The following is a 72089-nucleotide window of genomic DNA, read 5'->3' as shown; positions in this document are numbered from 1 at the left end:
CACACAGTCAATGAGCCATGCAGACTCCATATTTACACAATGTATAGAGAAGAGTAAATATCCCCTTTCTCCACAGGGGACTCTAGGTCATTCTGTCCAAAAGGAGAGGCTCCAAAATTTTCCACATATACATCAGAGATGCTAGAATTTCTCAAAACTAAGCAGGATACTCTGAGGAGTACTCTATCTCATAAAGAGATTGTGGGACAAGAAACATCTACTAAAGGCATTCTTCCTACAGCCACGTCTTAAGAAACGGCTTGTGGATGTGACACGTATACAAAAGATTTTCTTGGATATATTCCATCTGTAGAGAACATTATGGATCCAACCATATGTGAAAGAGTAGTGGTGGAACATAATATGCGAACACCCGTGTCTGTAGCATCCTCGACATCTGAGGAAACCAAATCCTTGGATTCCATTTGTGCAAAAGAATGCATACGACCTCTGCAAATTTCACAGGAGGATATGGGAACTTCCTTGTCTCCTCAAGATCAGCCATCTTCCCCAACTGCAGAAGATGCTACACACTCTTCCAAATGTGCACAAAGGGTTTCCTGTCCTTCTTTATACCCACAAGGGGACCCAGAACATCTGCCAAATACCTCAAAGTCTCTGGATTTTACCTAATCTCCTGAAGGGGCCTTGGAACCTGTTTTGCCTATCAATCAGGCTAGATAAACTGACTCTTTTATACTAAAGTCTGTTTCCTCTTTTCCAGCAGAAGTAATTTTTCTTGGAACTTCCTCAATTTCAGAACAATATATAGAAACATCCTTATTTGCTCATGAGACTCTCAGACTTCTCACATATGTCCATGATGCTTTAGGAGAGGTCAGCTCTTCAGAGGTAGCTCTAATACCTAACCCCCATTCTGACTTCAGTCAGGATTTCTCCACATATACACAGTACATTAAGACCTTCCTCACCTGAGGAGGATGTCTTAGGATCTACTGAGTCTGAACACCATTCTTTACAACTATCCCCATTTACCCAAGTAGACTTATTTCACATGTTCACTCTGGGGAGAAATAGTCGACATCCTCCCTCAACCAAAGTGGACCACAGGCATCCAGTTTCTAGAAACAAAGGGTTAAGATTTTATTCCTCTCATGGAGTCTTGAAAAATTTCTCCTCTAAGGAAGACAGTTTCAACCTTCCCCCTTCTGCCAAAAGGAATCTTGTGCCATCTTTTTCTGCAAAAGAGACACCAAAAGCTACAACTACTCTTCAGGTGAGTCCCACACCTTCTCCATCTGTCCAAAGGGCCTTTGGATTTTCAAAAAATGACGAAGGAAATGTGAAAAGTTACCAATCCATTCAAGGGAATGCTGGACATCCCATGTCGTTCAATGATGCTCAAAGTGATTTTTTCATTGTGCAAATTACACTTCAAAAATACAAAACTTTTTTATATTTCCAAAGGTCTGAAGGAATGTCCACATCGAAAAGAAAATCATTTGGAATTTATGCCATTAGCCTAAGTATACTAGAAAAATCACATGTCTTCTAAAACATCTAAAAATCAATCGGGCTCTAGCACTCTTCCTGGGAAACATTTACCATTAGCCATACAATCCCCAGGACAATTGAAATCTAAAAAGGGGTATCTACAAACTTTACCAAAAGTCTTCTTCTGCCCAAAAGTCTTAAGGATATTCAGCAACTTCTCCAAGAGCTCGGTGCACCTAGATTTTTATGAACTAAAGTCATCTTCCCAGGGTATTTTCCAAAGAACCACATATTTCTTCTTTTATGTTATACCAAGAAGAGGCCCAGCTTCCTTCTCTGTATCTCTGATGTCTTCATTCTATTTGTTCTCCCTCCCAAATGGCTATTTTCTCTGAATTAGAGGCCAATTAGTAAACCATAGATATAAGGAAGGAATATATGAGAGGCAGTGGCTGTCAAGATGACACTTGTGATGTCACAGAAGAAGCTAGGGCTCTCCAGGATACAAGGGTTTTTTTAGGCACTGCCTAATGATGAGGTCACTGAGAACTGCCATGGCCTACCTGCTGAACAGATCTCCTTACAATGACCAGATTCAAGGGTTCCCTGTCCGGGAATGTCTCCTGAGACACAGTGATAACCTTTATAAGCTACATCTCTCTAAAGCTAGAGACTTCCTCTCTGCTTCATTAGTGGTTACATGCTCTGAAAGAAGAAAGTTAGTCAGGTGCTTGGCATGGGTAAAAAATATCTAGGAATGTGGAGAGAAGGAGATTCTTCTGGAGATTAATTTTATTCCCAGGTCCAATCCTGTGACATAATGTTCAATTCTCTAGGTGTTCTCGTTTTCCAAGTGTCCGTATTTTCCCTAGAGACCTTTAATTGAGTGACTTTTGTGCTACATTTTCTGAATGTACATTCATTGATAAGGGACTATATATATATATATATATATATATATATATATATATATATATATATAATTTATTCCTGCATGTGTACTCAAAATTTCATTTTTCCAATTCCATTTTATGCAATAAAATTGGATACAAACGGGGACCAGATATAGAGTGAATATAACAGTGTAAATATTGTTTAGGTCCTTCAAATGATGAACTCCCAAATCCTTATTTTATCCATAAATTACCAGACATCAGTTAAGCAAAGGACAACATGGATTATAGAATGTGGTTTTGTAGTTCAATTAGACATCAGTTCTCTAATATCGACCTTCCTGTGTTCCCAGGGAAAGACTTGAGGTTTTTGAATGTTTTACCATGATTCTTTCTTCAGGACAAACATCAGTTTCAGGGTGGTGGGCAGCAAGAAGAATGGCTTGAGGTCCAGTGAAACCTCAAATTCAATAGGTTATAAGAACAGGAGGTAGTCTATTTGAAATTGTCATTTTTGGATCCTATATACTTGACCTGGTTTCAATTCTTGACAGATTCCAATAAATATTCCATCAAAGTTAATAGTAGTAGGAGCCACCAAAAGTATATATATATATATATATATATATATATATATATATATATATATATTGATATACCTGGCACCAAAACTAGATATTATTGTTGAAGCTAAGAAATGCATGCTGCCAGGAACTGAATATAGATTTTTCTTGAGAGACACAGCTAGAGCATGTCAAATACAGAAGTGAATGCTAGTGGTAAACCAGAGAACTGAAAATGGACCTCATGTTTGTAGATGTTGAGAAATGACTACAAGAGCTGAAAGGACTTTCAACCCCATAAGAACAACAATTCAACTAAGCAGAGCTTTCTGGTACTAAACCAATATTCAAAGACAGTGTATGGACAGACCTATGGCTCCAACTGCACAGGTAACAGATGATGGCCTCGTTGGGCCCCAATGGATGGAGAAGCCCTTGCTCCTCCCTAGGTTTGCCCCCCAGTTCATGGGAATGTCAAGGTGCAGTAAGGGGGCTTATAGAAGTAGGTTAGTGGGACTGTTTAGGGATCTCATGGTCAGGAACCTGGGAAAGGAAATAACATTTGAATTGTAAATTTAAATATATTCAATTAGAAAAAGCAATAAAAGTTGCTTAAGAATTAAAAAAATGAGAGAAAAGAAAAAGAAAAGTTAACTGTCAGCCAATCAAACCTATTGACTCAGAAATCTAAAGGGTAACTGTCAGGGAAAGATAGTCTGAATAATACTAGTGGAAAGACTGAGATGATGAAGTCTCAAATAGAAGCACTTCTCTCTCCCTGATATCAGTGTCAGACACAAACTCCACTATAGGAATCCAAATCATGGAGGAGTTTACACAGCTGAGGACACAATACATGTCTTTCCATTCTTCCTTGGAACTTTTCTCTTCTAGGAAAAATTATAAAAGCCATGAGCTCTCAGACAACAACTGGGTCCTTTCCAACACCTGGCTTTTGGTATAAAGAAATTAATGATATAAACTTTCTGACATCAAGGAACCATAACAAGCAGGGATGTCCAGCTGTTTCTGGGAGGCTCTCAGTTCCTGATTCCAATATGTTGAAGACTCAAATAAAGAATAACTCTTCAGCTAACCCACTCAACCCCTAAACAGGCTCACTCAGTTTTCCAATGGACCAAGTATTTCTTCCTCTTTTATACAAATAAAGAAGGCCAGCTTCCTTCTCCCCATCACTATTCTCTTTACCCTCTTTCTTCTCCCTCCAATACGGCTGTTTATTCTGAATTAGAGGCCAAGTAGTAAACCCTAGAGGTACTGAAGGAATATTTGAAAGGCAGTTGCTGTCAGGACAACACTTGTAACATTACAAAAGAAGCTAGGGCTCTCAAGGATACAAAAATTTTCAGGCAGGGCCTAATGATGATGTCACTGAGAACTGCCATTGCCTACCTGCTGAACAGCTTTCTTTACATTGATCAATTTCAAGGGTTCCCTTACAAGGAGTTTCTCCTGTGTCACAGTGGAAACCTTTACATACTCCATCTCTCTCAAGGTAAGTACTTCTCTTTGTTTCATTAGTGGTTACATGTTCTGAATAGAGAAATTTAGTCAGGGTCCTGGCATGGGTACAAAAGATCAAGGAACATGGATTGGAGGAGAATCTTCTGGATAATAATTTTATTCCTAGATACATTCCTGTGTCATACTCTTAAATTTCCTAAGTTTTCTCTGCTTCTCAAAGGCAAATTTTTTTCCTGCAGCCCTTCAGTTGAATGAATATTGATTTAAATTTTTTCTACATACCTTGATAGGGGACATTACATATATTCCTGAATGTGTACTCAAAAATTCTGTTTTCCAATTGACTTTTTGCAATGATTATGGCAACAAAGGAGGAACAGCTATAGAGTGAATATTAAATGACCCGCGCTATTGTCTTGCCAGCAAGAACGCACGCGGCCACAAGGATCCTTGTGCAGGAAAGCATTTATTGCATCTTGAAGAGGAGCGGCACTGCGGCCCCAGAGAGTGTTAGTTTTTATCCCCCAAAGCAACGTGTTCCTTCCTGATTGGCTGCATAGCCGTATTCTCATTGGAACGCCCCAGAGTGGGCAAAGACTTGGCGTGAACAAACCTTTGCGCATGCGCACTTCGTCTTTCGGGGGGGGACAATAGTTGTGCCCTGTAGTAACAGACAACAGCTGGTATGGGTGGCTACCAAGAATTAAAGTGTAAATCTTTTGTACCTTCTTCAAATGATAAACTTCAAAATTCTTATTTTATCCAAAAATTACAAAACATCATTAAAGTAAAGGACTGCATGAACTATAGAATGTGTTTCTGTAGTCCCATTAGATATCAGTTCTCTAATATCTACCTTCCTGTATTCCCAGGAAGAGAGTTGAGGTTTTTGGATGTTTTACCATGATACTTTCTATAGCCCAAACATAAGATACATGAGGATGTGCAGTATGAGGAATGGCTTGAAGTCCAGTGAAACCTCAGCTTCATTAGGTTCATAAGAACAGGAGAGAGTCTATTTGGCACTGTCATTTGTGATTTCTACTTTCTTGACTTTATTTCCCAGAATCCATGCTAAAATTCCACTTAACCTCATATCTATAGGATATATATATATATATATATATATAGATATAGATATAGATATATAGATATATAGATATATGTAAATACACACACACACACACACACACACACATATATATATATATATATATATATATATATATATATATATATATATATATCAGCCACCAAAACTAGATAAAATTGATGAAGTATAGACTTCCATGATTAGAAAAAACGGATATAGCTCTTTCTTGAGAGACACAGCTAGAGCATGTCAAATACAGAAGTGAATGGTAGTGGCAAACCAGTGAACTGAAAAAAGATCTCTTGTCCGTAGATTTTGAGAAAGGATTATAACAGCTGAAAGAGCTTTCAATCCAATAAGAAAAACAATGCCAACCAAGCAGAGGTTTCAGGTACTGTACGAATATTCAACGATTGTACATGGATAGACCTATGGCTCCAACTGCATATGTAGCAGAGAATGGCCTTGTACGGCACCAGTGGAAGGAGATGCCCTTGGTCTAAAAAATTGCTAAATAATAAAAAAATAAGTTAAAGATAAGAAAACTGCCATCTAATCACACACATTGACTGAGATATATAAAGGGTCACTATCAGGCAACGGGAGTCAGAGTAATACTAGAGGAAAGACTGATATGATGAATTAGAAACATGTCTCTCTCCCAAAACCAGTATCAGACACAAACTGCACTATAGGTATCCAAATAATCAAGGAGTTTATTCTTAGCTGAGGACACATTACTTGTCTTTCACTTCTTCCTTAGGATCTTTTTCTTCTGGGCAAAAAAAATAAAAGCCATGAGCTCTAAAGGAAGAACAGTGCCCTTCCAAACACTTGACTTTTGGGATAAAGATATTAATGATATAAACTCTCTGACTTACAGGAACCACTAGAAGCTTGGAAGTCCAGATGCTTGTGACAGGCCCCGAGCTCCTTATATCATGTGTTGAAGGCGCATATCAATTCTATCTCTTCAACGTAACTACTCAGCTCCTACCAAGGACTCTGTGAGATTTCCCAGGGACGACATATTTCTTCCTTATTTTTATACCAAGACAGAAGGCCATTTTCCTTCTCCCCAACTCTGAGCCTTTCATCCTCTTTGATCTCACTTCCAAATTGATGCCTCCTGTGAACTAGAGGCCAATTAGTTAACCCTATAGGTACTGAAGTAATATCTGAGAGCGATTTGCAGACATGACAACACTTGTAACATCACAGGAAGCTAGGACTCTGCAGGATACAAGAGATTTTTCATGGAGGGCCTAATGATGATTTAACTGAGAACTGCCAAGGCCTACCTCTAAACAGCTTTCCTTACATTGACCAGTTTTGTGAGTGCCTTTTCCAGGAGTTTCTCCTGTGACACATGGGAAACCTTTATGTACTCCTTCTCTCTAAAGCTAGAGACTTCTCTTTGGTTCAATAGTGGTTGCATGCTCTGAATGGAGAAAGTTAGTCAGGTTCCTGGCATGGGTAGAAATGGTTTAGGAACTTGGAGTGAAGGAGATTCTTCTGGATAATATTTTTATTCCCAGGACCATTCCTGTGATATACAGTTCATTTTCTAGGTTTTCTGTTTTGTAAAGGCCTGTATATTCCCTATAGACCTTTAGGTGAATGAATATTGTATTTCACTTTCTTATTGTACATTCCTTGATAGGGGACTTTATAAATATTCCTGAATGTGTACTCAAAAATTCTGTTTTCCTATTCCATTTTCCACAATGATTTTGGCAATGAAATAGTCTGTTGTACAGAGTGAGTATAACAGTGTAAATTCTGTGTACCTACTCAAATAATAAACTCCTAATCCTTATTTTATCCAAAGATTACCAGTCATCAATAAAGCAAATGACCACATGGACTATACATTTCGGATCTCTAGACACATTTGATATCTGTACTACACTATCTACCTTCCTGTGTTCCCGTGGCCACACTTGAAGGTTTTAGATGTGTTATCATGATTCTTTCTTAAGGCCAAATATAATAAACAGGAGCATGAGCAGGGAGAAGAAAGGCTTGAGGAACAGTGAAACCTCAACTTCAATACCTTCATAAGTACAGGAGGGATTTCTATTTGATATTTTCATTTGTAAATTCTAAATTCTTGATCTCGTTGCACAGAATCCATGTAAACATTCCACCTAACCACCTAACCAAATAGCTGTAGGAGGCAACAAAAGTATATACATACATACATACATACATACATACATATATATATCAGCCACCAAAACTAGATAAGACTGATGAAGCTAAGAAGTGTATTCTGCCAGGAAATAGATATAGATATGTCCTGAGAGACACAGCTAGAGCATGTCAAATAAAGAAGTGAATGCTAGTGGCAAAGCAGTGACTTGAAATGTACCTCTTGTTGGTAGATTCTGAGAAAGGATAACAAGAGCTGAAGGAGCTTTGATCCCCATAAGAACAACAATGCCAAAAACCAGTGATTTCTGGCACTAAACCAATATTCAAAGACTGTTATTGGACAGACCTCTGCATCCAACTGAATATGTAGACTTGTTGGGCACCAATGGAAGTAGAAGGCCTTGGTCTTCCCTTGGTTTGTCACGCAGTTAAAAGAAATGTGAAGGGAGAGTGAGGTGGTTTATAGAAGAAGTGGAGAGGAACCCGTTAGGGCCCCTATGGGTGGAAACTCTTACAGGAAATAATATTTTAAATGTAAATATAGAAATTTATATGTTTAAGAAAACAAATAAAATTTGTAAAAAATAGAAAATGTGAGAAATAAATGATATAATAGTGGAAAGAGTGAGATGGTGAGGTCTCTACTAGAAGTCCTTCTACCTCCCAGATATCAGTGTCAGACACAAACTGCCCAAAGGATATATAAAGCTTGGAGGAGATTACTCTAAGCAAGGGACACAATACTTTTCCTTCCTTTCTTGCTTAGGTCCTTTTTCTTCTTGTCAAAAAGAATGAAGGCCATGTGCTCTCAGGAAAACAACAGTGCCCTTCCCATCACATGGCTTTGGAATAAAAAAAAATTAATGATATTAACTCACTGATTTCCAGGAACCATAAGAACAGAGAAGTCCAGATGCTTCTGAGAGGACCCCAGTTCCTGATTGCATATGTGGGAGGCTCATATCAGTGGTATCTGTCCATCAATACCAGTCAACACCTACCAAGGACTCACTGGGCTTTCCCACACACACATATTTCTTCCATTTTTTAGACCGAGACAGAAGGGCAGCTTCCTTCTACCAATTTCTGATCTCTTCAACTTCTTTGTTCTAACTCCCAAATGGCGGTTTACTCAGACTTAGATGCCAATTACTAAACCCTAGAGGTACTGAAGGAATATCTGAGAGGCAGATGCAGACTTGACAATACTTGAGACATTAAAGAAGAAGATAAAGCTCTCCAGGTTACAAGAGATTTTCAGGCAGGGCCTAATGATGATGTAACTGAGAACTGCCATGGCCTACTTGCTAAACAACTTTCCTTACATTGACCAGATTTGAGGGTGCCCTTTCCTGGTATGTCTCCTGAGATTCAGTGGAAACCTTTATGTACTCCATCTCTCTAAAGCTAGAGACTTTTCTTTGCTTTATTAATGGTTACATGCTCTGAATGGAAAAAGTTAGTCAAGGCTTGGAATGGGTAGAAAAGATCTTGTAACATGGAGAGGAGGAAATTCTACTGGATATTAATTTTATTCCCAGGTACAATCTGAAAAATACAGTACAATTTTGTAAGTTTGTCTATTTCCCAAAGGCCAGTATTTTCCCTACCGACCGTCAATTGAATGAATATTGTATTTCACTTCCTTATTGTACATTAATCGATATGGGACTTTATAAATATTGCTGAATGTGTACTCAAAAATTCTGTTATCCAATTCCATTTTCTGTAATGATTTGGCAACAAATGTGGCCCAGCTATAGAATGAGTATAACAGTGTAAATATTGTGTACCTATTTGAAATGATAAACTTCCAAATCCTTATTTTTATCCCAAAATTACCAGACATCACTACAGCAAAGGACAACATGGACTATGGAATTCAATAGTTCTCTAGTCCCATTTGATATCAGTTCTGCATTATCAACCTCACTGTGTTCCCGTGGCCAGACATGAGGTTTGTGGATGTTTTACCATGATTCCTTCTTGAGGAATAATAAGATACAAGACGAAGAACAGTGAGAGGAATGACTTGACGTCCAGTGAAACCTCAACTTCAATATGTTCATAAGAACAGGAGGGATTTGACATTGTTCTTTGTGGAATCTATATTCTTGAATTAGTTACACAGAATCCATGTGAAAATTCCCCCTACCCAAGTAGCAGAAGAATATATATATATATATATATATATATATATATATATATATATATATATATATCCAAAACTAGATAAGATTGATGAAGCTAAGAAGTGCTTTCTGCCAGGAACCAGATATAGATATTTCCTGAGACCCAGCTAGAGCATATTATACAGAGAACTGAATGTGTTCTTTTAAAAATATAAAAATAAAATAAAAAAGTAAAATTTTGTTTTACCCTGCTAACTCTGGCACTGAAGAGTCTGAAATTCTCTGCTAGATATCTTGGGAGAAACACCACCCTGCTCCTCGGCTACCGAGTGTTTCATGCCGTCACACACTCTTCTATACTCAAACCCTCACATAAAAAACACACAGCACAATAATCTTTGATTTAGTTGATTAGATATAGTTGCCCACTGAAACATACAACATCGGGTACTATCCATCACTTAGGAATATTAATAAAGACCTGTAAATACACAGAGCAGAATCTTAAATTCACCTGCCATGGCTTCTCACTCTGTCACATTCCTTTCTCTCTTTTTTTCCTCTTGTCTCTTCCTCTTCCTTCAAATATCTCTCCTGCCCATTCTTCCTTTTCCTCCATGATAACCGTCCTTCTACACTATTCGTGCCACTCACATATACTTTACAAATTCAATGGGGAGGTGGTTCTGGTGAATTCACCTGAGTTCTGAGTAGAGAACTATGTAGCTGACCTTGGGGTAGTGGAATTAGCATCAAACACAGATAACTTCAGGGCAAATCACAACATGAACCCTAGTGGCAAACCAGTGAACTGAAATCGAACTTGTTGTTGGTCGATTTTGAGAAATGATTAGAAGAGGTGAAGGTGATTTCAACACCATAAGAGCAACAATGCCAATGAAACAGAGCTTTCTGGTAATAGACCAATATTCAAAGAATGTACATGAAGAGACCTATGGCACCGATTGCATGTGTTGCAGAAGATGGCCTTGTTGGGCAACAGTGGAAGGAGAACCCTTGGTCCTGCCTAGGTTTGACTCCCAGTTCAAGGGAATGTCAAGGGTCAGTAAGGGGGTTTATAAGAGAAGAATAAGGGGACTGGTAATGGATCTTATAATCAGGAAACTGGAAAAGTAAATAATATTTTAAATGTAAATTTAGAAATATACAATTAAAAAGCAATAAAATTTATTAAAAATTAAAAAATGAAAGTAATAAAAGAAAAGAAATCTACCAGCCAACCACACCTATTGACTCAGAATTTTAAGGGGTCACTGTCAGGGAATGGTAGTCAGAGTATTACTTGTGGAAAGACTGAGATGATGAAGTCTCATCTATAAGCGCTTCTCCGTCTCCGATATCAGTACCACACACGAACTGCATTATTAGAATCCAATGCATGGAGGAGTTTACTCTGTGCTGAGGACACATTACTTGTCTAACCTTTCTTCCTTAGGATCTTTTCCTTCTTGGCAAAAGGGTAAAAGCTATGAGCTCTCAGAGAAAATTATAGTGCCCTTCTCAAAACCTGGCTTTGGGATAAAGATATGAATTATATAAACTATCTGACTTCCAAGATAAATAATAAGCAGGGAAGTCCAGAAGTTTCTGAGAGGATCCCAAACCTGATTCCCATACATGGAAGACTCAGATCAAGGCTAATTCTTCAGTGAACCTACTAAACCCCTACCCAAGACTCAAGGAGCTTTCCCATTGACCACAAATTTTTTTCATTTTTATACCAAGACAAAGGGCCAGCTTCCTACACCTCATGTCTAATCACTTCATCCTCTGTGTTCTCCCTCCCAAATGACTGTTTACTCGGCATTAGAGGCCAATTAGTAAATCCTAGAAGTACTGAAGGAATATCTTAAAGGCAGTTGCAGTCAGGACAACACTTGTGACATCACAGAAGAAGCTAGGGCTCTCCAAGATACAAGAAATTTTTCAGAGAGGCCTAATGATGATGTCACTGAGAACTTCCATGGCCTAACTGCTAACCAGCTTTCCTTACATTGACCAGATTTGAGGGTGCCCTTTCCAGGAGTGTCTCCTGTGAAACAGTGGAATCATTTACATATTATGTTTCTCTAAAGCTAGAGTTTTCTCTTTGCTTCATTAGTGGTTACATGCTCTGAATGGACAAAGTTAGTCAGGTGCTTAGCATGGCTGGAAAAGATTTAGGAACATAGAGTGGAGGAGATTCTTCTAGATAACATTTTATTCCCAGGTTCATTCCTGTGACATACAGTTCAATATCCCAGTTTTTCTCTGTTTCCCATAGGACAGTATTTTGCCTACAGACCTTAACTGAATGAATATTGTATTTCACTTTCTCATTGTATATTCCATGATATGAGACTTTGTTAATATTCCTGTATGTGTACTCAAAAATTCTGTTTCCAATTCCATTTTCACCAAAGCAAAGGACAAAATGACTATAGAATTCAGTTCTCTAGTCCTATTTGGTAACAGTAATACACTATCTACCTTCCTGGTTCCCATTGCTAGACTTGAAGGTCAGATGTTTTAACATGATTCTCTCTGAAGGACAAACATAAGATACTGGAGGACGAGCAGAAAAAAGAATGGCTTGCGGAGCAGTGAAACCTCAACTTCAATAGGTTCATAAGAACTTGAGGGAGTCTATTTGGCATTGTCATTTCTGAACTCCACATTCTTGACCTAGTTGCTCAGTATCCATGTTACCATTCCACCTAATCACATAGGTGGAGGAGCCACCAGAAGTATATATGTACATCAGCCACCAAAACTAGATAAGATTTTTGTAGCTAAAATGTGCATTCTGCCAGCAACCAGATATAGGTATTTCCTGAGAGACACAGGTAGATCATGTCAACTACAGAAATTAATGCTAGTGGCAAACCAGTGAACTGAAACAGACCTCTTGTTGGCAGATTTTGAGAAAGAATTTCAAGAGGTAAAGGAGCTTTAAATCCCATAAGAACAATAATGTCAATGCTTTCTGGTACTAGACCAATATTCAATGAATGTACTCTGACAGAGCTATGGCTCAAACTGCATGTAGCACAGGATGACCTTGTTCATCACAAATGGAAGAAGAAGCTATTGTTCCTCTCTAGGTTTGTCTCCCAGTTCAAGGGAATGTGAAGGCACAGTCAGGGGGGTTAGAGAAGAAGGAGAAGGATACGGTTAGGAATCCTATGGTAATAAAATGGGAAATGAAATAACATTAAAGGTAAATATAGAAACGTCAAGTTAAAAAAGCAATAAAAATTGCTAAAACATAAAAAATGAAACAAATGAAAGAAGAGAAACTGACAGCTAATCATACCTATTGACTCAGAAAAGTAAAGTGTTAGTCAGTGGAAATATTAGTTGAAAGACTGAAATGATGAAGTCACAACTAATAATACTGCTGCTTCCCAGACTGTACTATAGATACCCAAAATATGGCAGAGTTTACTCTGAGCTATGGACACAATACTGGTCTCTCCCTTTTTCCTTAGGACCGTTCTATTCTTCTCAAAAAGTGTAACGGCCATGAGCTCTCAGGAAAATATCTGTGTCCTTCCCAACACTTGGCTTTAGGAATAAAGAAATTAATGATATAAACTCTCTGATTTCCAGAAACCGTAAGAACAGGGAAGTCCAGATGCTTCTGAGAGACTCCAAGTTCCTGATTCCCATAGGTGGGAGGCTCAGTTCAAGGCTATCCCTTTAGCAATCCCACTAAATCCCTACCAAGTACTCACTGAGCTGTACCAAGGACCAGGTATTTCTTCCTTTTTTTATACCAAGACAGAAGGCCAGCTTACTTCATTCTCCCCATTTCTGATCTCTTCATCCTCTTTGTTCACCCTCCCAAATTGATGTTTATCTGAAGTAGAGACCAATTAATAAACCCTAGCGGTTCTGAAGGAATATCTGAGAGGCAGTTGCTGTCAGGACAACACTTGTGACATCACAGAAGATAGGGATCTTAGGTTAAAAGAGATTTTTCAGGAAGGCCTAATGATGATGTCTCTGAGAACTGCCTTGGCCTACTTGCTTAAAAGCTTTCCTTACATTGGCCAGTTTTGAGAGTGCCTTTTCCAGGAGTGTCTCCTGTGACACAGGGGAAAACTTTACATACTCCATCACTATAAAGCTAGAGACTTCTTCTTGCTTCATTAGTGGTTTCATGCTCTGAATGGAGAAAGTTATTCAGGCACTTGCCATGGGTAGAAAAGATCTAGGAACATGGGGAGGAGGAGTTTATTCTGGATAATAATTCTATTCCCTGGTCCATTCCTGTGACATACACTTCAGTTTCCTAGGTTTTCTCTCTTTCCAAAAGTCCAGTGTTTTCCCTACAGACCTTTAATTGATTGAATAGTATTTCATTTTTGCATTGTCCTTTCCTTTATAGGAGACTATATGTATGTATGTATATATATATATATATATTTTTTTTCCTGAATATGTACTCAAAAATTCTGTTTTGCAATTCCATTTTTTGAAATGAATTAGCAATAGAGTGAATATAAAAGTGTAAATATTGTATACCTAATTCAAATGATAAACTCTTAAATCCTTATTTTACCCAAAATTTATGAGACATCAGTAAAGCAAAGGACATCATGGACTATAGAATGCAGGTTTCTAGTCTCATTAGATATCAGTTCTATAATATCTACCTTCCTACGTTCAAAGGGCCAGACTTAAAGATTTTGGAGGTTTTACCATGATTCTTTCTTCAGGCCAAACACAAGTCTCAGGGGGATTAGCAGGAAGAGAAATGGCTTGATGTCCAGAGAATCCTCACCTTTAATAGGTTCATATTAACAGGAGGGAATCTCATTGGCACTGGCCTTTGCTGATTCTACATTTTTACCTATTTGCACAGAATCCATCCTAAAATTCCACATAACCACATAGCTGTAGGACCCACCAAATATATACATATATAGATATAGATAAAGATATAGATATAGATATAGATATAGATATAGATATAGATAAAGATATATATAAAGATATAGATAAAGATATAGAAATTTGAAATTGATATAGAGATAGATAGATAGATAGATAGATAGATAGATAGATAGATAGATAGATAGATAGATAGATCTGCCACAAAACTACATGAAATTGATGACGCTAAGAAGTGGATGCTGCCAGGAAAAGGATATAGATCTTTCCTGAGAGACCCAGGTAGAGCATGCCAATTACAGAAGTGAAGGTTATTGGCAAACCATTGGAATGCAAACGGACCTCTTGTTAGTAAATTTGGAGAAAGAATGACCAGGGCTGAATGGGCTTTCAAGCCCATAGGAACACAATGACAATGACCTATAGCTTTCTGATACTAAACTAATATTCAAACACTGTACATGGACAGTTCTATGGCTCCAACTGCATATGTAGCTGAGAATGGCCTGTTCGGACATCAATGGGCAGAGAAGCAATTAGGCCTACCAAAGCTGGACCTCCAGTGTAGGGGAATGTCAGGAGATGCTGGGAAAGGGAGTAGTTGGTGAGGGGGAACACCTTTATAGAGGAACTGGTGGGGGAAAGGATAGGAGTCTTATGACTGGAAAACTGGGAAAATGAATAATATTTGAAATTAAACAAAAATATCCAATTTTTATAACAGGAAAAATAATAGTTTAACAAGCTGAAGAGCCAAAGTGACGAATCTCAATCCCACATGAGAGGGAGAAGAAATAAACCCCAGGAGAGAAGAGTGAGGGACCTGGGTGAGAAAGGAGACAGTAAGGGAAAGAGGAGAACATGGTCAGGTATGGATGGGGAGTAGGACTGAAGCCTTGAGTGCCAGCAGAATGAATGGAAAAAGGCAACTTCAGGAACTAAAAAATTGGGGGTGGGTGGTATCTCTAGAATATTCCAGAGACCTGAGAGGTAACAGACTATCAGGACTCAGTGAAATGTCCAGGAGTGGTGAGAGGGAACTTGTAGAGACTAACTCCATGAGGAAGAGAGAGCATCAAGTGAGGGATAAGATTGCCATCCACAAATCAAAACTCTGACCCATATTTCTTCCTCTCTGAAAGAACTTCAGGGACAAAACCAGAGAAGAGCATGAATAAAAGAAATTCCAGTGACCAGCCATATCTGAGAAGCAGATTAAGTAGAGGACCCTAAGACCTGACACTATTACTCATGCTTTGCAATATTCCTACAACATACCTGTCATGACTGCCTTCTGAAAGACCCAACAAGCAGCTGAAAGAGTCACATGCAGACAATTACACTCAGCCATTGAACAGAAGCTGCTAAGCCCTGTGGTCAAACTAGGGAAAAACTGGACGAAGCTGAGTAGGGGAGCAGCCCTGTAGAACGACCAGCAGTGTTAACTAACCTGGACCTCAGTGATTTTTCAGACACTGAGACACCAATGCGGCATCATGCACCAGCTAATATGAAGCCCCTAAAACTGGGGTGCTGGTTCTGGACACAACAAGAGAAGATGCACTTAAATGTCAAGAGACTTGAGACCCCAGGGAGTGGAGAGGTCTGGTAGAATGGGGGTGGAGTGGAAGATAGCTTCATGTGACAGGAAGAATAGGAAGAACACTTCTGGAAGGGAAAGCAGAGCTTGTAGAAGACCTCATGCAGGGAAGTGTGTCATGCAATTGTAAACAAAAAATGTAAAAGACCTGAACTTTTATATAGAGTGAAAGTTGTTGAAAAATATTTACAAGTGATTCTGAGTGGACTACATAAATATGTTTATTTACAAATCCATGGTAAATACTAGAAAAATGGCAACAAATAGTAATAGGGCAGAAAAGGAAATAAAGTTAAAGTTGGTACAGGTTTCAATATTGATGTTAATTTCAACATGCTGAAGGTTAGTGGATGAATAATTTGATGAATGACTCATATATACTAACAAAATTTCTTTTTTTTTATGGATTTTTTTTTTCAGAGCTGGGGACCGAACCCAGGACCTTGCACTTCCTAGGCAAGCGCTCTACCACTTAGCTAAATCCCCAACCCCCAAAATTTCTTGACTCTATAGTGAAATTCACGGAGGGAGAAAATTATATTATTTAATATTTCTTTTTAAGTACATTTATTTAATTAAATAAAATTCAATAAGGAACCGAAGATAACCCTTTTCATCTCTGACATATCCAATCTCTAAACGGGGGTATAGTGGATGAAACTTTATATAGCATTTGCCTCCTCCAGGTATTATTAATTTAAAATAATAACATAGCAGTGTATCATATTTGTGGGCCTTTCTTATTAATGCCCATTATCTCCTCAGAAGGATATCCATTAAAAGCAATCTAACACAACATTGTTTCCTTTAAATATTAAAAATCTTGAATATTGTGCTTGCTTATCATTTTAACAGCATAAAAACCATATGTAATTACTTCGTTTTTACATATCAATATCAATCACTTTACTTTTCTGATTTTGATACATACCAAGCATAACAAAGAGCAGACTGTATGCTCTTCAGCAATCCTTACATTTCTCCCATAGTCCATTACATGTGGGCCATATTACAATCAATTAATTTAATATTCTTTGTAAATGACAATGGCAAGCAAATTTAGATTTTGATATTTCATACAATAAAAAAATCAAAGATCCAATGAATAGTTACAGAATTTACTTTTATAGGAAGACAGTAGGTAAATAATACCTTATAATATCGACCCTAATTAACATTGAGTCAGTGCTGGAATATGTGTAATAATGTTTGTAATAAGAATAAGTACTTTTCTGTATCTTTTAAATAGCAATTGGATACACTCAATAAAGAAGTGTCAGATAAATGTAGAAATAATTAAAAAACTTTTTAAAATTATTCTGAAATTTATTTCTAGAATATCTGAGTTCAACTCTCAGGCTCCATATAACTAGCTAATATAGTGCTGAACACTTGTATTCCATGTGCATACACAATACTAATCTCCATAGGAAATAAATGTGTTAAAATCGCAAAAGCTATATTTATTTAAGAGTAAGATTTTTGACGTTTAAGATTACACCTTTTTTTCCATTTTTATTAAATTGGGTATTTACTATATACATTTCAAATTTTATTCCTTTTCTGTGGTTCCAGGCCATCAGCCTTATCCTCTCCCCCTCCCCTTCTATAATATGGTTGTACTCTCCACATCCATTCCCTTCCTTAAAGCACCCATCTGTACTTTCCCCTACATGAAGGGTCCAACCTTAATAGGACCAAGGGCTTCACAATGGTGCCCCAAATGGACTACATATGCAGTTGGAGCCCCGAATCAGATCATGTATAGTCTTTGAGTTGTGGTTTAGTACCTGGAATATCTGGTTAGCTGGCAGTTTTTTTTTTTTCTTTGAGGTTGCAAGTCCCTTAGCTCCTTCAGTCCTTCCTTTAATTCCTCCAAAGGGGGTCTTATGCTTAGTTCAGTGATTTGCTGCTGACATTCATTTCTGTGTTTCAAATGCTCTGGTTGTGTCTCTAAGGAGAGATCTACAAACATTACCTGCCAGCATGCACTTCTTAGCTTCATCAACCTTATCAAGTTTTGACATATATATATATATATATATATATATATATATATATATATATATATATATATATATATCCAGCACATGTCCAGCAGACTCTGAGTGGCCATTCCTTCAGTCTCCTAAAACAATGCCGCCCTACACCTATTATGGATATTTTAGTTACCCTTTTAAGGAAGGTGTGAATCATCTCCATTTTGGACCTCTTTGAGTTTCATTTGGTCTGTGCATTGTATGCCAGGTAATTTGAGGATTTGGAGTAATATCGACCTATCAATGAGTTCATGCCTTGTGTGTTTTTCTGTGATTGGGAAACCTCACTCAGGATGATATTTTCTAGGTCCATCCATTTGAATATGAATTACATGCACTCATTGTTTTTAATAGCTGAGTAGTAGTGCTTTCTGAAAATATATGTCATTTTCTGTATCCATTCCTCTGGTGAAGGTCATCTGGGTTCTTTCCACCTTCTGAATATTATGAATAAGACTGATATGAACATAGTGTAACATGATTGTTTGTTGTATGTTGGAGCATTTTTGGGTATATGCCCAGGGGAGTTATAGCTTGGTCCTCAGTCAGTGCAATGTCCAATTGTTGAGGAAACTCAGGACAGATTTACAGAGAGGTTGTACCAATTTGCAATCCCAACAACAATGGAGGAATGTTCTTCTTTCTCCACATCCTCTCCTGCATCTGCTATCACCTGAGTTTTTATCTTAGCCATTCTAACTAATGTAAGGTGGAATCTCAGCGTTTTTTTGATTTGCATTTACCTGATGACTAAGTATGTTGAACATAACAGAAAGCATTTTAAGAAATGATGCTACCCTAGCTGTTGTTCTGTATATAGCTGAGTTCCAATTGATCCATTTCTATCTCTTTCTTAAAAGTTTAAGTCAAAGTGCATCAAAGAAATCTATATAAAACCATATATGCAGAAACCAACAGAAGGCAAAGTGTCAGAAAGTGCCTAAAACACATTTGCACAGGAGAAAAAATTCAGAAAAAATACCAATGGTTCAAGCTCTAAGATCAGCAGTCAATATATGAAATCTCATCAATCTGAACATTTTCTTTAAAGCAAAGTACACTGCCAATAGGACAAAACAGAAATCTACATATTTGGAAAAGACTTTAAACAACCCTATATCTGGTAGTGTGGCATAATAAAAAATGTAGAAATAATTCAGAAAGGTAAACTCCCACACAACCAAGTAACCCAACTCTTAAAATGGGTTAGAGAGATAACCTAGTATTCTCAACTGAGGTATCTCAATAGCTGAAAACACATCATAAAATGTTCAATATCCTTAGTTATCAGAAAAATGCAAAGAGAAATGAACTTGAGAGTCTACATTACACCAGTGTGACTAAGACAAAAACTAATTCAGTAGCAGAGTAGGCTAGGATGTAGAGAAAGTGGAACACTCCTCAACTTCTGGTGGAATTGGTATCTATACAGCCACTTTGGATATCGGTGTGAAGGTTCTGAGAATATTGCAAATAGCATTGCCTGAAAACCCGGCCTTACCACTCACTTCAATGCAAATACTCAAACATGATCCACATATAACAGTGACATGGGGTTGAACATGTTCAGGACAGCCTTACTTTTTTTAGTCAAATACTGGAAAAAATCGTGATATATGTCAAATTAATTGAGGAATAAATACAGAAGGTGTGCTATATTTAAAGAATGAAATACTACTTGGGTATTAAAAGTGAGGAAACCAAGAAATTTTTAAGCAAAGGGATGGACCTGGAAATTAGTGAAGTAACAGAGATCGAAAAGGACATAACATGGGATGTACTTAGTAAGAAGTAGACGTTAGCCCCAAAGATCAGTATACCCAATACACAAATCATTTATCACATGGAGGGCAAAATGTTAGAAGGCCAAACTGTGGATTCTTGCAACCCACTAAGAAGTTTGAACAAAATGGTAATGGAAGACAGAGGGATGGAGGGACCTTGCTAGAAGTAGAGAAGGATGGACAAAATAGGGGGAGTAGAAACAATATAAAGAGAAAAGAGAGAAATCTGGAGGAAAATTGGAATAAATAACAATAAGCATCAGTGGTGGGTGGTGAACTTGGGTATTGCCAGGAAAGTCACAGATGCCAGGGATGCAAGAGGGTCCCATAAATGTATTGGGATGATGGTAGTTGAAATAATAAGCAGCAAAGAGATAGAACCACAAGAGTCTGCCTCCGGTCGCTAGACATGCCCACCTGTGAAGACCAGGTGATGCCCACACAGTTCAAAATCTTTAACCTATAAATGATCAAAGTCCAAAAAAAATTGCAAAGACAAAAAAAGAGGCAGAGACTGAAGGAAAGGCAATCCAGAGACCAACCAACCAGAAAAACAATTTCATCCACAGACTCCAAATCCTCAGACTATTCCTGATATCAAGATGTGCTTGCAGATAAGACTCTAATATGTCTGTCTTCTGAGGGGCTCTGCCATCAACTGACAGTGACAGATTCACATACAGATAACCATTTGACAGAAACTGAGAGCCAGAAAAGAATGGTTAGGGATTGTCTGAAGGATCTGAAGGGGATTGGAGCCCAATATGAAGAACAACACTATCAATTAAGTTTACCCTTCAGAGGTTCAGGAAATTTACCACAGACAAGTGCATACTTGGGTCAGTCCATGGCTTCTACTACATAGATCATAGAGTGTATGGAGAAGACAACTGTCTCATCTCCCATATCTGAGAAGGGAGTCAATTGGTCCTGTGGCGACATCATATCCCAGAGAAGGGGGATGGTAGAAGACTAAATTGGAAGTGGGCAATTAGATGGGGGAGTAGCATCTTAAAAACAGAGAGGATCAGAATGGCTTGGGTGATTCAATAAAGAAAGACAAATTGGGGAAATGACATTTGAAATGTAAACAAATGAATAGTTTATTGTACACATATAGTGTTTATAATATAATACATATATGTTTCCAACAGAGACATTCACATCTCACTCCTTAAGGACTGTACAGTCATTATCTGTACTACAGGTTTACTGAAAGCTGAAATCCATAATTTTTGAGATGTTCTTATTATTGAAAATTTACATAAATAAAACCAATCAATATTTTATTCTCTGTCCCTGTACCTATAATAAATTGTTACTAACCTTGATAAAAATGTTAAAAAAAAGTATTTCTACTCAATTTTGTTTCCATTCTCTGACTCAAATTTCTCGCACTTTTAGTTGTACATCTCTATATTCCCTCCATTGTCGTCCTCTTCTCTCTCTTCACATTTGATATTCGTGTTCCTTACAGTGTCCCTCAGCAATACATAAGTACACAGGTACTTCCCAAAATGAGGACAGCAGACACTAAACTGATCACACAGATACATAGTCTTCTGAATTAACATTATGGTTCAAGTGAATAAGTATCCCATTTTCCCTTTTTGATCTGGGTTAAGTCATCAATGATGACTTTCACAAGATCCAGTCACTGTCCGGAAAATTACATGCTTTCCTCTTCCAGTCTGTCAATGCACTATATTTTCCTTATGCATTCATAAGTTAAAGAACAACTTGAATATTTCCAAATTATCAAGTGTCTCTATACTAGAATAAATCAACATTTAGATATATGTCCTCGAGGTATATCTTTAGGTGTATCCATTTCTACATTCATGAAGAAACATCATACTGATTTCTAAAGTTGCTTTAGAAGTTTGCATTCCTCCGGATAATTTTTAAATTTTTCTTTGTCTATTAACAGTCCACATACCATAGCATCAGATTATTTTAAGTTTCTCCATGAAGTGTTTTCTCTCCATCCTGGCTTAGAATTGGATGGGGATACTTAGATCAATCTGTGTAGCCCTACAGAATTCTTCTTGATATATTATCTTCTATTGATGGTGTCATATCTACAACCCTTGATACACAGCCTTCGATACACCTTCCTTCACCTGTGTAAAAGAAAATATTTACAGCAGACGGATTCCGTAATGTTTTGGATACTACATGAATCCCGTAACTGAAATAAGTCTATGCATGCTTATTCAGGCCCAAATATATCTATGGGGAGACGTGCCGACTAAAAATGTCAGCTACTACTCAGATGTCCTCTATGTATACCGTCTAAGGTTATGACAGTCACTACAGTTCAGTTGTGGAACTGAAGAATACTCAGTCGTTTTCCAAATTAAAAAAATATATATATAAAACAAACCAAACCAAACCAAAACAAAACAAAACAAATTACTAAGACAAGTATTGAGATAATGCTTTTATCTATGTAGAACATTAATTTCAGCCTCACATACAAATGTGTGAAGTGAATTAATTTTAACTCAGTACTGCAGAACAAATAATATACTTTTGGGTATGGTCTCTCTGGATTAGAGTATGATATCAATACAATCTTCCATGACAGATTTCCAAGCACATATGAACATTTGAGGATTCCAGGAGAGTAACTCTTGATCAACAAAATAAACTTCATGTTATTTGTGACACTGTCTGGGACCACTTCTTGCTATGTATCAGAGATCTGACTCATTTTTAAGTTGTTTTTCTATCTCATGCTAATTTTTATGCAGCATGACCAGAGGGTGGTTGTAATTTTCCTCCCTGGTGAATTCACAGCTACAAGAAATTATGAGAAGGCCTAGACATTCTAGAATGTAGAATGTTGTTGTCTGTGTCTTTCCTTGACTCCCTTCATTCTCACAAGGTTCATATCCGTGAAGAAACTGCACACAGAATGTGAAAAACACTTGCTGGGCCACAGGATAGACAAAATCAACAATACTTTCCTTTCTTGGGATTAGACATAGTGGACAGGAGATACATTGAGTTTAGTCAATGAAATGCTCCCCCAGTATACCTATTGGACAAACGTTTACCCACCTGGATTGACTTGTTAACCATGCGTACTTACCCTGCTTACCCAGTTCTCAGGAGACTTTATTCTCAGGAAGGGATAAGGTGGTGGACCAACATCTTATGCTTACTCATTATTTCGCAGTTACTCCAAGATAAACAGATTCCTCCAAAAGAGCTCCCATTTCCATAGTTTACCTGACTTCAGGTCTGAAGTTATGAGCCCAGTCAACAAGAAAACCTCCATAACCAAGTCAAAGAAAATCTTTTCTTTCTTTAGTGCTGGGGGGGATGGGCAGCTCTGATGGTGTCTTCCTTATTGTAGGTTCTTCTTGAGACAGGATAGGGGGAAGAGCATGGGAGGAGGGTAAGTTTTGATCTATTTAGAGTTGCAGTATAATAATAATATTAATCATCATCATCATCATCATCATCACCATCACCATCACCATCATCATCATCAATAACATCAGCATCCTCAATAAAATCACCATCACCATCAAAAGTAATTTAGGCTGGTAAGATGATTCAGCATTTAAGAGAACTGACTGCTTTTCCATAGGTCAGAGTTTAATTTCCAGCAAAAACATCGTGGCATACAACAATGTATAATGGCATCTGATGCCCACTTCTGTTGTATCTGAAAGTTACAGAATAATCAAAAATCAAATAATAAAAATCTTTAAAAAGAAATAAATAAAAGTTTACTTATCTAAGTTTAAGTACTGTGCATCTTTAGCTGACCAGCTTTTTGTATTCCTCTGAGGACAGAAAATGTGTTCCATGTCTATTAAAATCCATGATGAGAGCTCACACATTACTTGCCATATTCCTAGGCTGTTATTCAAAACACAGCTTCTGCTTTTATGAGAAATTAAATAGCTTCTTATCACACTCCTATCCTTTCTTCATGTCCTGGCTCTGAGAGCCACATAATAAAATTAGTTTGTACATGAGGACATTACAGTTGAATTTTCCTGTTGTGTGAGAAAACTGAGGTTAACACAGAGGGGTCAGGACTGTATACAAAGAAGTGGGCATAATGACTAACTTAAATCCTAATGCTGTTCGTGCAATTGTTCAGTATACATGGGAGTTTTCCAACTCACAGTTCATCTTTTGGAGCTCAATAGTCAGTTTCTCCATCTTCTTAATCTGTTGTACTTGCTCATTGATGGTGGAAGTTTGGAATGATGGCTTTCCTGCAGATCGTGTAGATAAATACAGGGAATATGCACAGCAAAGGCCCACACAAAGGAGAGAATATGCTGAATCCCCCAATGAAGCCTGATGAAAGAGGAAATCTACAGACACTTGAAGCGCTGAAGGAGGAGGAAAGCTCTCTTCAAGCTGGCCTACTAGCTATTTTCTTTCTCCCAACCATGATCGATAGACATATGACTCACTCCTTTCTGTAGTCCCCCTGGCACCTAACAACAAAATCAGTCCAAGACATGAAGAAATTGAGGACTATTTAAGTTCTTATCTGATGGGATGCAGGTAAGTCCTGGAGTCCATAGTGTTTAGAACCACCAAGTCTTAATCATTCATGTTAAAGAAAAAGAGTCAGAGACCTTGATGCATGTCCAGAGAAGTAGCCCTTGTCATAATATTCCAAAGGCATGTCCAGAAATCCTCTGAAGATAAAATTCAATACTGTACCCTGAGAGTCAAAGCTTTTATCCCTGTAGATCTTATTGGTATTCTTCCTCATTTAGAATGAAATTAAGGAACTCATAGTAGACCAGCTGCATGATTGACAATTCCTGGCTCTCTGCCAAAAATTCATCAGGTATTCCTGACTCTGGGTCTCTTCTTTAGGAATCCAGAGACTTCAGGTCATAAGTCCTACTCCTAGAAGGCCTGAGGCAAGAACAGGAAGCTCCTAAGAACCAGTCCACTGCTCTCCCTCTCCCTTTCCCACCAGATAATTTATGTGTTCACTTCTATAACAAGAAAGTATCTTAATTTATTCTTCCTCTCTCTTTTGCCTCTCCATGCTCTCTGTTTTCTCTGTAAATAGCTTGATCATCCTGAAAAACCTTTTTGTGGGTAAACCAATGAGTACTTACTAAATGCCAGAAGGGCAGTTTCTGTTTCCATTACACTAGAGACATCACAGAGAATATCGTGGAATTTCCAGCATACATTAGAGTATCCAGATGAGAGTCCCCTTCAACAGCACAAAACTACCCATTAACTAGATCTTATCCAAATAAACAAGCCAAGTTGCCCTTTCAAGGATTTTTGCCTGAGACACAAGGGAAGACTTTTTATCACTGTCCCTTCTTACCCAGAGATATCACTGATCTATTGTATTTTTTACCACATTCATGCATGAAGAGAGAAGACTCAATTTTCAAACATAGCCCACAAATTTTTGCCCTCACCTTCGGTAGCACACTCAAAATGACAAAGAAGAAAGTAAACTGAAAACATAGTTCAGACTGTTTGTCAGTGATTCGATGATTCAACACAGTTAATCCATCTCAGGGGACATCTTCTGTAGCTCAATGAGTAATGTATCCAAATTCTTCATCTACTCCTCCTGCTAAGTAATATTGGTAGTTTGTGTTGATGGCTTCCCAGTAGGCCATGTACATAGATAAATACAATTAAGCAAAGACTTGGGGAAGATCCACAGACTACAACAGATTGGATAGGGGGTAAAAAATACAGAAAACATACATTCTGTTAAAACAACCTTCAGAGCCTCGAAAACTACTTATTTTAGCCATGAGGCTGGTTGTGATGAGATCAGTGGTACACAGTTCTGGCTACAGGTGCATTGATTAAGACAGGTGTAATTTGAGTTATCAAAAGCAAACAGTCAGAGAAAGCATGATGGGTCAATCTTGGAATGAGCAATTAAGTTGTCAAACTGAAGTACAGAGAGGTATCATGGGGAAGAAACAGACAGAGATAAAGGCAGAAAGACAGAAAGAAAGACAGAAAGACACACGCAAAAAAAAAACACACACACTCACACACACAAAACAAAGCAGAATCATTGGGAAAAAGATGTTGTATGTAGATCATTGGTATAGAGTTTCAGCCAGGGAAGAAAAGTCAAATTCTTCATTTGGGTGCCACATGTGACAACTTCTGTACTCCTGAAAGGCAGTCACTACTACATTTATGTACAACATCCATTAGGAAAACACAGACAGGGAAGGGTAAAGTAAGGGAGGAGACTAGGTATTATTACAGGATGCATGTTTATTAAAACCCCATGTTACCTTTCTCCTGATGCTGGCCGTCCCTGTAAAGAGAAGACAGTCCATGGTCAGCCTGGCATGCATTTCTTGGATCTCTGACAATATTCCTTCCATACATGATCCTTGGCCCCTAGGCTTGTTGTGAGTTGTTGAATATTCTACTTCTTCTCAGATGTTAAAGTTGTAGTCTAGTATATTTGGACATAAATTCTATTTTCAATTGTGGTTCTCCAGTGGACAGCAAGTTCAGAACACAGTGGGGTTTATGAGAGAAGCAAGTGCATAAAATGACATGAAATATGTTATCATTAGAAAAGACTGTTGTAGGAAAGCTGAAAAATAGGACAGAGAGGCAGACAGAGAAAGAGAGATGAGACAAAGTGACAAAGACACATACATACAGAGAGAGAGAGAGAGAGAGAGAGAGAGAGAGAGAGAGAATACTATGCCTTTTGTATAAGAAGCCTGAAAATAATTTGTCAATCTAGAAAACAAAGTATAAATGACTGCCTGTAAATCCCAGTAACTAAGAAAGAAACCTGGAGCCAGTTCTGCTATTGAGATCATACAAAATTGGTCTATACCAATGTGAGACACTAGACTTCCTTGAGCAAATCCTTAGCTTGGAAAATGTAGTTATGGTGGTCCAAAAAAAAAACACAGATTTGTCCCCTCCGTCCCCTCTCATTACTCTGATCTCCCATATCACAAGAGGATGAATGGTCTTACACTTGTCCTGAAAAGTAGCTCAAAATGAATAGCAGCTATTTTCAACGGTCCATCATCTGAGCCTACCCTTGGCTTGTGGATGGTACTCAGGAAGTGAACTGACAGATTACACTTTGCCAAGCTGCGTGTCAAAGTTCAAACATGAGACCTCATTCTGTGATTGTCAACCCTTCGATGTTTCCATTGGTAGAGCAGTGTCACAATGGCCTGATACTCTCTTGTCACTCCTTTCATATGATTCATGTGACCAATTGATAGTCTGCTACAGGTTATTCACAGATCAACAGGATGCACCTTTGCTTCAGAGCCTTCATGTCTGGCCAAAGAAGCCAAGAGAAATATGTAACAGTTAACAGTGATAATGTAGCCATGCCAGGGCATTTCCTCCAAGTTTTACTTTCAAGTGTATTATTTTATTGTAGATTATGCTACTATTTCTAGAAGGTCATGTTTGGGAGAATATTTGGATGCTTCCTCATCCACAGTTTCTAAATTTCTTACATAGACTCCTTTCAGTGACAAGATTTCTGTAAACTTGCATAAAAATTAACAATATAAGTAGACAAACACACACACACACACACACACACACACACACACGGTGTACGGATATTAGAGAAGAGTTTATTGAAGAAAAGGTTGGTCAGTTGGTTTACAATATAAAATGTGAAGGGTTTCACTAAAATCTATTACCCTAAAATGAAGAGTTAGAAAATGGGAAATAATTGTGTGTCATGCTTCCCCCACAACTTGGCCACATGAACAATGAAGTATGATACAATAGATCTCCATGATCAAAGCAAAAGATCAGGAATGTCCACAGTCAATTGAATGTGAATACAGCTCATCTCTCTGATCCTGAATGGAAGACTTCAGGTGTTTCCCACACCTCTCTTGCATAGTATTTCATTGCAGTCCAATGCTAGCACACTGAAGGATATTCAAGAACATTCCTGAGAGGTGATATTTTTAATTAGCTTCATATAGAGATGAAGCAAGAGTGTCAGCATTCCCAGAGCGCTGTTGTGCAGGGGGTGCTGATTTCCTCTGGATCCCTTAGCAATGCTTCCGAAATCCAAGAGGTTAGCCTTCTCAGGCCTATTCACAACTGCACATGGTATATCTTGGCTTCACAACACCATAGCCTGTAGTTAAAGAAGTCAGGATGAAAACTGCAATCTCCCCCAGCCTACATTTCTTTGACTGATGCCCACAATCACAGATAAGTCTCTCTAGACCCACTACTATAGATAGGGATGCTTGTAGAGAGTATAACATGGTTGTTTAGTTTTCCCAATTACTGTCAGGAAGTCAGGAAGGAGCCACTCCGTGTTCTAGTTTACTAACTGACAGTTCTTCACTGTAGTAGGAAACTGCCTGCCAAAGGACACTGTTAGGACAAAACAGCAAGGAACAGATTTGGAAAAGGTCTATACCAATCCTCCATCTGATGGAGGGCTATTACAAATATATACAAAGAACTCATAAGTTAGACTTCTGGGAGACAAATAACCCTATTAAAATTATGTTCCAGAATTAAACAAAGATTTCTCAACTGAGGAAAATCAAATATCTGAGAAGCATCTAAAGAAATGTTCAAAGTACTTAGTCATCAAGGAAATGTAAATGAAAACAACCCTGAGATTCCATCTCACACATGTAAGAATGTCTGAAGTAAAAAACTCAGGAGACAGCAGATATTGATAAAGTTGTCAAGAGGAGGAATGATCCTTCTTCATTGGTGGGATTACAAATTGATTCAACCATTCTGGAAATGAGTCTGGAGATTCCTCAAAAAATTGGAAATTTCACTACCTGAGGACCCAGATATACCTATGCTGGGCATATAACCAAAGGATGCTCCAACAAACAAAAAAGACACGTTCAACTATGTTCATAGCAGCCTTATTCATGATACCAGGAGCTAGAAGGAACCCTAACTGCACTAATCATAGGAATGGATACAGAAAATATAGTATTTCTACACAATGGTGTACTATTCAGCTATTAAAAGCAAAGATTTCAAGAAATTCATAGACAAATGGATTGAAATAGAAAATGTAATACTAACTGAGGTAACAACAACAGAAACACACACATGGTATGAAATCACCAAAAATAGATATTGCCGCAAAAGCTCAAATTACCGAAGATGCAGACTACAGACCACTGGAAGCCCAAGAAGGACTCCCAAAATGTGCTTGCTTCACTCTTTTTTAAAAGGGGGAACAAAAATATCTATGAAATTAGAGGAGAAACTGAAGGATCCCATTCTGAGCATTACATCCTCATGGAAAATATACATTTATATATATATATATATATATATATATATATATATATATATGCATATATATATGCATATATATATATGTGTGTGTATATATATGTATATATATATGTGTGTGTATATATATGTATATATATGTATACATTATAATAAATATTATATATATATACATATCACGAAAACCAGATAAGATTGAAGAAGCTAAGAAGTGCATGCTGCAAGTAACCAGATATAGATCTTTCTTGAGAGACACAGTTGGAATCTGTCAAATACAGAAGTGAATGCTTGTGGCACAGAAGTGAACTGAAAACGGACATATTCTTGGTATATTTTGAGAAAGGATTACAAGAGCTGAAGGAGATTTCAACCCTATAAGAACAACAATGCAATTGAACAAGAGCTTTCTGACAATAGACCAATATTCAAAGACTGTACATGGACAGACCTATGGCTCCAACTGCATATATAGCAGAGGATGGCCTTGTTGGGAACCAATGGAAGGAGAATTTCCTGGTCCAACCTAGGTTTAACTCTCAGTTCAAGGGAATATCAAGGTGCACTAAGCGATGTAATAGAAGAAGGATAGGGGCACTAGTTAGGTCTCTTATGGACAGGGACCTGGGAAAAAAATAAAAGTTGAAATGCAAATATAGAAATATCCAATTAAAAAAATAATAAAATTTGCTAAAAATTAAAAAAAAAAGAAAGAAAATTAAGAAAAGAAATCTGTCAGCTAATTACACATATTGACTCAGAAATCTAAAGGCTCACTGTCAGGGAATGGTAATCAGAGTAATACTAGTGGAAAGACTAAGATGATGAATTCTCAACTAGAAGCACTTCTCTCTCCCAGATGTCAGTGTCAGACACAAATTGCACAATAGATATCCAAAGCATGGAGGTGTTTACACTGAGATGAGGACACAATACATGCCTTTGGCTTCTTCCTTAGCACCTTTTTCTTCAGGGCAAAAATAATAAAAGCCAAGAGCTCTCAGGTAAACAACTGTGCCCATTCCAAACCGTGCTTTTTGGAATGAAGAAATTAATGATTTAAAGTCTCTGAATTTCAGGAACCATTAAAATGAGGATAGTGCAGATGCTTTGAAAAGTATGACACCTCCCAATTCCCGTATGTGGAAGGCTCAGATAAAGGCTGTCACCTCAGTGGAACCACTCAACCTCTACCCAGGAATAACTGAGTATTACCAAGGACCATGTATTTCTTCCTTTTTTATATGAAGATAGAAGGCCAGCTTCCTGTTCCCCATCTCTGATATCTTCATCCTCTTTGTTCTCCCTCCCAAATAGCTGTTTACCTTGAATAGAAGCGTAATTGTAAACCCTAGAGGTACTGAAGGAATATACGGGGTGCAGTTGAAGACATGACAACACTTGTGACATCACAGAAGAAGCTAGGGCTCTCTAGGACGCAAGAGATTTTTCAGGGAGGGCCTAATGATGTCATTGAGAACTGCCATGGCCTACCTGCTGAAAAGCTTTCCTTACATTGACCAGATTCAAGGGTGCCTTTTACAGGAGTGTCTCCTGTGACACAGAGGAAACCTTTATGTACTACATCTTTCTACAGCTAGAGACCTCATTGCTTCATTAGTGGTTACATGTTCTGAATGGAGAAAGTTAGTCAGGGGCTTGGCATGGGTAGAAATGTTCTAGGAATGTGGTGTGGAGGAGATTCTTCTGGATAATAATTTTATTCAGTGAACCATTCCTGTAACATATGATTCAATTTCTTAGGTTTTCTCTTTTTCCCAAAGTCTAGTGTTTTCACTACAGACCTTTAATTGAGTGAATATTTTTTTTACAGTTTCTTATTGTACATTCCTTTATATGGGACTTTATATTCCTGAATGTGTATTCAAAAATTTCTGTTTTCCAATTCAAGTTTTTGCAATGATTTTGGCAACAAAGAGGGCTCAGCTATAGAGTGAATATGACAATGTAAATATTGTGGATCTTCTCCAAATTAAAAACTCCCTAATCCTTATTTTATCCAACAATTACCAGACATCAGTAAAGCAAAGAACAACATGGATTACATAGTGTTGTTGTGTAGTTCCATTAGATATCATTCTCTAATATCTACCTTCATGTGGTCACATGGCCAGACTTGAGGGTTTTAGATGTTTTACCATAACTCTTTCTTCAGGGAAAACATAAAATATAAGAGGAGGGTCAGGGAGAGGAATGGCTTGAGGTCCAGGGAAACCTCAACATCAATAGTTTCATCATAAAAGGAGGAAGTCTATTTGGCACTGTCATTTGTGGATTCTACATTCTTGACCTAGTTGCTCAGAATGCATGTTAAAATTCCTCATTACCTCCAAGCTTTAGGAGACACCAAATGTGTATATATTCCACCAATATGTGTGTGTATGCTACCAAAACTAGGTATGATTGATGAAGGTAAGAAGTGCATCCTGCCCAGAACTTTATACAGATCTTCCCTGAGAGACACAGCTAGAGCATGTCAAATATAGCAGTGATTGATAGTGGCAAACCAGTGACCTTTAAATGCACCTTTTGTTAGTAAATTTTGAGAAAGGATTACAGGAGCTGTGTAAGTTAGGGGTCTGAGGGTACCTGTTAGAGAAATGTGGACAAGCAACGTGAAGAAGGACACCAAGACAAGAGTCTGAACCACACGTCAATTTTATTTTTCACCATAGCTGAATTTATACTGTAACAGGGGTAACAGAGGGAGGGGGAAGTAAGAAACACTTATGTAGGACAAGGACAAAATATTCATGTGGTCAGAAAATCGGGCAATGTTGACAGGATGTCAGAAAGTTCACAGATTTGTCATATTATTAGTCATCAGGACAACTTTATCATATTATTATTTTTCTTAACCACCAGATTTGTAATAGGCTCCTGCACCTGGCTGGGGATTTTGCATGAACCCAGTCATACTTAATTCTAACCATAATAATAACATCAACAACATAGGTCTTCAATGACATCACTCCCAACATCTCCCCCTTCCTATAGTCAAGAGAATATGTGTCAAATGGCCATGCTTATCCTGGAATGAACCCCTCCAGAACTTTGTCGGTCTTAGGTTGGAGTGATATTTGTCACAAGGCCAAGAGACTCTTTTAGCCAGGGTCCGTCATGGGATAAGGCAGCAAGTAATGGCGCCCACCAGTCACATGTTTTTGGCCCTTTATTCATGAATATATCACTCTCTTACCAGTCATTGACTGTCCAGCTTAGCACACAGGAGTGACAATTTCTTGATTTTTCAGCAAAGGCATCAGGACAGTAGGCAGAAAAGAATGTTGGCCTCATTTGACTGAAGGACAAAAATTACCTTACCTGGGGTGGGAGGAGATGTGTAGGTGAGCTTGTCCCTCATCAAAGCCTCTTCCATAGCTAGCCTATGATAATATACCTGAATAGAGAACTGCCACTTAATCATATCTATTGACTCAGAAATCTAAAGGGTCATTGTCAGGTGAATAATAGGCAGAGCAGCACAAGAGTATATATGTGCAGCACAAAACAAGGTAAGTTTGAAGAAGTTAAGAAGTAGTGCATGCTGCCAGGAACCAGATATAGATATTTCCTGGCAGGCAAAACTAGAGCATGTCAAATAGCGAAGTGAATGCTAGTGCCAAACCAGTGAACTGAAAATGGACCTTTTGTTGGTAGATTTTGAGAAAGGATTACAAGAGCTAATTGTGCTTTCAATCACATAAGAACAACAAAGTCAATGAACCAGAGCGTTCTGGAACTAAAACAATAATCAAAAACTGTTTGTGGACAGACCTCTGGCTCCAAATGCATATGTAGCATAGGATGGTCTTGCACAAATGGAAGGAGAAGCCCTTAGTCCTCCCTAGGTTTGAGTGATAGTTCAAGGAAATGTCAAGGGACAGTAAGGGGTATTAGAGGAGAAGGGGAGTGGGACTAGTTAGAGATCTTTTGGACAGAAAAGTGGGTAAGGAAATAACATTTGAAATGTAAATATAGAAATAAGCAATTAAAAATACAATTAAGTTTTTAAAATAATAAAAAATGAAAGAAATAAAAGAAAAGAGAACTTCTAGCAAATCACATCTATGGTCTAAGAAATGTAAAGATTCACTGTCAGGGAATAGTAGTCAGAGTAATACTAGTCAAAAGATTGAGATGATGAGGTCTCAACTAGAAGCAGTTCTCTCTCCCAGATATCAGTGTCAGACACAAACTTCACTATATGTATCCAAATAATGGAGGAGTTTACTCTGAACTGAGGACACAATACTTGTCTTTCTTTTCTTCCTTAGGAGGGTTTTTTTCTGGACAAAAAGAGTAAAAGCTATGAGCTGTCAGGAAAACAAATGTGCCAAGATGAAAATCTGTCCTTTGGAATAAAGAAAGTAATGATATAAACTCTCTGACTTTCAGGAACCATAACAAGCAGGGAAGTCCAGATTCTACTGAGAGGCTCCAATCTCCTTATTCCCATATGTGGAAGGCTCAGATCAAGGCTATCACTTCAATGATGCCACTCAATGACTACCCATGTTTCACTGAGCTTTCACATATACCACATCTTCCTTCATTTCTTCATACAAGACAGTAGGCCAGCTTCCTTCGCCCATCTCTGATCTCTTCATGCTCTTTTTTTCTCCCTCTCAACTGGCTGTTTACTCTGAATTACAGGCGAATTAGTAAACCCTAGAGGTACTGAAGGGATATCTGAGAGGCATTTGCAGTCACAAGAACACTTGTGACATCACAGAAGATGCAAGGGCTCTCCAGGATACAAGAGATTTTTCAGGGAGGGCATAATGATGACGTCACTGAGAACTGCCATAGCCTACCTGCTGAACAGATTTCCTTACATTGACCAGATTTGCAGGTGCACTTTCCTGGAGAATCTCCTGTGACACGGTGGAAACCTTTACATTTTACATCTCTCTATTCTAGGGAATTCTCTCTGCTTCATTAGTGATTACGGCTCTGAATGGAGAAAGTTCCTCAGGGGCATGGCAAGGGTAGAAAAGATATAGGAGCAAGGAGTGTAGGAGATTCTTCTGGAGATTAATTTTATTCCCAGGTCCAATCCTGTGACATTCAATTCTATTCCCTAGATTTCCTCAATTTTCCATGTGCCAGTATTTTACATACAGACCTTTAAATGAGTGAATATTTTTTACATTTTTTGATTGTACATTCATTGACAGTGGACATTATATACATTCCTGCATGCGTACTCAAAATTTCATATTTCCAATTTCTTTTTTTTTTTTGCAATGAATTCGGAAAAAAACTTGGCTCTATTGAGTCAATACAACAGTGGAAATATTGTGTACATAAGTCAAGTGATCAAATCCCAAATCCTTATTTTATCGAAAAATTACCAGACATCAATAAAACAAAGGACCTCATGGACTATAAATTCAGTTCTCTATTCATATTTGATATCTGTACTACACTATCTACCTTCCTGTGTACCCATGGCCAGCCTTGAAGGTTTTAAATATTTTACCATGATTCTTTCTTAAAGCTAAATATAAGGAACAGGAGGATGGGCAGGGTTAGGAAAGCTTGAGGAACAGTGAAACCTCAACTTCAAGTACAGGAGGGAGTCTATTTAACATTGTCCTTTGTAAATTCTACATTCTTGAACTAGTTGCACAGAATCCACGTTAACATTCCACCTAAACAAACACCTGTAGGCACCAAAAGTGTATATATATATATATATATATATATATATATATATATATATATATATATATACATACAGCTGCCAATAATAGGTAAGATTGATGAAGCTAAGAAGTGCATTTTGCCAGAAAATGGATATAGATATGATTTGAGAGACACAGCTAGAGCATGTCAAATACAAAAGTGTATGCTAGTGGCAAACCAGTGAACTGAAAATGGACCTCATGTTGGTAGATTTTGAGAAAGGCTAACAAGAGCTGAAGGTACTTTCAACCCCATAAGAACAGCAATGTTAATGAACCAAAATTTTCTGGTATGAGACTAATATTGAAAGACTGAACGTGAACAGACCTATGTCTCCAACTGCATATGTAGCAGAGAATGGCCTTGTTGGGCACCAATGGAAGAAGAAACCCTTGGTCCTCCCTTGGTTTGATTCAGAGTTATTGAAAATTTGAAGGGACAATAAGAGGGTTATAGAAGAAGTGGATAGGGACCGGTTAGGGATCTTATGGGAGGAAACTCTTAAAGGAAATAATATTATAATTTTAAATAGAGAAATACATATTTAGAAAAACAAATAAAATCTGTAGAAAATTTAAAAAAAGAAATATAAGAAATGAAAACAGCCAGCTAATCACAGCTATTGACACAGAAATCTAATGGGTCACTGTCAGGGATTGGTAGTCACAGATATAATATTGGAAAGACTGAGATGGTGAAGTCTCAATTAGAAGCACTTCTCTCTCCCAGATATCAGTGTCAGACTCAAACTTCACTATAGATATAGAAATCATGGAGGAGTTTACTCTGAGCTAGGGATACAATACTTGTCCTTCCCTTCTTCCTTAGGTCCTTTTACTTTTGGTCAAAAAGAATATAACCCATGAGCTCTCAGGAAGAAAATTGTGCCCTTCCCATCACTTGGATTTGGGGATAAAGATATTGATGATAGAAACTCTCTGACTTCCAGTAACCATAACAAGGAGGGAAGTCCAGATGCTTCTGAGAGGTTCCCAGCTCCTGATTCCCATATGTGGAAGGCTCAGTTCAAGGCTATCTCTTCAGCGAACCAACTCAACCCTTACAAAGGTCTCACAGAGGTTTCCCATGGACAACGTATTTCTTCCTTTTTTTATACCAAGACAGAAGTCCAGGTTACTTGTCCCCATTTCTTATCTCTTCATCTTCATTTTTCTCCCTCCCAAATGACTGTTTACTCTGAATTACACATCAATTAGTATACTCTAGAGGGACTGAAGTAATATCTAAGAGACAGATGATGTCACAGCAACAATTGTGACATCACAGAAGAAGCAAGGGCTCTGCAAGATAAAGAGATTTTTTTTTAGGATTTTATTTATGATGTCACTGAGTACTGCAATGGCTTACCTCCTAAACAGCTTTCCTTACATTGAAGAGTATTGAGGGTGCCCTTTCCAGGATGTCTCCTGTGACACAGTGGAAACCTTTACGTGCTACATCTCTCTAAAGCTAGGGACTTCTCTTTGCTTCATTATTGGTTACATGCTCTGAAATGAGAAAATTATTCAGGGGCTTGACATGTGTCGAAATGATCTCAGAACGTGAAGTGGAGGAGATTCTTCTGGATCATTATCCTATTACCAGGTCTGTTCCTGTGACTTACAGTTCAATTTCCTAGCTTTCCTATGTTTCCCAAAGGCCAGGATTTTCCTTCAGACCTTTACTTGAATGACTATTGTATTACATTTTCTAATTGTACATTACTTGATAGGGGAATATATATATATATATATATATATATATATATATATATATATATATATATTCCTGAATGTGCATTCAAAAATTCTGTTTTCCATTTCAATTTTTGCAATGATTTTGGTAACAAAGGGGGCACAGCTATGTAGTGAACAGAATAGTGAAAATATTGTGTGCCTACTTCAAATGATGAACTCTGAAATGCATATTTCATCCAAAAATTACGAGACATCTGTAAAGCAAAAGACAACATGGACTATAGATTGCAGTTCTATAGTCCCATTTGATATTAGTTCTATAATATCTACCTTCCTATGTTCCTAGGGCGAGAGTTGAAGGTTTTGGATGTTTTACCATGATTCTTTCTTCTGGCCAAACGTAAGAGTCAGGAAGATGGGCAGGGAGAGGAATGTCTTGAAGTCAAGGGAAACCTCAACTTCAATAGTTTCATAAGTACAGGATGGAGTCTATTTGGCATTGTCATTTCTGGATTTTAAATTCTTGGCCTAGTTGCACAGAATCCATGTTACAATTCCACCTAGCCTCATACCTGTAGGAGCCACCAAAAGTATATATATATATATATATATATATACATATATACTTCAACGTTTCAAAAGAGTTTCAAAAGTATATATATATATATATATATATATATATATATATATATATATATATATATTCAGCCACCAAAACTAGATAAGATTGATGAAGCTAAGAAGTCCCTGATGCCAGGAACTGGATATAGATCTTTCCTGAGAGAAACAGCTAGAGCATATCAAATACAGAAAGGAAAGCTACTGTCAAACCAGTAAACTTGAAAAGGGTCTCTTGTTAGTAGATTTTGAGATAGGATTACAAGTGCTGGAGGGACTTTCAACCCCATAAGAAAAACAAAGCCAATGAACCAGAGATTTCTGGTACTAAACTCATATTCAAAGTATGTGCAAGGAGAGAACTGTGGCTCAAACAGGATATGTAGCAGAGGATGGCTTTGGTGGGCACGAATGGAAAGAGAATTCCTTGGTTTTTCCTTTGTTGACACCCTGTTCAAGGGAATGTCAAAGGTATGCAAGGGGTTTATAGAAGAAGGGGAGGGGGACCTGTTAGGGAACTTTTGTACAGGAAATTGAGAAAGGAAAAATATTTGAAATGTTATTAAAGAAATATCCAATCACAAAAGTAATAATATTTGGTAAAAAGTAAAAAAAAAAAAATGAAAAAAAGAAACTGCCAGCTAATCACACCTATTGACTCTGAAGTCTAGAGAGTCACTGTCAGGGAATGGTAGTCAGAGTAATACTAGTGAAAGACAGAGATGATGAAGACTGAACTAGAAGCACTTCTCTCTCCCAGATATCAGTGTCAGACACAAACTGCACTACAGGGATCATAATCCTGGAGGAGTTTACTCTGAGCTAAGGACAAAATACTTGTCCATCCCTTCTTCCTTAAGATGTTTTTCTTCTTGACAAAAAGAATAATGGCCATGGGCTCTCAAGAAACAACTGTGCCATTCCCAAAACATGGCTTTTGGAATAAAGAAATGAATGATATAAATTCTCTGACTTTCAGGAACCATAAGATCAGGGAAGTCCAGATGCTTCTAAGATGCTTCCATCTCCGGATTCCCATATGTGGAAGGCTCAGATCAAGGCTGTCTCTTCAGGGAACCCACTAAACCCCTACCCAGTGCTAACTGAGCTCTGCAATGGACCACATATTTCTTCCTTTTTTATACCAATAGAGAGGGGCAGCTTCTTTCTCCCCATCTCTGATCTCCTCATCCTCTTTGTTCTCCCTCCCAAAGGGCTGTTTACTCTGAATTAAAGGCCAATTAGTAAGCCCTAGAGGTACTGAAAGAATATCTGAGAGGCATTTGCTGTCACAGCAACACTTGTGACATTACAGAAGGAGCTAGGGCTCTCCAGGATAAAAGAGATTTTTCAGGGAGGGCCTAATGATAATGTCACTGAGAACTGCCCTGGCCTACCTGCTGAACAGCTTTCCTTACACTGACCAGTTTTGAGAGTGCCTTTTCCAGGAGACTCTCTTGTGACACAGGGTAAACCTTTATGTACTCCATCTCTCTAAGTCTAGAGACTTCTTTTGTCCTCATCAACATGTTCTGAATGGAGAAAGATAGTCTGGGGCTTGGCATGGGTAGAAATGATTTAGAAACAAAAGTTTAGGAGATTCTTCTAGATAATATTTTTATTCCCAGGTTCATTCATGTGACTTACAGTTCAATATTCTATGTTTTCTCTTTTTCCCAACAGGCAGTATTTTCCATATACACCACTAATTTATTGAATATTGTATTACACAATTGTGATTATGTTCTAGTTTTCTTCTCTTGCTTAGTGATGAAAAAAGTGATACCCAATACTGTATTAGAACAAATATTACAAAGTACACATAAAGAAAACAAATTACTCCCAAGGCCAACGCAACTTCATAAGCAAGCAATTTGAATTTACAGAGAAATAAATGGTTAAGTATTGTATTATTTATCTTTATAATTACTCTTATAAGAATCTTTAAAAAAACAGAAATCTAAACATCTGTATAAATATGTCATATCTGCTTTAAAAGATCAGAATGCACATCTGTGATATTGGGATGAAATGTGAATAAATAAATAAATGTATTTTAAAGACACAGATGTCCCATCTATGGACAACATGTTTTGTGAAAGCCCAATTCTATTTTTTTGGTACCCACGTGAAGACTCTGGAGTGCCTATGTCCTTAGATGTCATAATCCTTTTCATTCTATTCTTCCATCAGAGTCCCAAGCTCTATCTAGAGTTTGGCTAGTTGATGTCTGCTTCTGTCTGAGTCAGCAGTTTAGTGGAGTATCTCAGAGGGAAGTCAACCTAGATTCCTTTCTCCAAACATAACAGAGTTTCATTAATAGTGTCAAGGATCGGTGCTCATCAATGGGGTGAGTCTTAATCTGCACTAACCATTGGTCAATCATTCCACACTCTCTGCTCTGTTCACGGAAATTCATTTCTTGTGGTCACAATAAATTTTGGGTCAAAAGTTGGTGTCTCTATCATTCTATTTGGTTTGCTCTCTGGCTACAGGAGATGGCTTCTTCAGGTCCATATCACTGAGGCTGAGAGTCTCAGCTAAGGAAACACTCATTGATTCATGGGCATCTCTTACCCCAGCTCTCTGCCTCTTTCTGGATATGACCTCTACCTCCACACCTATATCCATCTAGGCTGCTGTATCTGGCTTCTGTAGCAGATGATGTGAACACAGAGACTAGATATGCAAGGTGAGGAGATACCCGTGGGGTCCACTCCTGATCAGAGAAGAAAGGGCTAGGAGAAAAACTGTGAGAAGGGTGAACTGGAGGGGGGGAGTGTGCAGTAGGTAAAGTGAATAAATAAACAAATAACTATGAAAATAACTAGGTAACCTTGAAGGTAAGAAGCAGGTGTGTGTGTGTGTGAGTGTGTGTGTGTGTGTGTGTGTGTGTGTGTGTATGTAAGTAAGTAAGTAAACTAAGTAAAGAGCAGTTTTGCATGTGTCTGTGTTTGTGAGTGTGTGTGTGTCTGTGTGTGTATGTGTGTGTGTCTGTGTGTTTGTACATGTGTGTTTGTACATGTGTGTGTGTATGTGTGTCTGTGTTTGTTTATCTGAAACTATGATATTGAAGTTGAGAAACAACCAGCAGAAATTCTTTTCCACTGCCTTATTAGAAATCAAAAAGGGGAGGAAAGACGACTCATGTTCCAAAATCATAGGACCTGGGTGCCCAGAACTGAAGTATGGACTGACCAAATAGTACACAAAGCAGAGGATAACAATTCATTGTCCTGAAAACTACTTACCAGTTCCAGTCCAATGCAATGAATTTACATGTACTGAGGAATATGGAATTGTAGCAAAATGAGCTGAGATTATTTACAAACAATTTCTGGAAGATTTCCAAAGAGCTAAGAATGGATATAGGGAATTTTCAAGGCCCCTGAGAGATTAGTATGTGGTTTAAACACTGACCAGATGAAAACGTTTAAGTACTGTACTAATCTACTAAAGTAATTTAGTAGCAAGCATGCTTTACAATTGTTTGCAATTAAGCATGGTGGTGAATAAAGGGAACACCGTAAGGAGGGGGAGGGGGGAGGGGGATGTTTGCCCGGAAACCGGGAAAGGGAATAACACTCGAAATGTATATAAGAAATACTCAAGTTAATAAAGAAAAAAAAAACAAAGTTATGTTACTTAAAGTTTGAAGACAGCAAGAAAGAGCATAGTGGATTTGTTTTCTTTCTTTCACAGAATTTGCACCTTTTTGAAAGAGCACTTTAGGACTCTTAATTACCTATTTATTATCAGACCTTTCTTCTGACCCAGAGTTCTTCTCTGTGCTGCCTTGACTTCTTGGTTCATTAAACTATAGAAGATGGGGTTCAGCATGAATATCACAGTAGTATGGAAGATGACCAAGAATTTATCAACTACTTGTGGGTGGTTACATTTGGGTCTCAAGTAGTTTTGTCCCAACCCTACAAGGCTACCTATTCCCCAGGAAAAAATTGCCAAACGGGAACATACCTCACTGCTCATTTGTGTTGAATAGTGAAGTAGGGCCATACAGTGGTTAAAGGCCATGGCTGCCAAGGCAGCACTCAGTTATACCTAAAAGTGTGAAGAAAAACATTTGTTTGGCACATCCCTCCTGAGCGATTCCTCAGATCTCACTTACAAGGCTCTCCATATCTTGGGTATGACAGAGCCAGTGTAACCAATTTCCAGGATACATAAGTTTGCCAGAAAGAAGTACATGGGGGTGTGTCGAGTTGGATTTGTGTAGATAGCAAATGCTATGAGAGCAGAATGAGGGTTAACAGGATGAAGCATTCTCCAGGAACCTCAAAGTTCTTGGCAATTGCAAACCATTCGAAAGACAAGCCCTTTTCCTGCCACAAAGAGCAATTGACACAATTGACACTCATCTCCTGGAAGACAGAGCAGTAAGCAATTAGAAGAATACTTGCAGAAAAGAAATATTGATTTTTTAATACTTTTAGACACTCACTTACATCGGAGTCAAAGTCTTTCTCTGTACTCACAAAAATCAAAGCTTAGAAGTGATTTATTCTCACAGATTTTCATATCTAATACTTTCTTTCTTAAAACCAGGGTGTTTTCCAAAGTGTGCTAAGCATTGAGCAAAGTGTCCAAATATTTACATAGATGGTGCAAACTTGTAGTCTTGGCACTAATGAAGTTCAGGCTGAAGATTTACCATGGGTCTGAGTTCAGATTCACATGCTGTGTAAACAATCATTCAAATTAAGGAAAAGAAAAAGTTGACTGTATCTCAATTTTTTACCCATTCTAATCATTAATTAGTTAAAAATGTTAGGCAGAAAAACAGATCAACCTACTTATTTCTATGCTTTCGTGTTGCCACAGGTATAGTCTCCAACCACCCAGTGTGTGTGTGTGTTGGACCCCAATTATTCTCTGTTGCTATTATGAATATTCAAACCCACACGATAAAGGTATAATTTCCTCAAGACCCATTATTTTTGAAAGTAATGTAATATCAAATAATCATTTGATTAAAAAATGTTTATTGGTTTACATACATAAATTTAAAGCCAAGGAACATCTAGATGTCTGAACAATAATGACATGGTCAGAGACACATCTGAGCCATGAAAGAGAAGAAGGATCAACCAAACAGGACCATAACCCTTCATTCTGAACTGCCTTCAATATGGCAGTTGTTATCTGTAACTTAATAGTTTGTCTCTTCATAGAACATGTTTTCTTAATGAAAATATCACTGCGTAGGCATTAAATTTCTGTTTTCTTAATATTGTTCATGATATTCTATCAATCAGACTATTGATTTAAATTTTTAAAAAAAGAGAAAAAAGAGGTGTTGTCTTGATAAGTATTCCAGGGTAACATGAAATTCCTTTATCTCTCCCTCAGTCTCTTGAATGTGAGTATTCAAAAAGCAAGACATGGTGCCCGACTTGATAGAAATTTCTTCCTATCCTTTTATCTCAACATCTTAGAATTCCACCAAATTGCCTGTATTTCCATACACATAGTATCTATACAGTTCATTCCTCTTTGTTCATTTTTACATATGGCAGCTGCTGTGTGCTTGCTTGGTAACTTACATGGAAACATGTTCAATTCCAGCACAGCCTTGTCTGTTTTCAGATACCACTCTTTCTTCTTTCTACAGTTACATCTTTCTTCTTTCTATAGTTACATTCTGTTTTTCACAGTGTATCTTTTAAAGTAGCTGTTAGCACTGTGGTGGCGACTACTTTTCATCTCGTTCACATTGTAGCCTTATATGGAGACTGAGTATGTACTGCAACATTCTTATCATTATGTTTACCACCATACCAATCCATGAGTTCTCATGTAATGAGAAGCTCCAGTGTTTAGCTTATTTTGGCTCCTTTGGGATTCTGCCTGTCCCTTCCCATTATATCTTCTGAAGTTCAATCTCATGTCTCTCAAGTATTGGAGATGTGGCAAACTCATTTTTCTCCCAGTCTGAAATCTTTTCCCTTCAAATGACATAACCTTTCCTGTTTTGTAGGGTGTATATGTCTTTGCTGAAGTTTGGGTTTTCTTGCCAAAAAATACTTTTTCCTGATAAAGGTAGAATAGGAGATACCACAAGCCTATTAGGTTTTCTCTCTATTCACTGGATATAATGGAATTTCAGAGATATGTGAGTAGATCAGTTGCATGGTTGATCCACAAATCAAATGTGAGTTTCAGTATTTCCAAATTACAAATACACATGTTACCTATGTTTACAAATACCATATAAGACACACACACACACACACACACACACACACACACGTACACACACAAACATGCACACACACTCACATGTATGCCACATACACATGTGTTCCTATATATTCATGCAGAAACACAGACACAGAGAAACCTAATACAAAAAGAGCACATGGAGATTGTACATGAATTAAAATGTTAGTATAAACAACAATGCAGGGTAACAGTATTTGTTTACATCCATTTTACCATTTGGTCACTTAAAGACAAGGCTGAGAAAACAATGTATTCCCAATGAGTTTGATTGTGTTTGAAATAAGTAAATTTCCCAAATCATTTATGTTGATCTGGTGTTGAATGTTTCTCAGCTACATGGGTCATGAGAATGTGTGCATGTCTACTCACACACATTTCAGATTTAACTTTGTGTACACTCTGTTTTGGGGAATTTCTCATCATCGTACATAATTTTCATTTCTATTCACTAATTCATCACAAGATTAATTTTTATGGGGATAATAAAAAACACAGCTCCCCAAACAACAACAACAACAAAATCCAGGCAATACATAGTTTCCCATGGGGGCAGGAGACACAATCAGTTATACTAGCTTATTAGATCTATTAGATTAGATCTGCATCCATTCATGCAAAATTTATAAAAATCTAAGTGTAGAGAACATGAGACAGACTTAAAGCTCTGACAATTATGTAGCAGGAGGTCTGTTGTACATACTTGACATTTCAGTGGACTCTGCTCTTTAGAAAAATTGCTGGAATGCAGAGGATTCTATTGGGATGCATTTCACACTTATTTTGATGTACTGTAAATATTTCTCAATATTAAATTAAAACAACAAAAAACAAGTAAACAACCTTCCCACAGCTCACACAGAAAATGAATACTTTTTTTAAATTTGAAATATTTATAAAGAAACTTCCTTTTCATTAGTAGTTTCTGTATTTGTAAAGGAAGCTCTTTAGGTAGAGAGTGTGGCCTTTCCACTTACAGTTAAATTTCCAGAAAATCATATCAAGAACCAGAATGTTATACTTACATTTAAATTTGTGCAATAAAAATGATTCGCGAGAAATCCTGAGGCTGCAGGACAGATTGACACAGCTGCACACCTCAGCCCAGATCCCTGATGCAAGGCGATATTGAACAGTGCTTCTGGACACTGGGATATAGGAACAGTCAGCCACCGGTACACACAATTCTGGTCTTCAATGAGGACTTCGCTGAATGGCCAAACTGTTCCCTGTACCCAAATCCCATAGGTGAGAGAGCTGCCTACACACATGAGAACAGACCACCAAAGAAAACCCAATGCCTAGGGGCAAGTGTAGAAACCTAAGAAACAAAACCAATACTACTTGGCATCAGCAGAGCCCAGTTATCCCACCAAAGAAAACACTGGATATTTAAACTCACCAGAAAAGCAAGATTTAGATTTCAAATCACATTTATTGATATTGATGGAGAGATACCAAAAGAAATCTATTAGAAAAATGTAGGAAAACAAAAGTGAAAAAGTAGAAGCCCTTTGAGAGGAAACACAAACATCCATGATAGAATTACAGGAAAAATGACCAAATAGGTGGACGACTTGAAAATAGAAATAGAAATAATAAAGAAAGCAAAAGTTTACAAAGATGGAAATAGAAAAACAAAGGAAGAAACAAGGATCCGGAGATACAAGAATCTCCAACAGAATGTAAGAGATAGAAGAGGAATCTCAAGGCAGGACATTCCATAGAAATCATTGATTCAACTGATGAAGATAATGTAAAAACAAAAAGTTCTTGGCCCAAAACATAAAGGAAATCCAGGAAAAAAATGAAAAATTTAAACCTGAGGTTAATAGGTATAGATGAAAAAGATGACTCCCAAGTTAATGGGCCGGTAAATATCTTCAACAAAATTAAAAAAGAAAACTTCCATGACCTATAGAAAGTGATGCCCATAAACAAACAAGAAGCACAGAGAATTCCAAATAGATTTGAGGAGAAAGAAATTCCTCCCATCACATAATCGTCAAAACACCAAATGTGCAAAACAAAGAAAGAATATTAAAAGTAGTAAGGGAAAAAGGTACATGTGACATATATAGTCAGACCTAGAAGAATTACACCAGATTTCTCACAAGAGACTATGAAAGTGAGAATATCCTGGACAGATGTCAAAAAGACCCTAAGAGAGCAAAATTGCCAGACCAGGTTATTGTATCCAGTAAAACATTCAAGTAACATACACAGAGAAACCAAGATATTCCATGACAAAACCAAATTTATGAAATCTCTTACAGCAAATCCAGGCCTACAAAAGAAAATACATGGAAAACTCCAACACAAGGAGAGAAAATACATCATACCGAAAACAAGAATATAATGTCCTTGCAATGAAATGAAAAGAGAGACAAAGAAACATAATTCTACCTCTAATTAGAAAAATGAATATCTCTCCACATCAATGGACTCAATTCCCCAATGAAAAGGCACAGACTCACAGAATGGATACATAAAGAGTATCGAGCATTTTGCTGTAGCAGGAAACACACCTCAGAGACGAAGACGGACACTACCTCAGAGTACATGGCTGGAAAACAAATTCCAAGAAAATTGCCTGAAGAAGCAAGCTGAAGTTGGGAGTAAATGGCTGGAAAACAAATTTCCAAGAAAATTGCCTGAAGAAGCAAGCTGAAGTTGGATATAATATCAAATAAAATTGAATTTCAAATAAAAGTCTTTAACAAAGATAAGAAAGGAAATGGCTTTCTAAGGAGGATAAGGAGGATGATGACTTCATAGCCATCATAGGATATATCCACCAAGATGAACTCTCAAACCTATGTATCTATACTCCAAATGAAAGGGCACCTGCATTCATAAAAACGTTACTAAAGTACAAAGCATACACTGCACTTCACATAATAGATAACAGTAGGAGATTTCAACACCCCACTCTCATCACTGGAGAGATCATGGAAACAGAAATTGGACAGAGATGTAGAGAAAGTAACAGAAGTTATGAACCAAATTTATTTAACAGATATTTATAGAACATTCCATCCTAAAAAAAAAAGGATATACATTATTTTCAGAACCTCAATGAACCTTCTCCAAAATTAACCATGTAATTGGTCACTAAACAGGTCTCAATATATACAGGAAGATAGAAATTATCCCATGCATTCTATAAGATCACCACACACTAAGACTGGTCTTGAACAAAAACAATAATGACAGAAAGCTCATGTATACATGGAAATTGAACCATGCTCTACTCTATGACAACTTGGTCAAGGAAGAAAAAAGACAGAAATTAAAGAGTTCTTAGAACTTAATGAAAATGAAGATACAACATTCCCAAACATATGTGACACAATGAAAGCAGTATTAGAGGAAAACTTATAGCTCGGAATGCTTGGTAGAAGAAACAGTAGAGAGCATATATCAGCAGCTTGACAGCACACTTAAAGCTCTAGAACAAAAAGAAATAAGTAAACCCAAGAGGTGTAGAAGGCAGGAAATAATCAAACTCAGAGCTGAAATGAACCAAGTAGAAACAAAAAACTTTACAAATAATCAACAACACCAGAAGCTGTTTCTTTGAGAAAAACAACAAGATATATAAACCCTTAGTCAGACTAACCCGTGGTCACAGAGACTGTATCCACAGTAACAAAATGAGAAATGAAAGGGAGACATAATAACAGAATTTGAAGAAATTGCAAAAATCATGAGACTCCACTATAAAAGCCTATATTCGAGAAAATTGGAAAATATGGAGACAATGGACAATTTGGTAAACAGATACCAGGTACCAATGTTAAAACAGGAACAAATAAACCATCTAAACAACCCCATTAATCCTAAAGTAATAAAAGCAGTTATTAAAGGTCTCCCAAACAAAAAGATCGCAGTTCCAGTTGGGTTCCGTACAGCATTTTATTAAGCCTTCATAGAAGACCTAATAAAAATACTATCCAAACTAATCCACAAAATTAAAACAGTGCACTATCATATAGCTTCTATGTAGCCACAATTAGTCTTATACCTAAACCACACAAAGACCAAACAAAGAAAGAGAACTTCAGATCAACTTCCTTTATGAATATTTATGCAAAAATACTCAATAAAATACTTGTAAACCAAATCTAAAAAAACATCAAAATATTCATCCGTCATGATCAGGGATGCAGCAACGTTTTAATATACAGAAAACCATCAATGTGATCCAACATGTAAACAAACTCAAAGATAAGGACATATGGTCATTTCATTAGATGCTGAGAAAGCATTTGACAAAATTCAACAGCAATTCAGGATAAAAGTCGTGGAAAGATCAGGAATTGAAGGTCCATGTCTAAACATAGTGAAAGAAATATACAGAAAACCTCTAGCTAAGATCAATCTAAATGGAGAGAAACTTGAAGCAATCTCACTAAAATCAAGGACTATACAAGGCTGCCCACTCTGTCCCTACTTATTCAACAGTTCTTCATGTCATATCCAGAGCAATCAGACAGCAAATGGAAGACAAAGGGATGCAAATTGGAAGGGAAGAAATCAAAATATCACTATTTGCACATGATATGATTGTGTAATTAAGTGATCCCAAAAGTTCCAACAGATAACTTTTTTACCTGACAAACAACTTCAGAAAAATGTCAGGGTATAAAATGAACTCAAAATACCAGGAGCCTTCCTCTCCTCAATGTATCCATAGACAGGCTGAGAAAGAAAATAGTGATTTCACACCTCACAATAGTCCCAAATAATATAAAGTATCTTGGTGTCAGTTTAACCAAAAAAGTGAATGATCTGTATGCAAGAAGTTCAAGTATCTGAAGAAAGAATTTGGGGGTTGGGGATTTAGCTAAGTGGTAGAGCGCTTGCCTAGGAAGCGCAAGACCCTGGGTTCGGTCCCCAGCTCCGAAAAAAAGAACCAAAAAAAAAAAAAAAGAATTTGAAGACGGTCTTAGAAGATAGAAAGAGCTCCCATGCTCATGGATTGACAGTAGTAATATAGTAAAGGTGACCATTTTGCCAAAACCAAACTACACATTCAATGCAATCTCCATCAAAAATCCAACTCGATTCTTTAATAAAGATAGAAAGAGTGATGTGAAAATTCATTTGGATTAAGAAAAAGCCAGGATAGTGAAAACTATCTTCAGCAATAAAAGAACTTCTGGGGGAATCATCAACCCAGAATTCAATCAGTATTACAGAGCAACAGTGAAAAAAAAAACTGCATAGTGTTGGTACAGAGACAGACAGATCAAGAAGTGGAATAGAACTGAAGACTCAGACATGAACCTAAACACCTATCAGTTGACCTTTGGTAAAGGAGATAAAATCATCCAAAGGAAGAAACATATCATTTTTCAAAAATAGGGCTTGTTCTACTGGAAGCCAGCATGTAGAAGAAGTGAAAATATCCCATTTTTATGACCATGTACAAAGTGTAAGTCCAACAAGAGAGAGAGGGGGGAGAGAGAGGGGGGGAGAGAGGGGGGATAGAGAGAGAGAGAGAGAGAGAGAGAGAGAGAGAGAGAGAGAGAGAGAAGGAGAGAGAGAGAAGGAGAGAGAGAGAAGGAGAGAGAGATTGAGAGAGAGAGAGAGAGAAGGAGGAGGAGGAGGTGGAGGAGGCGGAGAAGAAGAAGAAGAGAAGAAGAAGAAAAAGAAGAAGAAGAAGAAGAAGAAGAAGAAGAAGAAGAAGAAGAAGAAGAAGAAGAAGAAGAAGAAGAAGAAGAGATTGAAACAGAACGAAAACTAATTTTTTTTTTATTAACTTGAGTATTTCTTATATACATTTCGAGTTTTATTCCCTTTCCCGGTTTCCGGGCAAACATCCCCCTCCCCCCTCCCCTTCCTTATGGGCGAAAACTAAACTTTAATTCTTCCCCATTCCCTGTCTTCCTCAGCTGTTGTGTAGGTAGTCATGTTAGTGAGACATTATGAGTGTAATTTCTGGTGTTACTTTGAGAAACCATCTCATTGTAAACTTTAGTCTTTTAAAATCTTCTCGCACCCTCTTCTGTAATGTATCTCAGCCTTGAATCAAGTGACATTTTGTAGATAGAGCCATTGAGACTGGATTGGAAATTGCTATCCTGCAGTTTGAATGGCTGGGATTTTTACTGTGATCTTTGTTGCAGAGACTGTAATTAATTCTGTATATAAGGACACATGGCTTTGATTGTTGTTAGGTAAGATACTTGCTTAAGTAAGTAAGGGGCTTTACATTCTCCCAAATAACCACACCTTCAATAGCCTTCTACACATGGGTAACTTACCAGTACCATCCATGTTCATTGAAGAGGACTTAAGCAAAATTAGAGAGTTGTTGGCTATCACCAAGCTATTTATGCCACTGCCCTGCCATCGTGGATATTCTGCCATGTTATCATTGTGTTTTCCAGGCATGATGTGAACAATCAGTAAAAACTGACAAGAGTGATGATTGTAATTACAGGTTATACTAAAAATTCGACCTGTGCCTGCCATATCTTCCTGTATTAGAACATTGACTTTCTGATAGGCAGGAGAATGTAAAAGTTAAATTTTGTCTTAACTAAATAAGGAAATTAAAATTTTCCTGCTCTAGCACGTTTAATTAATTGAAGCAAAATAAAATCTATTGACTTGATGTTGGGGAAATATCATTAAACAATATAATCCTTAAACCTTTTAAGAGATTTTTAGTCACAGATATTTATTAGCTGTCATACTGTGTAAAACTAGCATCAGGATTGTGATGATGAAATATTGTTTTATGCAAATGCATAATAATAATGAAGAAAATTATGTACCAAGCTTCATGCTTAGGTAACTAATTGCATGTATTCAATTGTATCTAAGATAATTTCATATTATCTAGGTATCAAATGCATAATAATTATGATTAAAATAATAATTAGATATCACAATAAACATACTAGAGTTACAAAGTGGACATGGAAAATAAAATCCTTTAGAATAATCAAAAATATTTATTAAAAGCCAAATGATGAAAACATTGTATATATAAAAGCAGCCTGGAGCTCTATGTCACCTTAAAGTGTTAGAGTGTGTACCTGTGAGGTGGTTTAGCAGATAAAATATCATGGCATGAGTAACCAAGAACCTAAATTTGATACATACTCATATATGTTTAGAAGACTTCTATATTCACTACATGACCAGAACACATAAAAGCTTACACAGAATATTAATAATGAGACTAATGAGAACAATAATACTAAGAAAAAGAAAAAACTAAACTCTAGGAATATTTTAAAGAAATAATGTATTGGCCTTAAAATAGAAAATTCAACGCATTTTCTTAGTACTTTAACTATTCAAAAAAAAGTAAGTCTCTTACTTCATTCTATATAAAAGCAAAAACACATCAGATGGATTATGTAAAGAAAGAGAGAACTGCAAACTGTAAAATTAATATAGTCATTGCAGAGGAAAGAAACAGACACTAACCCAAGGTTATGTAAGTAACCATTTGAAGGATTTAGTGCATAATTTTAACATATTTAATTGAACACATCTTACGATGATAAAGAAAAGAAAGCTGGAAAAAATAATGCCTGAATATAGTCATAGCACTTAAAATGTGGCAAGCTGTCTCAAGTTCAATGATACCCTGAAATACATCAGAAAACTATAAATAGGTTGATTTTATTATGGAGTAAGTACTGTAGTATTAGCTTAGTGGTTAAGAGCACTTACTGTTCTTAAGAGCAAACAGGTTCAGTTTCCAACACCCATGAAGCCACTTGCAACCATCTGTATAAGCAGCTCCTGGTCTCCCCAGGTACCTGTGTTCGTGTGCACAAATCTATACATAGACATTCACACATAACAGATCATTAAAATAAAATGATTCATAAATATATTTTCTGCAAAATTATAAAGAGTAAGCCTTCTACATATGCAATCACAATTGATGCAATGTAATAAGAAAGGAGAAAATTCACACATAGTATGAAGAGTAAATTAAGGATTAATGCTTACACAATTCAGTAAGCATAAAACGCTAAACTTCATGATTGAATTCCAATGTAAATGATAAAAAGAATCTAGCATTTGAATCTATAAGTGAATCTATTTATAAATTATTTTACTTATTTACATTCTTTCCATTGTACACTCTCCTGGTCTCCTCCCACAATTCCTTATCCCATTCCACCTCTTCCTTCCCTGACTCCAAGAGGATGATCCCCATATCCTGCCAGACACCATAATCCCTGTGGCCTCAAGTCTCTCAAGGATTAGGCCAGACCAATCAGTCCTCTGCTATACATGTGTCAGGGCATCAGACCAACTAGTATATGCTGCCTGGTTGGTGGCTCAGTGTCTGGGAGATCTCAGAGGTCTGGATTATTTGAGACTGCTGGTCTTCCTATAGAGGTTGCCCTCTGCTACAACTTCGACAATCCTTCCCCTATTCAACAAATGACAGAAGTCAGAGACTGATACCATTTTAAAATATATGTCTCATTTAATTTTGAATGGTATACTATGGGTTCTTTCACATAAAATTGATGACTATATGTATTTATTATAATCTCTGAGATGGAAATTGGCAGTATTTATACAAATATTACATTACTTAACAGCCTTGACATCATTCCAACAATGTGTTTGGTAATTTATACAAAATATAATGTAAAAAATCACCACTGAGTACAGTGCCTGATTCAGTGTCCATGCTGATTTTCTGTAGCTAATTTTAGTTAATGAAAATGAAATTAATATGGAAGCCACCATGAGGTTATTATTTAAAAAAATGAGTATACTGCCATTTATTAAATGCATGATGTTCCATGAAGAAATTTCCCATGCACATGTATCAAGATATATTGTTAAATGAAAAACACATGACAGAATATAGCATTATGTAATCAAACTTCATAAACAGAAGATTTACACATATTCTATAATTTTGTCAATGTAGAGTAAACCTGCTACAAGAGCATGGGAGGCAGTAGACAGAACACTGGCAGTTCTAGGTCAATTTGAGCTACACACTGAGACCCAATTTTAAAAACAAATAGAGCAGATTTGAAAGAATGTCTGCCAAACCGTTCTTAGTGGTTACATTTGGAAGTTTTAAGAAAGCAAGTTATTCTTTGACAATTCCATACATGCATAACACATTTTTGGAAGCCCTCTACACTCTAAGTCTAATATCTTTCCCAAAAAACATACCCTCTTAATACCAAATCCCAATAGCACGTGCATGTCTTTTATCATTTTTGCTTCATGACCCCCTGGATATAACCTGAGCCTCTTCTGTGAACATGTGCTTGAAGCTATACATATAACAACTGGGAAGACACCCGTAGCTACATCATTTTCTATTCTCCAGCACTGCGCTTAGTTCCTTTGAATAGTCAGGATCAATTTTGTATAGAGTCTGTTCAGATAGAAGTAACTATTGTGAGTTCCTGAGTGACACAAATGTATCATGCTCAGAGGACAGCATCTCACAGATCTCCTTACGTATTAATTAGCACTTGAAAGAAGCCAAGCCCTGCATCTCACCTTACGTCTAAACTGGAAGTTATCTCCCATGGGTTATCATTTGAAAATGAAAACTGAGTTTTCTCCAAGGCAATCTCACTGGGTAACCAAACTAGTTTTAAGGGTAGACTGCATATAAAGCACTAAGGGAACGCAATATTATCTTTGGAAGATCCTTGTTAGGACTTTTTCTTCAGAATGTATTTTTCCTTTTGTTATTTATTTATCTATTAATTTTTGCTCTGTATGTTTTGTGTGTATATTTTTCCAGGTTTTATGTTTCCATGGAATTCCTGAGTGTGTGAATTGAAGTCTGGGTCTCTGTGTCTGTATCTGATTTTTTGTAGCATGCATTGGCTCTTTTCTATCTGCTTGTTTTGTTCTACTCCAGTTCATTAACTTTCATTTTACTTTTAACTCTTAGATGACTGTTTTCTAATGAGAGTCAGAAGAATGTAGATACAGAAGACTAGAGAGGGATAGAAGAATGGGGTAATAGAGGGAAGGGAAATCATAATTCAAATATATTGCATGAGAAAGTCTAATTTTAAGAAAAGAATTTTAAAAACATAATTTCTAGGGTCTGTCTGCCCCTTTTCTCAAAGTCCTAACTAGCTTCATATTAAAAGTTAATGGAAATATTTTAAACCCTTTGAAAGGCACAGAAAATGATTTGTTTACAGCCAAACTGGAACTGCCACTATGGGATTGAAGCTTCTGTAGAGTTGCAATAATCCAGTAAAAGAGTCTTTAAATGATTTCAAAGATATCAATCCAATGAGGTTCAGTGGGAGTTTCACATGATGGATGTTACAAGTTTTGAATGGGAAGATATACATTTTCGGTACTTCAGTTTTCAAGAAACTTTTGAAGATCAAATTAAAAATTGTATGGAATACAATCATGGCATAGGTATGTTCCTTTGAAATTTTCAAAATTAAACCAAGTAATACTAATATATCATTATAAATCAGAACATATTGTATCCTAAGCGCATATCAACATGACATTTATGAAATAGAAGTAAATGCGTATTAGTAGATAAAAGCTGTTTCTGGAGAGGCACTATTCTGTTTCTTGGACAATTTCACTTCGTTGGTAGATGGGTTAAATCAAAGTCTGATAATGAAGGCTTTCTGTAAAAGACCATTCTCTCACTAAGGGACTCCCAAACCCTTTTGTGTAGGGCACTAGCATTTCAATCAATCATCTGAAGTAACTTTTGCAATATCTTTAAAACATGAAAATGACTGTACAGGACTTAGTATTCATTAATATCTCTTCTTCAAGCACAATACTTCTCATTTCATTCTTTGGTGTATCAAAATTCCAAATTCAATTTCATGTAAATTAAATGATGAAGGTGATGATGATGTTGATGATGATGGTGGTGGTGGTGGTGGTGGTGGTGGTGGTGGTGGTGGTGGTGATGGTGGTGGTGGTGGTGATGGTGGTGGTGGTGGTGGTGGTGCTGGTGAAGATGATGAAGAAGAGGTCAAAAATGATCTTTTAGGACAGAGAACAAAGCCCATACCATTTTCAGTGTTTTTCCTTTCTTTAGTGTGTCTAGGATCGACAGTGAGAAATAATCTATTTTCAGTGCTATGTTGGGAAGGAGAGGTTTAAGCTCATCAAAAGTCCATAAACACCAAAAGAGAAAGCAAATTTTGTCATGAGAAATTTATTTCTATTCTCAAAAGAAACCCTTATCATAACCATAGCAATGAATCAATATAATTTTGTGAGTCAGCAAATTGTCTTTCAGAGTTTAGCTAATTAATATAAAGTGATCATGTACTGAGTGCAATCCCTGGCTGTCAGGACCAAAGCCCATGGATTTTAGATCTTGTTGTCCTAGGATTTTAAAAATGAATGACATAATTGATGGCAATGTGCAACCTAAAAGTCTTACCGTACAAGTCACAGAGACACCATAATATATGCTGAGTATCAGGTTAGAAATTTTATATTCATAAGTATTTGGAGTTTCAAAGAGTAAAATGGTTGAGGTTAAGAACAGGGCATTTTTCGGTTTGCATTTCAATCTCTAGTGTGCAGTTTGGTTTTGGTGGATCATTACACAGTGTTTCATTTTATTTTATTTGAACAGGTGATATAAGTTAACTGTACAGATTAATGAGTCTCAGTTTGATATTTCCATAATGCAGACAGCATGCACTGAACTAATGTAACTACATTTTTTCACTGAATATTCTGCAACTTACAAAAAGTTAGGATTCTCTATTATATTTTTGGGAAAAAATGACTTCCATAGGCTATAAAAATCCTTATTTTATTTTCAGAACTTTTTCTCTTATTTTAGGATTTCTATTTATTCTTCACACATGTATACAATGTACCTTGATCACACCGATCCTTAACCTGGTTCTACTCTCTCTGGATATATTCCCTTTCCAACTTCATGTTCTTTATGTTTTCCTGTTTTATTTTCTTTATAATCCATTGGTTCACTGAGTACTGCCTGCTTGGATCTTCCCTAACCCTTTGTCTTAATTATGTACTGAACTTTTTCATATGACTATAGATGCAGTGAGTCCATAGGTCCAATAATTGTATCATGTCTAGATGTCACAATTTCATCGTATCGCTCCTCAAATTCTGCCTTCCTCTTTTCTGCAATGTTTCCCCAGACTTATGCTCAGCTTTCTTCTTCTCACTTTCTTATGACTTATACCAGTTACACAGATCTACAGTAATTGCTGCACTGTAAACCTGTACATTTCTCTGACCACAGCTCATAAAAGAAGTAATGTATGGAAAAAAAATAAGAATTTGAAGGCAGTTTGACAACATGGCTATTTAGCAAAACAGGAACAGTAGGATCGTCTCTCTGGCCATGTGAACCGTGGGAAAAATGTGACCATGTTTAAAACATGACATCTGACTTTCCTTCTATAGAAGAGGCTTCAAAGTCAAACAAAGAGCAGTTGGCCATTTTCATAAGATTTAGATAATTGTCTTCATACTTCTGAATTTTCACCTGGCACAATGATAACTAGTTTCATAAATATCTATGCCAATGATGTAATTTTGCTCTTTTGTTGGTTAAATAAAGGTCTAGTGCCAATATACTTTATTTTTCCAATTTTGTAACATGGTGTTTTGAACAGTGAGAAGGTAAAGACATTCATGGAGTTATCACTGGAGTAGACAGGTTCCTTCAGGAAGATATTCCATCAGTGGTACTATTGGATCACAAGTAATCTATGTTTTCAGTTTTACATTAATTTCTTTAGTAGCTATTTTAAATTTTAGACCCAGGATTCTTTGTTCCAGCAACACTATACAAACACTGCCATTGGTATTTGTACTTCACCAACAATTTGTGCGTTTAGTATTCTTTATGTATTTTTGATGATTACTGTGCCACTATTTTAAACATTTATTCAAATATATAGCATATTTAATTGCATTATTTTATTTCTGAAGAATAAGGTATTTTGTGTCTTACAGATATGATCCATATGTCAGATAAAGATCCAGTAAAGTTTTATTTTCTCCATTTTTATTAACTTGGTATCTTTGAATGACATTCCATTGTGTAGATGTACCATATATCCTGTATCCATTCCTCTGGTGAAGAGCATTTGGGTTCTTTCCAGCTTCTGGCTATTATAAATAAGGCTGCTATGAACATAGTGGAGCATGTGTCTTTGTTACATGTTGGGGCATCTTTTGGGTATATGCCCAAGAGAGGTGTAGCTGGGTCTTCAGATAACTCAATGTCCAATTTTCTGAGGAAACTTCCAGAATTGTTGTTCCAGTCTCCAATCCCACCAACAGTGGAGGGGTGTTCATCTTTTTACACATCCTCACCAGCATTTGATGTCACCTGAGTTTTTGATCTTAGCCATTCTGACTGGTGTGAGGTGAAATCTCAGGGTTGTTTAGATTTGCATTTCCCTTATGACTAAAGATGTTGAACATTTCTCTAGGTATTTCTCTGCCATTCGATATTCTTCAGCTGTGTATTCTTTGTTTTGCTCTGAACCCCATTTTTAAATAGGGTTATTTGTCTCATACAGTCTAACTTCATGCTTTCTTTTTATATTTTGGATGTAAGTCCTCTATCTGTTAGGATTGGTAAAGATCTTTTTCCAATCTGTTCGTTGCCATTTTGTCCTAACAGCAGTGTCCTCTGCCTTACAGAAGCTTTGCAGTTTTATGAGATCGCATTTGTTGGCTCTTGATCTTAGAGCATGAGTCATTGGTGTTAAGGAAATTGTTAAGGAAATTTTCTCCAGTGCCCATGTGTTCGAGACGCTTCCCCTCTTTTTCTTCTATTAGTTTGAGTGTATCTGTGATGAAGTGGTTGTCCTTGATCCAGATGGACTTAAGCTTTCTACAGTGCAGTAACACTGGATCGATCTGCATTCTTCTACATGCTATCTTTTTTTTTTCTATTGATCGTTTTGGCTCCTTTCTCACAAATTAAGTGACCATGTGTGTATGGGTTGATTTTTGGGTCTTCAATTTTATTCCACTCGTTTATTTGCGTGCCTGTCTCAAAGAGATACAGTTTTTATAAGTGTTGCACTGTAATACTGCTTGAGTTCAGGGATAGTGATTCCCAGGGAAGTAATTTTATTTTTGAGGACAGTTTTAGCTATTCTGTGTTTTTTGTTATTCCAGATGAATTTATGAATTTTTCTGTCTAATTCTATGAAGAATTGGATTACAGTTTTGATGGGGATTGGAAAGAATATGTAGGTTGCTTTTGGTATAATGGTCATTTTTACTGTATTAGTCCTGCCAGTCCATGGACATGGGGCATCTTTCCATCTTCTGAAATATGCTTCAGTTGGTTCAGAGATTTGAGGTTCTGCTCATATGCTCATATCTTTTACTTGCTTGGATAAAGACACCCCGAGATATTTTATATTATTTGGGGGTATTGTGAAGGGTGTCATATCCCTGGTTTCTTTCTCTGCTTGTTTAGCTTTTGTGCAGAGTTATTTTTATACCCAGCTACTTTGCTGAAATTGTTTATCAGGCTTAGTAATTCTCTTGTGGAACTTTTGAGGTCACTAAGTATACTATCATATCAACTACAAACAGTGCTATTTTGACTTCTTCTTTTCCGATCTATATCCCTTTGACCCCCATCAGTGACTACTTGCTCTGGCTAAGATGTCTAGAACTATATTGAATAAGATGTGAGAGACTGGGCAGCCTGGTCTAGTCCCTGATTTCAGTGTGATTGCTTTAGGTTTCTCTCCACTTAGTTTAATGTTAGCTACGGATTTGCTGTATATGTTTAGCTGTGGGTCTTAAATTCCTGTGCTTTCCAGGATTTTTATCATGAGGGGTGTTGAATTTTGTCAAATGCATTCTCAGCATCTAATGAAAGGATCAATGGGTTTTTATCTTTGAGTATGATTATATAATAGATTACGTTGATGATTTCCACATACAACACCATCCCTGCATGCTTGGGGTAAAACTGACTTGATCATGAGGGATGATTGATTTCATGTGGTCTTTTACTTTTTTTTTGCAAGTCTTTTATCCAGTATTTTTGCATCGATATTCATAAGGGAATTTGGACTGAAGTTCTTTTTTTTTTGTTGGGTCTTTGTGTGGCTTAGGTATTAGAGTAATTGTGGCTTCATAAAAGGAATTCGGTAGTGCTCCATCTGTTTCAATTTGGTGGAATAGTTTGGACAGTATTGCTATGAAAATTTCTACGAATTCTGGATAGATTTTTGCACAAAACCCATCTGATACTTGACTCTTTTTGGTAGGGAGGTTTTTAATGATTGGTTTTAATTCTTTAGCAGTTATTGTTTTTTTAAACGATTTTTCTGTTCCTGATTTAGCTTTGGTACCTGGTATTTCTCTAGAATATTGCCATTTTTCTCCAAATTTTCAAGTTTTGTTGAATATAGGATTTTTAGGATGACCTGATGACTTTTTTAATTTTCTCTGATTCTTCTGTTATGTCGCCCTTTTCAATTCATTTTTTTTTGTTAATTTGGACACACTCTGTCTGCCCTCTTATTAGTTGGGCTATGAGTTTATGTATCCTGTTGATTTTCTCAAAGAACCAGCTTTTGGTTCTGTTCATTCTTTGAGTAGTCTATTTTGTTCTAACTTGGTTGATTTCAGCCCTAAGTTTGATTATTTCCTTCCTTCTATTACTCCTGGGTGTGTTTGCTTCTTTTTATTCTAGAGATTTAGGTGTGCTCTCAAGCTGGTGACATATGCTCTCTCCTGTTTCTTTATGTAGACACTCAAAGCTATGAGTTTTCCTTTTAGCACAGTTTTCATTTTATCTCAATAGTTCGGGTATATCGTACCTTCATTTTCATTACATTCTAAGAAGTCTTTAGTTTCTTTCTTCATTTCTTCCTTGAAAAAGTTATCCTTGAGTAGAGGATTGTACAACTTCCATGTATATGTGAGTTTTCTTTCCTAATTGTTATTGAAGAAGAGCCTTAGCACATGGTGGTCTGATAGGGTGCAGTGGATTATGTCTATCTTTCTGTATCCTTTGAGGCCTGATTTCTGACTGATTATATGATCAATTTTGGAGAAAGTGCCATGAAGTGGTGAGAAGAAGTTGTATCCTTTTGTTTTATGATAAAATAATGTAAAATATCTGTTAAGTCCATTTGGTTTATAACTTTCGTTAGTCTGTATATGTCTCTGTTTAATTTCTGTTTCTGTGATCTGTCTAGTGATGGAAGTAGTGAGTTTAAATCTCCTGGATTATTATTTGTGGTGCAATATGCTCTTTGAGGTTTAGTAAGGTTTCTTTCATGTATTTGGAGCATAGATATTTATAATTTCGAGTTCATCTTGCTGGATTTTTCTTTGATGACTATGAGGTGTCCTTCCTTAAGCTTTTTGATGTCTTTTGGTTGAAAGTCGATTCTATATGATATTAGAATGGGTACTCATGCTTGCTTCTTCAGACCATTTGCTTGGAATTTATTTTTACTGCCTTTTATGCTGAGGTAGTGTCTGTCTTTGTCTCTGAAGTGTGCTTCCTCTAGTGCAAAATGCTGAGTCCTCATTGGGTATCCAGTTTGTCAATCTGTGTCCTTTTCGTGGGGAATTGAGTCCATTAAAGTTGAGGAGATATTAATGAATAGTGATGGACACTTTCTCTTATTTTCATAAATGGAGGTTACTTTATGTTTGAGTGATTCTCTATGATTTGTTGTGAAATTTAATTCTTGCTTTATCTATGATTTTATTTGCCTCTTTGTGTTGGGGCTTGCCAGTGAGTGTCCTTTGTATTACTGGATATGTAGAAAAATATTGTGAAAATTTGATTTTCTCATTGAATATCTTGGTTTCTTCATCTATGTTAATTGAAAGTATTGCTGGATGCAGTAGCCTGGGCTGTCGTTTGTGTTCTCTTAGTGTCTTTATGATATCTGTCCAGGATCTTCTGGCTATCATAGTCTCTGGTGAGAATTCTGGTGTAATTCTGATAGATTTGCCTTTATATGTTATTTAATATTCCCCTTACTGCTTTTAATATTTTTATTTGTTTTGGGCATTTGGTGTTTTGACTATTATGGGATGGGAGGATATCATTTTCTGGTCCAATCTATTTGGAGTTCTGTAGGCTTTGTGTATGTTTGTGGGCATCTATTTCTTTAGATTAGGGAAGTTTTCGTCCTTAATTTTGTTGAAGATATTACTGTCCGTTGACGTTGGCAGTCTTCACTCTTTTCTGAGTTTGATCTTCTCATTGTGTCCTGGATTTCTTGTATGTTTTGGGCTAGGGCCTTTTTATGTTTTACATTATCTTTGATAGTTGTTTCAATGTTTTCTATGGAAACTTCTGCTCATTAGATTATGTCTTCTATCTCTTTTATCCTGTTGGTGATTCTCACATCTATGACTCTTGGTCTCTTTCCTAGGGTTTCCAAATCTAGGGTTGGCTTCCTTTGTGATTTCTTTGATGTTTCTATTTCCATTTTTAACTCCTGGATGGTTTTATTCATTTCCTTTTACTTTTTTTTTCAAGTAGTTCTTTAAGTTACCTTTGTGTTCCCTCTTTATGGGATTCTCCCTGTTTACTTCTGTATTTTCTGTTATGCTGTATTTTCTTAAGGGAGTTATTTATGACCTTCTTAACATCCTCCATCGTCATAATAAAATGTGAACTTAAATCTAGATCTTGTTTTTCTGGTGTCTTTGGTTATCCAGTGTTTGCTCTGGTGGGAGATTTGGGCTCTGATGAGCCCAAGTAGTCTTGATTTCTGTTGTTTGAGTTCCTTTTCTTGCCTCTAGTCATCAGGTTGTCTCTGGAGTTAGCTTGTCTTGCTCTTTCTGACAGTGGCTTGACCGTCCTATAGGCTCATGTGTCAGGACTGCTGTAGACCGGTTTTACTTTTTTTCCCCAGTCATGGGAACAGAGTATTCTGCTCTCATGCGTCCAGTTGCTCATGTCTACTGGCTTTCATCTCTCCCTTTGGGCAGGAGCCAGAAGGAACTTCCTATACTTCTCCTACGTCCTTCTGAGTGGGGAGATGACACAGAAGGCACAAGGTGTTTCCTCTTTAGTCAAGAATCTGGGCAGAGAATAGTGTCCTCTGTTTTCTCAGGAGTGTCGCTTCTCTGAAGGTCAGGTTCACCCAACCTCAGGATTTGTGAGCAGGGTGCTGTTTGACCAGTACACTCTGGAACATGTTGCTCCTGCAGTTTTACTCCTCCTATATTTTTGGGTCCAGAGGCACTATGCTGTTTTTTCTTGGGCCAGAGATGAGAGTATGGGTGGGCAGACATGGCAGTCTCTGTGCCTTGTACGCTCAGTTTTCCCACACTCCTGGGTGATCATCTCTCTCTCCCACAGTCTAGGAGCAGGGAGCTCTGGGATGGGATAAGCAAGGTTCAGGAGCCTGTTAGGAACTGGAAGGGCCTGGTCCTGGAGAAGTTGTGACTTTGATTGTCCTGAGTACCCCAGTCAGGTCACTTAGAGCAAAAAACTTGAATTGACCTTTGGTCTGAGGACTGAAGTTGCTTCTCGGGCTGACTTTCAGCTCTCTATGAGAGCATCGACGAGAAATGTCTTGCCCCAACTGCACCTAGGTCCCTATTCACAGGATGCCCAGATTGAGCTAGGTGTTTTTTTTTTTTTTTGAGTCAGGAATGTGAGCAGAGATCTCAGGGGTTTCTGCCTCTCAGACAGACTAAGTCTTCCCCACCCCACATAAGAATTGGTAGTAGGATGCTGTTTGGACCAGTTCAGATCCAGGTGCAGTTTGGACTACAGGGCTCCTGCAGCTTAACTGCTCCTATATCCATGTGTCCAGAGGCACTATGCAGTTTTTTCTTGGCCAAGGGATGTGGGCACAGGTGGGCAGAAGTGTCAGTCTCTCCTTCCCTGAGGTCTCAGTATTGCCCACTCTACTGAGTGATCATCTCTCTGTCCCACGGTGTTTCAAAAGGAGTTTCAACTGGAAGTCCCACACCCACGGATCCCAGCCCGCAGCAGCTCTCTGCTCCCAGACCCGGTGAGAGAGAGACCCAACCACCTGGTCAGGTGGGCACTCCTGAGGCTGCAGAGCGGAAGAGACCACCAACACTGCTCACCCCTGCCCACATCCCTGGCCCAAGAGGAAAAAGTATAAGGCCTCTGGGCTCCCGTGGGGGAGGGCCCAGGAGCGGCAGGACCCCTGCCTGAGACACCGCTGGAACATGATAGAAACAGTCCGGAAAAACAGTTCTCTGCACCAAAATCCCATGGGAGGGAGAGCTAAACCTTCAGAGAGGCAGACAAGCCTGGGAAACCAGAAGAGACTGCTCCCTGCACACACATCTCGGACGCCAGAGGAAAAAGCCAAAGACCATCTGGAACCCTGGTGCACTGAAGCTCCCGGAAGGGGCGGCACAGGTCTTCCTGGTTGCTGCCGCTGCAGAGAGCCCCTGGGCAGCACCCCACGAGCGAACCTGAGCCTCGGGACCACAGGTAAGACCAAATTTTCTGCTGCAAGAAAGCTGCCTGGTGAACTCAAGACACAGGCCCACAGGAACAGCTGAAGACCTGTAGAGAGGAAAAACTACACGCCCGAAAGCAGAATACTCTGTCCCCATAACTGGCTGAAAGGAAACAGGAAAACAGGTCTACAGCACTCCTGACACACAGGCTTATAGGACAGTCTAGCCACTGTCAGAAATAGTAGAACAAAGTAACACTAGACATAATCTGATGGCGAGAGGCAAGCACAGGAACCCAAGCAACAGAAACCAAGACTACATGGCACCATCGGAGCCCAATTCTCCCATCAAAACAAACATGGAATATCCAAACACACCAGAAAAGCAAGATCTAGTTCCAAAATCATTTTTGATCATGATGCTGGAGGACTTTAAGAAAGACATGAAGAACTCCCTTAGAGAACAAGTAGAAGCCTACAGAGAGGAATCGCAAAAATGCCTGAAAGAATCGCAAAAATCCCTGAAAGAATTCCAGGAAAACATAAACAAACAAGTAGAAGCCCATAGAGAGGAGACACAAAAATCCCTGAAAGAATTCCAGGAAAACACAATCAAACAGTTGAAGGAATTAAAAATGGAAATAGAAGCAATCAAGAAAGAACACAAGGAAACAACCCTGGATATAGAAAACCAAAAGAAGAGACAAGGAGCTGTAGAAACAAGCTTCACCAACAGAATACAAGAGATGGAAGAGAGAATCTCAGGAGCAGAAGATTCCATAGAAATCATTGACTCAACTGTCAAAGATAATGTAAAGCAGAAAAAGCTACTGGTCCAAAACATACAGGAAATCCAGGACTCAATGAGAAGATCAAACCTAAGGATAATAGGCATAGAAGAGAGTGAAGACTCCCAGCTCAAAGGACAAGTAAATATCTTCAACAAAATCATAGAAGAAAACTTCCCAAACCTAAAAAAAGAGATACCCATAGACATACAAGAAGCCTACAGAACTCCAAATAGATTGGACCAGAAAAGAAACACCTCCCGTCACATAATTGTCAAAACACCAAACACACAAAATAAAGAAAGAATATTAAAAGCAGTAAGGGAAAAAGGTCAAGTAACATATAAAGGGAGACCTATCAGAATCACACCAGACTTCTCGCCAGAAAATATGAAGGCCAGAAGATCCTGGACTGATGTCATACAGACCCTAAGAGAACACAAATGCCAGCCCATGTTACTGTATCCAGAAAAACTCTCAATTAACATAGATGGAGAAAACAAGATATTCCATGACAAATCAAATTTACACAATATCTTTCTACAAATCCAGCACTACAAAGGATAATAAATGGTAAAGCCCAACATAAGGAGGCAAGCTATACCCTAGAAGAAGCAAGAAACTAATCGTCTTGGGAACAAAACAAAGAGAATGAAAGCACACAAACATAAGCTCACATCCAAATATGAATATAAAGGGAAACAATAATCACTATTCCTTAATATCTCTCAATATCAATGGCCTCAACTCCCCAATAAAAAGACATAGATTAACAAACTGGATACGCAACGAGGACCCTGCATTCTGCTGCCTACAGGAAACACACCTCAGAGACAAAGACAGACACTACCTCAGAGTGAAAGGCTCGAAAACAACTTTCCAAGCAAATGGTCAGAAGAAGCAAGCTGGAGTAGCCATTCTAACATCTAATAAAATCAATTTCCAACTAAAAGTGATCAAAAAAGATAAGGAAGGACACTTCATATTCATCAAAGGAAAAATCCACCAAGATGAACTCTCCATCCTAAATATCTATGCCCCAAATACAAGGGCACCTACATACGTAAAAGAAACCTTACTAAAGCTCAAAACACACATTGCACCTCACACAATAATAGTGGGAGATTTCAACACCCCACTCTCATCAATGGACAGATCATGGAAACAGAAATTAAACAGTGATGTCGACAGACTAAGAGAAGTCATGAGCCAAATGGACTTAACGGATATTTATAGAACATTCTATCCTAAAGCAAAAGTATATACCTTCTTCTCAGCTCCTCATGGTGCTTTCTCCAAAATTGACCATATAATTGGTGAAAAAACGGGCCTCAACAGGTACAGAAAGATAGAAATAATCCCATGCGTGCTATCGGACCACCACGGCCTAAAACTGGTCTTAAATAACAGTAAGGGAAGAATGCCCACATATACGTGGAAATTGAAGAATGTTCTACTCAATGATAACCTGGTCAAGGAAGAAATTAAGAAAGAAATTAAAAACTTTTTAGAATTTAATGAAAATGAAGGTACAACATACCCAAACTTATGGGACACAATGAAAGCTGTGCTAAGAGGAAAAGTCATAGCGCTGAGTGCCTGCAGAAAGAAACAGGAAAGAACATATGTCAGCAGCTTGACAGCACACCTAAAAGCTCTAGAACAAAAAGAAGCAAATACACCCAGGAGGAGTAGAAGGCAGGAAATAATCAAACTCAGAGCTGAAATCAACCAAGTAGAAACAAAAAGGACCATAGAAAGAATCAACAGAACCAAAAGTTGGTTCTTTGAGAAAATCAACAAGATAGATAAACCCTTAGCCAGACTAACGAGAGGACACAGAGAGTGCGTCCAAATTAACAAAATCAGAAATGAAAAGGGAGACATAACTACAGATTCAGAGGAAATTCAAAAAATCATCAGATCTTACTATAAAAACCTATATTCAACAAAATTTGAAAATCATCAGGAAATGGACAATTTCCTAGACAGATACCAGGTATCGAAGTTAAATCAGGAACAGACAAACCAGTTAAACAACCCCATAACTCCTAAGGAAATAGAAGCAGTCATTAAAGGTCTCCCAACCAAAAAGAGCCCAGGTCCAGACGGGTGTAGTGCAGAATTCTATCAAACCTTCATAGAAGACCTCATACCAATATTATCCAAACTATTGCACAAAATTGAAACAGATGGAGCCCTACCGAATTCCTTCTACGAAGCCACAATTACTCTTACACCTAAACCACACAAAGACACAACAAAGAAAGAGAACTTCAGTCCAATTTCCCTTATGAATATCGATGCCAAAATACTCAATAAAATTCTGGCAAACCGAATTCAAGAGCACATCAAAACAATCATCCACCATGATCAAGTAGGCTTCATCCCAGGCATGCAGGGATGGTTTAATATACGGAAAACCATCAACGTGATCCATTATATAAACAAACTGAAAGAACAGAACCACATGATCATTTTATTAGATGCTGAGAAAGCATTTGACAAAATTCAACACCCTTTCAGAATAAAAGTCCTGGACAGAATAGGAATTCAAGGCCCATACCTAAACATAGTAAAAGCCATATACAGCAAACCAGTTGCTAACATTAAACTAAATGGAGAGAAACTTGAAGCAATCCCACTAAAATCAGGGACTAGACAAGGCTGCCCACTCTCTCCCTACTTATTCAATATAGTTCTTGAAGTTCTAGCCAGAGCAATCAGACAACAAAAGGAGATCAAGGGGATACAGATCGGAAAAGAAGAGGTAAAAATATCACTATTTGCAGATGACATGATAGTATATTTAAGTGATCCCAAAACTTCCATCAGAGAACTACTAAAGCTGATAAACAACTTCAGCAAAGTGGCTGGGTATAAAATTAACTCAAATAAATCAGTTGCCTTCTTCTATACAAAAGAGAAACAAGCCGAGAAAGAAATTAGGGAAACGACACCCTTCATAATAGACCCAAATAATATAAAGTACCTCGGTGTGACTTTAACCAAGCAAGTAAAAGATCTGTACAATAAGAACTTCAAGACACTGAGGAAAGAAATTAAAGAAGACCTCAGAAGATGGAAAGATCTCCCATGCTCATGGATTGGCAGGATTAATATAGTAAAAATGGCCATTTTACCCAAAGCAATCGACAGATTCAAGGCACCCCCATCAAAATACCAATCCAATTCTTCAAAGTGTTAGACAGAACAATTTGCAAATACATCTGGAATAACAAAAAACCCAGGATAGCTAAAGCTATCCTCAACAATAAAAGGACTTCAGGGGGAATCACTATCCCTGAACTCAAGCAGTATTACAGAGCAATAGTGATAAAAACTGTATGGTATTGGTACAGAGACAGACAGATAGACCAATGGAATAGAATTGAAGACCCAGAAATGAACCCACACACCTATGGTCACTTGATTTTTGACAAAGGAGCCAAAACCATCCAATGGAAAAAAGATAGCATTTTCAGCAAATGGTGCTGGTTCAACTGGAGGGCAACATGTAGAAGAATGCAGATCGATCCATGCTTATCACCCTGTAAAAAGCTTAAGTCCAAGTGGATCAAGGACCTCCACATCAAACCAGACACACTCAAACTAATAGAAGAAAAACTAGGGAAGCATCTGGAACACATAGGCACTGGAAAGAATTTCCTGAACAAAACATCAATGGCTTATGCTCTAAGATCAAGAATCGACAAATGGGTTCTCATAAAACTGCAAAGCTTCTGTAAGGCAAAGGACACTGTGGTTAGGACAAATCGGCAACCAACAGATTGGGAAAAGATCTTTACCAATCCTACAACAGATAGAGGCCTTATATCCAAAATATACAAAGAACTCAAGAAGTTAGACCGCAGGGAAACAAATAACCCTATTAAAAAATGGGGTTCAGAGCTAAACAAAGAATTCACAGCTGAGGAATGCCGAATGGCTGAGAAACACCTAAAGAAATGTTCAACATCTTTAGTCATAAGGGAAATGCAAATCAAAACAACCCTGAGATTTCACCTCACACCAGTGAGAATGGCTATGATCAAAAACTCAGGTGAAAGCAGATGCTGGCAAGGATGTGGAGAAAGAGGAACACTCCTCCATTGTTGGTGGGATTGCAGACTGGTAAAACCATTCTGGATATCAGTCTGGAGGTTCCTCAGAAAATTGGACATTGAATGCCTGAGGATCCAGCTATACCTCTCTTGGGCATATACCCAAAAGATGCCTCAACATATAAAAGAGACACGTGCTCCACTATGTTCATCGCAGCATTATTTATAATAGCCAGAAGCTGGAAAGAACCCAGATGCCCTTCAACAGAGGAATGGATACAGAAAATGTGGTACATCTACACAATGGAATATTACTCAGATATCAAAAACAACGAGTTTATGAAATTCGTAGGCAAATGGTTGGAACTGGAAAATATCATCCTGAGTGAGCTAACCCAATCACAGAAAGACATACATGGTATGCACTCATTGATAAGTGGCTATTAGCCCAAATGCTTGAATTACCCTAGATCCCTAGAACAAACGAAACTCAAGACGGATGATAAAATGTGAGTGCTTCACTCCTTCTTTAAATGAGGAAAAAGAATACCCTTGGCAGGGAAGGGAGAGGCAAAGATTAAAACAGAGACTGAAGGAACACCCATTCAGAGTCTGTCCGACATGTGGCCCATACATATACAGCCACCCAATTAGACAAGATGGATGAAGCAAAGAAGTGCAGACCGACAGGAGCCGGATGTTGATCGCTCCTGAGAGACACAGCCAGAATACAGCAAATATAGAGGCGAATGCCAGCAGCAAACCACTGAACTGAGAATAGGTCCCCTGTTGAAAGAATCAGAGAAAGAACTGGAAGAGCTTGAAGGGGCTCGAGACCCCAAAAGTACAACAATGCCAAGCAACCAGAGCTTCCAGGGAGTAAGCCACTACCTAAAGACTATACATGGACTGACCCTGGACTCTGACCCCATAGGTAGCAATGAATATCCTAGTAAGAGCACCAGTGGAAGGGGAAGCCCTGGGTCCTGCTAAGACTGAACCCCCAGTGAACTAGTCTATGGGGGGAGGGCGGCAATGGGGGGAGGGTTGGGAGGGGAACACCCATAAGGAAGGGGAGGGGGGAGGGGGATGTTTGCCCGGAAACCGGGAAAGGGAATAACATTCGAAATGTATATAAGAAATACTCAAGTTAATAAAAAAAAAAGTAAAAAAATAAAAAGTAAAAAAAAAAAAAAAAAGGAGTTTCAAATGTTCATTCCCTATCCTACAGGTCTCCAGTCTTTCCATTTCTCCTCCAAATGTGTTGCAGAAGACCTCTCTGTTCAAGGGGAGGTAAAACAGGCCCCATCATACAAAGAGGGCTTTAAACTTCTTCTCTTAAAGGTAATCTCAGTGATTTCTCATATTCCACAAATGGATTAAGTCCTGCCCTCTCTCAACACAAGACTTTAATACCTTCACCTGCTGCCAAAGCAGGGCAGAGAGCTATGTCCAATCACAAAGACAGTCAAATGTGTCCCCCGTCTGCACCAAAGTGTGATATGCAATCTGCATTGGGTAAAATGAGTTTGAAACCTGACTCTGCTGACAAAAGGCATTTCAGAACTTCCCTATTAAACCTAGAGGACCTTACATGTCCTCCACTATTAAAAATGTTCTTAAATCATCACTTATGGTACAAGGGGCCAAAATACAGTCACAAAGCCCCAAGTGAACCTCACACCACACATACCAGCCCTAGCAGAGACAAAATTTTCTGCATGTACACCTTTAGATCAAGTACAATTGCCAGCTTCAGAAGGGGCTCTTGAGAGTTCCATACCCAAGGAAAATGTGGTAGAAAATTCTGAGTCCACCCAAGGGACTCCTGTGCATTCTGTACTTAAATATCATTAGCGTACTCTACATCTCCCCCAGTACTTCTACTGTCACTATACAGAAAATTATTCAAATATCCTCTACCACCGAAAAGGACCCTCTTGACTTGTCATCAGGCCCAAAACGACCCAAGTTTATCGCAATACACAGTCAATGAGAGATGAACAGTCCATATTTATACAATGTACAGAGAAGATAAAACATCCCCTACATCCTCAGAGAACTCTAGATCATTCTGTCCTGAAAGGAGAGGCTCCAAAATTTTCCACATATACATCAGAGATGCTAGAATTTCGCAAAACTGAGCAGGACTCTCTGAATAGTACTCTATCTCATAAAGAGACTGTAGGACAAAAACATCCACAAAAGGATATCTATCCACAGCCAAATCTTTAGAAATGGCTTGTGGATGTGACACAAGTAAAAAACATGTTCTAGGACATTTTCCATCTTAGAGAAGGTTATGGATCCAACCATATGTTAATGAGGAGTGGGGGAACATGATATGCAAACACCAGTGTCTGTACCATCCTTGACATTGAGGAAAGGGATTCCTCGTTTTAATTTGTGCAAAAGAATGCATATGACCTCTGCAAAATTTACAGGGGGCTATTTGAAAATCCGTATATCCTCAAGATCAGGACATCTTCCCCAAATACAGAAGATGCTACACACTCTTCCAAATATGCACAAAGGTTTTCCAGGCCTTCTTTATACCCACAAGCGGTCCCATAACATCTGCAAAATACATCAAAGACTTTGGATTTTTACCTTATATTCTGAAGGGGCCTTGGATCCTGTTTTGCCTATCAAGCAGGCTATGGAACCTGACACTTCTACACAAAAGTCTGTTTCCACTTCTCCAGCAGAAGAAAATTTTTTGGAACTTCCTCAATTAAAAAACAATATCTAGAAACATCCTTATCTGCTCATGAGGCTCTCAGCCCTCTCACATATGTCCATGATGCTCTAGGAGAGGTCACATCTTCTGAGGTAGCTCTAATATCTACTCCCCATTCTGGCGTCACAGTCAGGATTTCAAAACATATACATGGTACATTAAGACCTTCCTCATCTGAGAAGGAAGTCGTAGGATCTACTGCATCTGAACAGCATGCTTTACAACTATCCCCATCTACCCAAGTAGATTTCACATGTCCACTCTGGGGAGAAATAGTCGACATTCTCCCTCTACCAAAATGGACCACAGGCATCCAGTTTCTAGAAACAAAGTGTTAAGTTTTCACCCCTCTGATGGACTTGAGAAATTTCTCCTCGAAGGAAGAGAGTTTCAACCTTACCCCTTCTGCCAAAAGGTATCCTTTGCCATCTTCTCCTGACAAAGAGACACCAAAAGCTACAATTCTTCCACAGGTGAGTCCCACACATTCTCCATCTGTCCAAAGGGCCTTGAAATTTTCCAAAAATGATGAAGAAATTGTGGAAAGTTGTCAATCCTTACAAGAGAATGCTGGATATACCATATTGTCCCAAGATGCTCACTTACCTCCTCCTTCTACCGAAAAGGCATGTTCACCGTCTACCCTAGGATTTCAGGGAATTTCTTCACCCCTCTCTAGAGCTCCAGAAAGTGTTCTCCCATCCTCAAAGTAATTTGTCATTGTGAAAATTAGACTCCAAAATAAAAAACAACTTTTTATATTTTGAAAGGTCTGATGGAAAGTCCACATCGAAAAAAAAATCATTTAGACCTTGTGCCATTAGCCCAACTATATCAGAAAAATATCATGTCTTCTAAAGCATCAAAAAATCAATCTGGTTCTAGCACTCTTCCTGGGAAACATTTACCATCAGCAATAGCATCCCCAGGACCATCAAAATCTAAAAAGGGGTATCTAGAATATTTACCATCTGCCAAAGGTCTTTAGGATGTTCAGCAACTTCTCCATGAGCTTGGTTAACCCATAGAACGAAAGAACTAAAGCCATCTTCCCAGGGTGTTTTCCCAAGAACCACATAGTTTTTTTCTTTTCTTTTATGCCAAGACTTAAGGCCAACTTATTCATATCTCTATTCTCTTGACCTCTTTCTTCTCCCTCCCAAATGGCTGTTAACTCTGAATTAGAGACCGATTAGTAAACCCTAGAGGTACTGAAGGAATATCCGAGAGGCAGTTGCTGTCAGGACAACACTAGAAACATCACAGAACCAGTTAGGGCTCTCCAGGATACAAGAATATTTCTGGCAGGACCTAATGATGATGTCACTGAGAACTTCCATGGCCTACCTGCTAAACAGCTTTCCTTACAATGACCAATTTCGAGGGTGTCCTTTCCATGAGTGTCTCCTGTGACACAGTGGAAACCTTTACATACTACTTCTCTCCAC

Source organism: Rattus norvegicus, chromosome Y (genome assembly GCF_021556685.1).
Source record: "Rattus norvegicus strain SHRSP/BbbUtx chromosome Y, alternate assembly SHRSP_T2T, whole genome shotgun sequence".
In the NCBI taxonomy this organism is placed as follows: Eukaryota; Metazoa; Chordata; class Mammalia; order Rodentia; family Muridae; genus Rattus; species Rattus norvegicus.
This window is presented reverse-complemented; position numbering follows the sequence as displayed.